Consider the following 72,089-nt stretch of genomic DNA (forward strand, 5'->3'; position numbering starts at 1 on the left):
ATTTAATTTAGAAGATGCATACAGATGCTGTCAAATATCTTGATGGGATCTGGATATTTGTGTGATAACTATGTGGAAACCTAAGTCAAGAAGAGATGAAGTCTATGATGTATAGAAGAGAATGTGCTAATATAACATCACAACTACTGAAGACACCAGAGATTGAAGAAGGCAAATAAGGTTCAGACTCATCTTTTGAAGACATACTCATGGTTAACTATGTGGTTTCCTCTAGTACAAGTTACAAAGTGTGGCAATTTGAATCTTGTGTAGAACGTAAACTAAGGATTCCTAATTTGGAAAATGTGGCAAATTCCAAATAAAGAATGCTTCAAGAATTATAAGGACGAACATCAAAGATTTCCTTAATTTGTATATCTTAGGAGGAATAAAGAGTATGTAGTTCTATCAACTAGTGTGGATGATTGGTGTGTGTATTTAGATTTTCTGGAATGTGACTGACGAGTTAGAAGAGGTATATTGTTTGTAATGACATCTAACATTTCAAAGTCAGAAGGTCTAGATTCTGTGACTATCTGAAGAAGATTTTTGAGATGTTTCTAATGCTTCGTGTGTTTGAGATATGACCTGAAATTTTGATCAGCTACTGATGGTTGATCCCCTTGTGTTCCTCTACAAGAACTATGATTGAGTTACTATGAAGGCTGCCTTAAAGAACCATAGTAAATGTTGGATTCTTGTGACTGAGACTGATGTTTGAAGAGATGCTGGAACATCATCTCAAGTGTTTTGATCGTTCATCCAAGGAAGTTGAGTTGGTTAAAATGAAACTAATGTCAGACGTGTGTAGAAGAAGGATGTCAGATCAATTGTCCTACCTTGTGTGAGAAGGTAATATTATTCTGACAAATAGTAAATACTTTGACGGGAGACTAAGTATTTGTCTATTGGTGTATTTATCTAGAAGTTACGCATGTCTACAGTATGAACAATTTGACTCTGAGAGTGTACTTAGATTTTTAAGTAACTGTGGTAGAGAAGTTTGAAAGTGGTGCTATGAAGTATGACAAACAGAGGTAGTCTTATCAGCTGGCTGTTTCAGAAATTGTGTGAAAGTTTTTTTTGTGTGGTTGATGAACTGATTGAGAAGTAGTAATTATGATCCTTTGTCTATGATGTGAAGCTAATGTCATACATGATGTAACAATTACACTATGTGTTATACTGGAAGATTGTCTAGGATTGTGCATGGAAAGGTTGAAGAAGCAGCATTATTGTCTCAAGTAGCTGTTTTGAGAAAATGTGTGTTGGAATAAGGCATATTCTAAGATTGGTGGTAGTAGTATGTTCTGGCATTACATAATCCTATCATGATGAAAGCCTTCACTAGGAGTTAGTGACTGTAAGGACAGAAGTGATATGTCCGATTGTGAGATCTGATCAAAATGGCTAAAGATAAGGAGAGTCCTTCTACTAAAAGAGATTGACAGTCATTATGTGTTATGGAATATGTGAGAAATTCCAAATCAAGTGGATTTTTGTGTAGAGTTGGCATTCTCTTAGTGGTTTTCACCTGGTGTCAAGTAAAGGAGCATTGATTGTTAAGGCTATTGTTTGTATTTGTTTGGTATAGATAGCTGTGAAGCTTGTGTATGCACAGTTGTTGTCTTCTGGTAAGGATTTGATGTCAAACAACATGTTGTGACATTTGACTGTTATGTGTGACTGATTGTTCCTAAGGCTAATGTGCAGATCTATATGTGTGAAGCAAGCTCATGCCGATATGTCCATCAGGAGGCTCTGAAGATCAGTTGTGGTTAGGAATGGAGGAGTTTTATATGGAACATGTGATGTGGTGTTGTCTTATTTCATTGAACTGTGCTAAAAAGAAGAACTGAATTCAGCTACTGGATACTTTATCAAAATGCTCAGACATATAGTTCAACGTCATGATCTTAGTTGGTTAAGTGGATTATTCCTCAGAATGGAAACTGTGTCTTCAGAAAAGCCTGTCTCATAGCAGTATGTGGAAGATGCAAGAAGGGGGAGCTTATTAACTAGATATCATATCAGTAGATGTTGCTTATATGATGAGACTGTTCTAATTTACTACTGACTGTTTTCTCAATAATAAAGTTAAGGAGGAGCATCGGTCTATGTGTAATTGGGAAGTGAATGTTTATGGTGGTGTAGCTATGTATGTTCTCAGTAATGCTATCTATGATGTCCAACAACTGAGGAGGAACAAAAAGGATTCTAGAATATGAGGAGATACATGTGAATTGTATTGTGTTTAGCATAACAGGACTATTGTGTCTATGACAGGGGGAATTATTAGAGTGATTGCGAGGTCATTAATTGGGTCGATAGGATTTTTTCTCAAGGATAGTTGAAGAGGCTTGGTATGTGTGTTTGAGTAGTGAAAAAGTGGCAATGTCTAACAGGATGTCATGACATGTTTAAGGACATAGTAACTTCTGAGCCTAACAAGGAAATTTTCATTGATATTATCTATACACATCAGTGGACGGTGTAATGTTTAATTGATGACTATGCATGCGTTGGTTTTAAAGATAACTCTTTCTAGAAGAAACAGTCAAAAGCCGCTTTCGAAAGATTAATTGCTTTTGGAAATGTTTCCTAATAACGCGTTTGACCATTGAACAAGACCAAAGACGATCGTTAATTTCCATGAATTCAAATGGCTATATAATGGTGTCATAACATATCGCATACATCAATCTCCTTCAGTATGTCTTTCGTTTGTGTTCTAATAAGTTGTGTCTGGGTTTGGTATTGTGATGGGTTTTTATGCCAAGTGCTAGCTCGAAAAAGAGAAACATGGGCTGGGGATGCTGTTCGTTTTTGTCATGAATTCTTCTGTAAGGTCTCCAAAAAGTGTTCATCCTTATGCATTGTCATGCTTATTGTAGGAACTGGTGTAGTTGTGATTTGTGATATGAGTTATGAACACAATTGTGATTTGTGTCTGAGTTACAAGAAGTGTCGGACTCATCCCTTATCTTCTTCCTCATGTACACCACAATGTGTGTACTTAACAGAGGAAGTTGATGGTGATGTCCATCTGAATGTTATGACATCGATTCACTCTTTGTCATATTATGGCTAAAAAGGGGGAGAGATGTACGAATGTACTTTGAAGTCCACTGCTGTCAAAAGAAACAAAGGATTATTTGAAGACAGCGTGGATTGAAGATGTTGAGAAGACTTAGAGAATTTCTGGAGTCTCTGCCAAAGATGTGAAAGACCTGGTCTTCTTAAGTTTTTTTTTGTTGTTTACCTATTGCTGCTAATTATGTGTAATTGTTTTAATGCCAAGATGTATAGTTTTAGCCAAAATAAGCCAAAGGGGGAGATTGTTAATGCCTTGATATATGTGATTATCATTTATGTTTGGCTAAAATATAGTAGCAACAATATGTAATAGGATGTAGAGTGTAACACCCATTTTCTAACCCCAAATATATCATACAATCTCATAGAGTAATCATGCATAAGGAAAAAGGGCGCCACATGTTGATTTCCATATAATGAAAATCCCAAAATAACATACATACAACATTCATAATATGCAAAGATCATATTGTAACACAATAATGTAAATCTCATGCTTCCATACTTTATGCATAAACGCTTGCAGAAAAAAAAAGAATTGCTATCACATAAATTCAATGAATATGTCCCATACCATATTGTCATACTCCAAAATTTGCCCATACTACTTTTCTCTTATCCAAGTTCAAATCAAGACACAAAGCTCCAAGACACACTCTCCTAAAACAAGGCTCAGAAACTAGGATTTGGTTCGTTCAAAGGAAAATTAATGAATCAATGGCTCCAAGGCATCCCACATGGCCCAAGATATCTCACATTACCTCTATGACAAGTATCAAGTCTTAGCTTAAAGGATTGGTCACTCAATTGTTCAGAAAGTCAACAATCGACTAAGTTAACCTAAAAGTCAACTGTGGTCAAAGTACAGTCAAAACTCCTGATTTTTTGTCAAAATCCTCATATTGAAGTATCATTCACCATTTGATCAAGAATTGATCATGGTTAATCAAGGAAAGATAAAAAATCAACAATTCAAAAAGTTTCTAAATTAGGGTTTGAATAGGAGAAAGTCAACTGAACTTTGACCAGCCATAACTCTCACATGGAACATCAGAAATTTTCCATCCAAAGCTCATTTTGAAGGAAATTTGATTCTCTACAAATTTGTGTCTCACAAGCCAAGGCTAAAAATGCTTCATTTGAGAAATATGGACCAAAACATTATAGGTCATTTTCAAAAGTCAACAAAAGGTTACTTTTTTCAAAAGGATACACAAGGAGCATGGAAAATAATTTTAATATGAGACCAAAGACACTGGTTAGAGGACTCTCTAAGGTTTCTAAAACGTCCTAAAACACTTCCATACATAAAAAATTGAGAGAGATAGACCTTGTCAAAGTTGGGCTATTTTGAAGGGAAAAATGTGAAAGAATTGGAAGATTTTTGCAAATGGGCCCAAGTTATTTTGATTCAATCTTGATCCACAAGCTATCCAAGGCCTAAAAATCATTTGCCACGAATTTACTTAAATTATTTGATTTATTATGAATTTTTATTCATATTAAAAGTGATTAAAATCAAAATAAATCATATAATAGAAAGAAATTTGATTTGATTTTATTTTTAACCAATGCCAATCATCATTAAACCATATATTCAATATAATTTCGGGCAAGAGAGATTGGTTCCATAAAAATTGAAATTGAGCCAAATTTGGAAAGGATATGAAGAAAATTTCAATCAAATTTCCATCACATTCAATCATTGATTCAAAAGAGATTTGATCAATTTCTTGACCTAAAGCTTCCCCTACAAGTACATAATCAATTCAGAAGGCAAGTGTTACAAATTTCGGCCTCAAGAACCATCAAATCCGAGTGAAAAAATCAAGAAAAAACTCAAGATTCAATTCTGAGTTTAAGGCCAACTCAAGAGTTGCTATTGATTCAAACACATTCCTAAGGCATCTCTGAGTGTGTCTCGATCATTCCCAGGTTCTAAAGCACCAAGAACGAATCACTGTAAGTCACTTCTTGGCCGATTTCTATTCTGATTCGAATCCAAGCATTGATGCATTATTAATCAAATTCATATGCATATACATGTTTGTCATATTGCTATTAACGTTTCTGGAGCTTTAATTAAATTTCTGGGCGTGTTTGAGACGAACTCCATTTGTTAGGGTTTAGAGGTTTCAAATTAGGGGTTTCCTCTACAGGCAAAATTAGGATCAATTGGAGCCATGGTTGAACTCGCAAGGTCCATACGAATCTAATGGACCTATCGCGAAAAATTTCTATGTTTGTTTGCCCCTATTCGCTATTTTGCAGGTATGAACATGACATATTATAGCGCTTTTGATAATAAGCGTTGTTAAAAGCTGAGGCTGGAGGAAGAAGACGACCTCGTGGCGTCACCTGATTGGCCGGTTCAAATTTCCTGCGCGCGCTTTTGTTGTTTGGTTCAGATGGATCGCCCGCGACATGAAACACGCATTACCATGCGCCCTCACCATGCTGGCCATTCATCTCATCAGGCCTTCGATCCAACGCAAGCAAAGCTGGAGGTGCACCATGGACTGCATACGTGAGCCTCACTGGATCAGCAGCTAAGTTTTCCAAATTTTTTTATATTTAATTATATAAATTCCTTTTAATTATATATATATATATATATATATATATATATATATATATGTTTTTTATTTGTTTATTTGTTTTTCTTTTATTTATAAAGACTATATATATATATATATATATATATATTTTCAAAAACCTTTTTTTATAATAATTAATAATATTTATTTTATTTAAATTATGTTATTTTCTTAAATATTTATTATTTATTATTTATTTATTTTAATTAAATAATTTATTTAAATATCTTTCATAATTCCTAAAAATCATAAAAAAGGTTTTTTACCTGACTATATTTTTCTTTCCTTCGATTTAATTAATTAGGTTGCAAAACCAATAATTAATTAAATCGATTATGTTGCTTGATTCAATTTACACCCGAATCAGGGTTTACGAGAACTTTCCCTACACTAAAAAATATTATTTTTCTGTGTCCTTTTCAAGGTTGATTTTTCAGATGTCTTTCGACTGTGCGCCACGCCCTTCACAAAGCTAAGTCCCGATCAAATTTCTTTTATTCTGCCTTGTCAATGAAAGAACTTTTCATACACTCACTGTATTTTATTTTTTCTATCAATTCTCAGATGATCAGAGTCAATGCTCGAGGAAACCTCCGAGTGTCAACCTTCATCAATCGAAGCTACGTTTTTATACTTATCCTTTTTTCTTTTATCCTTATATTTTGATTAGGGTTAACCATACCTGTTACTGAATTAATAATGCACTCACCCTTGTTTGTTTATTTTTCCTTTTCCAATTTTTCAGGGTTAGCCAACCGTCAAAGCTCAATAGTCGGTAACCCTAAAACCCTGTTTTATTTTAATTATTACTTATGTCAAACCCGCTGGCTTCATTCTCCCTTTCCCCCGCTGGTTTCTTTTTCCCCTTCCCCATATTGCTTTAATTATGTTGTTTATACTATTGCGTGGTTAGTAATCTTAGGGAGTGCAATCCTTGAATCAATTTAGAATAACTAATTATAAGATAATATAATGAATTAATCACGTGATTGTTGCACCCACGCACACTTTTTGGGTAACCTCTTTGCTGCCTGTTGCCTTGTTGCCTTGTGTTTTTTTGCAGAATAGTCATGCCCCTCGAATACGAGGATACCTCAGCCATGTTGCCTCGATTATGCAAAGATCATAGGTCCCTATTGATGCTGCCTTCGATACACTAATATGATCTCGTCCCTCGGAAGTTGCCTACGAAAGGCTGAGGTATCCTCTGGTTGCCTAAACGAAAGGCTATTCCGGTCCTTCCCTTAGACTACCTGCCTCTTTATGGCATGGGACAGTCTTATGGCGAACGACATTGCGACGACCCTTCAACCTCCAAATGAAAGGCTTCCTGCCCTCTTATGGTGTGGATAGACCCTCTCACCCTGAAAGGCTAAAAGAACTATTTTCTACATTATTAAGGTAATTGCTCCAAATTGCCTTGCTCTGGCTACGCTCATTTACGAGCTAAAGTCCGTATTCACTTCTTCTACATTTCTGAAATCAAAGAGCAAAGCAATTAAGAGCCCATGGAAAACCATGGATGCAAAGGGTGCCTTACACCTTCCCTATACATAATTACCCCCCGAACTCAGTTTTTATTTAAAAGGTTTTTCCTGTTCTTTTAGCCTTTCTGATATTTGGATAAAATAAAAGTCGGTGGCGACTCTTGCTTACCGCGACATTTCGATATAAAAGTCAGTTCACCGTATTACACATATTCATCTACCAATTCAAAGTAACATTAACATCCATGTTACATGAATTCACAAATCTAGGTTACAAGGCCTTTAAAATAACATATCCAAATGTTAACACATACATCCAAAATATTCAACAAAACATAAACATAGCAATGTTCAAAACATGAGAATAAGTCAACGAAATCCCCCCAAGTGTTACATGACTAGAGCATATGACTCGCTACCTAATCAAATACAAAACTCGATGCTCTCCTGCACGTTACCAATAAAGGGCAACATTCAAACAGAAGGGTGAGAATTCAAATTATCATAGAAAATATAATAATGGGAAATGCAACATAAACAAGCATACATTTCACAATTCATCACTGTTATACCCCAAAATTTGCCCGCATCTTTTTTCAAGGAAACTCCAATCTGAAAATTAAGAGTCTCATATAATCATGGATTTTTATTTCAACAAATATCCTGACATATGAAATACTTAGTTTTTAGAATTTTTCTTATACAGTAATTTGGCTTGCAGTTGAATTTATTCTTACGCAAACGCCAAATACTGTTTATTACTTCACACATGCTATTTATTTATTTACAGATAAATAGTACTGACACAATTGGTACAGAGTTAAATCTTTTTTGCAGGCGCAGAATCAGGAAACTCAGACTGTACTGGTAACAGTAAATAATAGTTATTTATTATGTCTGTGTTTTTTAACAAGTCATGTAAATAAACTTTCATTTTTCACATAAAACAAAAAAACAACAAAAAAGGAAATTAACTTTGACGGTTGATTTTTCATTCTAACTGCTACGTCAATATCTGAACAGTCAATTGACAGCCAAACTGCTAGCAATACAATTCTCAGTGTTTTGTACCATCAATCAAATCAATCTTTCACAATTCAAAATTCCAAGATTTTTGTTCTAGAAGTCTTCTGAATATCACGCGATTAGCAGAGACTCAACACTGCACAAAAATCAGGTACGCTTAACTGTCTCCTACATAAACAGTCCCTGACTAGGGTTTTCTTGTTTTTACAGGAGAAACAAGCTTTTGAGACCTCAAATGGATTTCATGCACATCCATATATCTCAAAGTACCATCATACAAATTTTCAAACTTCAATTCACTCAGACGCACCGTCAGCAGCTCAAACAGTCAACAGACGACCCGTTTGACCAAAAAAGTCAACAGACAGTCAAAAATGAAATTTTTTGTCAAAGTCCATATTTTGTCAAAGGATTCATCATTTGATCATTGGATGATCATAATTCATCAAGGAAAAATCAAAAATCAACAAAACCCTAAGATTCAAAATTAGGGTTTTTGCCTGAAAAGTCAACTCAACTTTGACTGGTCATAACTCTCTCATCCTTCATCCAAAAAATTCAAACCAAAGCTCATTTTGAAGGAAATTCAATTATCTTTCAAATGCAATTGATCCCATGGTCATTGCATTCACCATTTGAAAAATATGAACAAAGACATTACATGTCATTTTCAAAGTCAACAAAAAGACACTTTTTTCAAAAGGACACACAAGGAGCATCAAAAATCATTTTGACATGAGACCAAAGACATTGGTTAGAGGACTCTTTGAGGTTTCCAAAAAGTGAAATATCTCCTTCATATGACAAAAATTGAGGGATTTACACCTTGTTGAAGTTGGCTAAATTTTGGGAAAATGCATGAAATCAACATTGCTCAAAAATGCATTTTTTCCAAATGAGGCCAAGTTTTCATGGTTCAAACATCATTACCATAATATTATGGGCCTCCCACGACCAAGACCAAGCCCATAACATTTTTTTCTCCATTTTTGATTTAATTTTATCATTTAAGATTAAATTAAAAAAGAAAAAAAAGAAGGATAAAGCATAGCTTATTTTCTAAGCTAAAGCCTCCACATGTGACTTAATTATGCAGCAAGGAAGACCTAAGGAAAGAGGTGTGGAAAGATCAAGCAATGGTGGCTTAAATTTTAAGCTTGAAAGTCAAAAATTCAACAAAAGCAATCAATGCTTTTAGCTTCAATTCTAAGCACCTCTTGGCCTATAAAAAGCTCAGCATACTTCAGCAACAAGGAGGGCAGAAGGGAGAACGAATTCAGAATCAAACTCTTGCTTGTAATACATTTGTAACCTCCTAAAATATTCAATGAATTTTGAAATTCGAATTCTAAGTTTAAGTTAGTTTCAATACAAAATAAACACTCAAACACGTTCCTTGAACTTCACTGAACCTATCCAGATCATTTGCAAGCTTTGAAACTCAATGAATCAAACACTACAGGTCACGATTTGTCCAAACTAAAACTGACTTGTATCTCATAACACAAGCATATCTAGCACGATGTAGACATATATTTGAACTTGGTGTGGTGTGTAGATCATTTCTGGAACTTTAATTGAGTTTTAGACGCTTACACACGAAGTTACCATTCTAGGGTTCATAATCTCAAAATTAGGGCTTTCTGAAATAGGCAAAATTAGAGGATCTAAGTGGTACCATTGAGTTCGTATGGATCAGACGAGTTGAATGGATAGGTCGCGCCAAATTTATTTTTACGTTTGACCCTATTCGCTATTTTGCAGGTTTAAGCATCATGTATTATAGCGTTTTTTTACAAAAGCGATGTTATAAGTGTTGTCTGGAGGTTGAAGACGAAGACGTGTCTTCCCCCCATTGGTTCAGACGCGCGCGTGTTTTTTTTGAATTTGTCTCTGATTCTGTGCTTTGCAGGTGTAACTTTTACCACGTGCCTCAATGTCTGGACCATCTGATCTCATTTAATGAACCATCCAACGCCCCAGAATGAATCCTCATACCATGGACTCTCAGATTAATCACACATGATCATGTATCCTTTTATTTTCTATTTTATTTTAATTTTCTTTGCAAAATTAATTAAAAATAGTTTTAAAAATCCAAAAAATACACAAAAAATATTTTTAGACTTCTAAAATAATATATTATTTTCTGAAATAAAAATATTTTATTTTTCTTCAAAATTTCAATATTTTGCATAATTAATTATTATATATTTATATATTTGCTTTTTAATTATTCTAACCAATCAAAAAATCATAAAAAAATTGTTCTTTATATTAAATATTGTTTATATATTATAAACTAATTTTGTACATATTTTGAATAATTTTCTCTTTAAGTTTTAATTATTTATGTAATTATTTGCATAATTATGTTTAAATTAGCTTAATCAATTTTCAAATCAATTTCAAAAATTCCAAAAAATTAGTTTTGTTTTAAAATTAATTGACAAATATTTTGTACATATTTTAAACTTAATTTCTAGGTTTAAATATATTTTCATCTTTTTTCTTCATTTTAATTTAATTAATCATGCATTAATTATAATTAAAATCAATCATAAAAAAATCCAAAAACATGCCTTTTATTTTTTTTGCAATTTAAATTCCTAGATAAATGTATAGGATGTCAAAATCATGTAAATAGGCTAGTTTACATTTCCTGCACAATCGATGTAATAGCGTAGATTTACTTTCCGCACTTTACATTTCCGCATTTTAATTTCCAGCAAATATAAACTGCGTGTATGTCAAAGATAAAATTGAACCGTTAGATCACTAACTTCAAAGATAAAATATCTGAATACAAACACAATCACACTTGCACCTCTTAAGGTAATCCCTTCTCATTCTTTTCAAAATCAAAAGTCAAAATTCTACTGTTTCGAGTACAAAATCGAACCTTTTGTTTATATCCGGTGAAAGGATAGATTTTTAAAGGAAATAGGATAAAGACCTTACAACTCAGGGTAGACCTCCTAGTTTGCTTGCTCAAATCAAAACAAACAAAATTCTCATACACTGTTGTTTTTTAAAACAAAACTTTCCAAAAAGACAATATTTTGTATACATCCAAACACGGATCATTACAAAGTTAACGTTCTTTTCAAAACATCTTTCGAAAGATAAACAAGCATTTTGTATACATCCGCACAAGGATCATTACAAATTCAATTTACAAAAGTATTTGAAACCACATATGAGCATTCTAAAGCAATTGAAAAGTGATCGAAAAACAAGTGAGCTAAGCAAACTTAAGAGCCCATGGATAACCATGGATACAAAGGGTTCTAACACCTTCCCTTTGTATAACCTACCCCCTTACCCAGAATTTCTTAAAGGTCTTTTTTCTGTTTCTTTTATAAACCTTTCCTTAATTGGATAAAATAAAAGGTCGGTGGCGACTCTGTGAATTTTCAAAAATGCGAAAGCATAAGCGATAAAAAAGAGTCAGTTCACGTATCTCTCCCGCTCAGAGGTATGGCCCGAAAAAACGGAGGTCCACAATCACTCTTCATAAAAACATGCTTTTATAACCATACATTAAAGTTAACATGTTTTATCATTAAACAACCAAGTTCCATCATTCAAGTAATTATATCCAATTACCAATTCAACAACTGTAATCCACTAATGAAATGCCATCAAGTATACAATTATCACAGAAAATTTCACATTAAGCATCACTTATTACATAATTAATCCACGCCAATAATATTGAAAAATCACACAAAACACGATTTACACCGACACGTGCGACTCAAATGTGACTCTATGCAATATGCATGTGGATCCCATCCGTTATCATTTCCGGTCATGCCGATTGTCTTTCCTCTATAGACTAGATAACCACCTCAAAAGCCTCATTCTGTGTTAAGCTTTCAAATCTCATTCGACGCTAGATTTGGGACAAATAAATAACCTTCATAAGATTACCCAACATTTCCACTTTCAAAGACTCATGCTTGTGTACGTGTGCAACCAAACAAGACTCATGCATTTAAGACGATCTCTCTATCTCTTAAACTACACAATCACATCTTTACAAATTTGCACAACATGACATTCAATCCATTCTCAAACACCAATTAGCATTTAGAAATCAATCACATAATTCACGGTTATCATATCACACAATACATCCATGAACATTGATCATGCACAATTCATTCATAACATACACACACAATTACATGTTATTCACAATTAACATCTTAATTAATTAAACAAGTGCCAACCAATCCTACTCTATCATATAGACAATTATTTAAGCTTCAATATGCTTCAAACGGCACCTAAAAAGGAGTTACAGATCAAAAGATACGTCATTTCAAAGTTTTGAAAAAGTTCCATACCACAATGTCCGCTTAGCGAGCATCAAGCGACTAGCAACAGGAACGAACTAAAACTGGGATCTGCTTAGCGGGATGGGTCCTCTTAGAGAGCCCCATCTATTTTTGAAAAACAAACAGCATCCGCTTAGCGAGCCTATGGCCGCTTAGCGGACATGCGATTTTGCAAAAAAAAACCAGAAAACTCAGAACTGCGAAAATCACACTCCACTACACCAAATCACTTCCAGACACAAATAAACAGCAAATACAACTAATATTCATCATCATTCAACAATATTCATCATCAAAATCATGTTTAATCATACAATTCCATAGAAATTAGCATAAAAGTTAGGGTTTCCACATTTTCATGAAATTCCAAAGATTGAAGATAACACATACACAAACACATTACCCAATCATAGATTCTACAAGAATTTGGATTCTAACCCTTACCTCTAACTCTTAATCCACCCGCTTGATGAAATCTACCAATCCCCTCTTTGTTCTTCTTTTGCCTCTTTCTCTTCTTTTTCTTTCTATCTTTCTATCTATCTTTCTTCTCTAATTTAGGTTAAGTCATAAAATCCTCTTCTAACTCTCATTACCTTATTGGGCTTAACCCATCTACTATTCTAATTTCTAATTCAACTAAGCCCAATAGCTAATTCTAATATAATTATACTATTTATTAATTAGCTAAATCACATATTACCACGCAATTAAATAATTATCACTCAAACAATTATTAAATAAAACACACAAACAATACCTAATAACAAGTAATCCTAATTAAATAAAATCTAATAAAAATAGGGTGTTACATAGAGAACTTGCAAATATAAAAATGTACAAAACAGGTACAACAGCAAGATGTTATATGGAATGTTAAGACATGTTCTGTGACAATACGTCTTATGAGATGTCATGTGCAGAAACTCATGACATCGCGCCTGCTAAGCTGAAAGATGAAGATTCCAAATGTAATTAACAGATGCAGAATATTCTATGGAATACTATACAATCATATGTGGCGCAGTTTTAAAGGTCAAGAGAATCAAGTCAGACTATTGAAGATTATGTAGTTTCTAATTATGGAGACAATTTAGGAAACTTATTATTTAAAGACCTTTCTTTTAGCAGAAGTTTTCTGCTGATTTGTAACAGCAAATAAAGCTGTGATTGAAGGCCCAAGTCCAGTTGGGAATAGGTTATAAATAGGAAGCTTTGTAACCTAGTTTGTTAAGCAAGTCGAGTATTGAAAAGATGTAAACATTAGGGTTTGTTAAGGTAGATCACCCGAACTGTGGGATGACTACCATGTTCTTCTCTAAACCTGTAGGGAAGAGAAGTATTGTTTTCACTCTAAAACTATAGGTAAGAGTTGAGTGATATGTGTCTCTTGATCGAAGATGATAAGCAAGATCAAGGTGTGTTTTAAGTGTGACTTCACTCTGTTCTAATTGTCGTCTGTTTGTTATCACTGGTCGTGATTGAAAGGGATTTGAGGGGGGCCTCATATCTAGGTGAGTCTTAGATAGAAATCTAACTTGGGTAGTGATTAAGTGAGAAGTTGTAAACGGGGGAGTGTAGCTTTGAATTGATACTATCATAGTGCATTTATCCATGGCTTAGTAGCCCCCCGAGTAGGTTAGTGGAACCAATCTGGGTTAACAATTCTTTGTGTTATCTATTTTCTGCACTGGTTTATTGATCTGGTATAAGATGTTATAAAATCGGTTATGACATCAGGGAATTATTTCAAAGCTTGTGCTTTCAGTAAATCAACCCAGATCAAAACCTGATTGTAATCTTTGTGCTATCATTATGTTTAAATGGTTCTAATATCCTTATGATCTTCTATCATGCTAGTGTTAAAACTGAAGATCATACTATCCTACTTTTGCAGTTTTATAACAGACCAGATGTCACGACATCATAGATGACATTTGTGTTCTGTCATACCAGAATTTCATTATATACACCAGTTAATACTATTATTCTGTTATTAAAACCAAACTAACATTTGAATGTTACTGCTACACAAAAGCCAGCTACCACCAAAATTCTTCTAAGCTTGCTACTGGTATATCCAAACATACTTTACTGAGCCACTCCTTATTCTTTTTTTTCTGCTGTTGACCTACTATTCGTCTACTACATCATTATTCCTGTAACAATTACTTATACTAAATTCCAGCAATTCCTTCCCTTAATTCTATATAATTTCTGAACCTACAGGAGGAGTAACTAGTATATATATATATATATATATATATATATATATATATATATGTATATATATATATATATATATATATATATATATATATATATTTTATTAAGGAAGTCACTAAAACTAGGAATGAATTATACATGTGCCCCCCCCCCCCCACAGCCTTAAGGGACGATCATTCTCTCTCCCATTACCACATGGGGCGCCCATCCTCATGGTGTGGCCCCCGTCCCACATTTTTTTTGTATTAGCCTAAGGGCGCCCGCCCCAGACCCTTGTGGCCCCCGCCACAAATTTTCCTCTTCCTCTTATTTTATATTCCTTCGTTCTTATACCCGGAATTTGTTTCAAATTTTCCAGAAACTTTTCAATACAGCATCACAGAGATTCAACAACACAACATCACACAGAAATTCATCGATCAAATTTATCAGGGATAATTCTAATTCACCCAAAATCACAAACAGCACAATTAATCAATAATCAACATAGCAACAATTTCACATGAAATTTTTCAGAAAATTACAACACAATGGACATCACAATCATACCAAAACAGAGATAAAATTATAATCCCAAAATCCCACATACGGTTCATCATATCCCTATTTATAGAGCAAGAACTCCACCCTTACTTTGGATTGAAGACCGCTCTAAAATCTTTCTCCGATCGAATTTCCCCAAATTGCTTCCTCCTGAGTTATACGTGTCCCTCTCCTAAACTTGTGCCACTTCTATTTTCTTTTCCTCTTCACAACAAATTCATTCTCCAAACCCTTGTTTTCTATTTTCTTTTCTTGCTAAAACTAATGGCATACTATGCTACATCCAATTTTGTCTCACAATTGAAATGGGCTTAATGTTTCTCCCGTACAGTCACCTCACTAACCATGCTAGCCCACATAAAATATAAGATTCTCACCTCCTGTTATTTATCTCAGCTTAATTTACTAATCTATTTTAATTAGCAGCTTATCTCACAAAATACTATCAATTATGTTATTAATATTTCTAATAATAAAAGTGTCAAATAATACTATTAGAACTCGACCATTACTCAATTAAAATACCTGATAAAACACGATAAATAATCAAAATTAACTAAATTAAATATTTAATCGTATTACGAGTGTTACATGTTAACTGCTAGACATCACTGCGGTGGTTGGAAGTGTGATGTTGAGTTCTCATTTCCAGGGAGAACTTAGGTAGAAGTTGCATTGGGTAGTGATTAAGTGATTAGATCGTCAACGGGTGTGTTGGCTGTAGGGTCTATGAATTGATACTACTAATAATGGATGTCCTTCCTGGCTTGGTATGCCCCCTGAGTAAGTAGTTAGACCGAACTGGATAAACAACTCTTGTGTGCACTTTACTTTTCAGCAACTACTTTAACTGTTTTTATCTTGCATATGTTGTAGATAACAGACCAGATGTCTCGACATGTTTATTCGAAATTTGGGTCTGCTATACCTGAATTTCATTAATGATGTCTTAAAAAATATATATTTAAGTTTTAGGCGCCACTTATATTATGAAATATACGTAAAAAAAAAAAAATTTATTTGACCTAAAATCTAAAAGTATAATTTCAAAAAGAATAGATCAAACTAATTCTCATTAAATATTCGATAGAGATTTTCAATTTTAAAAAAATTTTTTTTTTTTTTAAATTATCATCTTATTTATAAACAAAAGTTCTAATAGTTAAAATACATTACATTTAAAAATAAATTTTACAATTATAAAAAAATAAATAAATAAAATTTACAAAAAAAATTTAGACTCAAATTTTAGAATATGTCATGCAAAACTAAAATAGTTAACAAATCTCAAATTTAATTGATCACGATTATTTACATATTTCACAAAATAATTTTTAATCGTAGAAATAAAAAGTAATATAATATTCAAATTTTAATCAATCATTATTTTCAAATTGAATTTTAAGTTTATACTTGATATAAAGGTTTTTATAACACTATTTTATAAATAAAAGAAAATATTGGAACTTGAAGAGTAAATCCTAGTAATGTTTTAAATCTTTATAATAATAATATAATAACATAAATTTAATCTTTCCAAATTTGTAAGCATTCCAAATTATTTTAGGTCAAAAAATATTCGAATAACAAATGGTTTAGGGTTTGTGAAAGTTCATCGATCATTCTCAATTCACAAACAAGGTATTCTCCTATTTTCATCTAACAATGGTGAAAAGAAAGAAAAAAAACCTTATGAAGAACAAAGATAGGATCAGTGATTTGCCAGATGCTCTATTGATTCACATACTCTCTTTTTTGAACATCAAACAAGCTATTCACATTTGTATTCTCTCCACAAGATGGAAGAATCTCTGGAAGTATGTTCCCACTCTCACATTAATTGGCTCACAATTTACCACTATCAAGATTTTCATCGAATTCGTCTCTCGGATCTTGTCTCTTCGCGATAACTCAACAGATCTTTACACTCTAAGATTTCGCAGTAGTAATCTCACGGAACCTAGCCTAGTCGAAACGATTCTAAATTATGCTGTTTCACACAATGTCCAACTACTAGATGTCTATGTTAAATGTGATATTCAACACTTTCCGACTTGTTTATTGTCGTGTCGCAGTTTAACCTCTCTCGATCTTTGTTTTAGTCATCCTACAGTTTATGGTACGACCATAATGTTTCCTAGTTCTTTGAATATGCCACTATTAACCCGCTTGTATCTTAGGCACTTTGCCTTTAGGGCTGGCAATGATGGTCGTGTTGATCCATTTTCAGCATTAACCAATTTGAAAAGTTTGACAATGGTGTATTGTAAAGTTGCGGGTGCGCAAAACCTTTGCATTTCAAGTACCAAGCTTGTCAATTTATATATACACATGAATCATTATGCCCGCGAAACCTATTTTGGAATGGAACTATATGCTCCAAGTCTTTGTACCTTTGTTTTTAGTGGTATTCCTGTTGAGAAACTCTCTTGGAGCAAGAGCAATGTCTCTTCTATCAAACGAGTAAGTATTGATATAATAGAATTTTGAAAATCTTCAGAGACTTCATTGGTTCTACTCGACTGGCTGTCTGAACTTGCTAATATGGAATCGTTGATCATCTCTTCAACGGCTCTTAAGGTACACTTATAATGACAAGAGTATTTTCTTTTAGTTTACACTTACATGATCCTAATAGTTGTTGTTTGTTTAGGTTCTATCCTTAGTTCCGAATTTATTGGTTGAGCTTCCTTCCTTGTGTAATTTGAAGTCACTCAAGGTAGAAAAGAGACAAATTTCACCAATGATACCGGATGGAATAGTGGACAGTTTGATTCAAAACTCGCCTTCACCAAAGGTTTACATCATAGATTGATTAAGGTAAAATGTGAATTCAACTTGTTAAGAAATGTTTATCAAGAGTTTTTGGTAGTAAGTGAAAAATGCAAATATTTGTATATTTGTTTCATGTTGTATAGCCTGCTGCAACCTTGGTCAGACATTGAAGGCCCCCTAATGGATTTGCAACTCTATTTTTTTTCCTCATTTTGTGAATTACATATTTATTGTTCACTTTAATCAAGTGTTATAAATTGATGTCTTGAGCAAGATAGCTTTTTTCTGTAATGCAATATATTTGCATCAAATGGTGTTTTTCTGTTACTACTGTGTGTCTCAAGTGCTTGTCTTTGTGATTATTGAAGAATATCTTCATCAGGCCAATGGATACGAGAGGGAGGAAGCCGAATTCGGTTAGTTATTCTCATTTGATTAAGAAATCTAGTGTAGTGTTGTACAACACTACACTAGATTTTGACAAAGCAACAAAACAATTGAAGGTAATGATGCGCAAAGAATGGTCACTTATTTCAGTGAAGCTCTTGGTCACAACTTATTTAATTGTTAAATCAATGGAATGTGAAAGGTTGGTTCATATTATCGAATGTATAATTCACAGGTGTGCATTACACAAAACATGTTCGTTTTACATGTGAGTTGGAGGCAATATAGAAGTAAGGAAACAAGAGAGTCGGTATGATTAATGAAGAATATCTTCATCAGGCCAATGAAGTATACCATACCTGTGAATGTGATATCATCTTGTATGAAATCTAATAGGCATGAGAAAAAATTGAGAGAGTTGTAAAATCAATTCTGAAATGAATTATTAGATTGCAATGACTTATATATGAACTCATCCTATTCACAAGCAGAGAAAAAGCAATGAATTTCCATTTTGAAAGTCTTGTTTTATTGAATTTCACTAGTTTGGAATGTCAACTTCAGTTGTATGAACTAGGAAGAACATAAAATAGTATGAGGCAATTCTAGCATGCAACCACAATTCTACTAAAATGTTATCCCAAGAATGTTCCCTTGTAACATGCCTGTCCAGAATGTCATCAGCCACAACAAGGAATTAGATTGAATCATGATGCAAGGACAATTAGTAAACAGAAAAGTGCGCTAAGCCGCTAACAATAAAAAAAAAAAGACTCTTAATAACAACAGAAAAGTAGAAAATAGTCTCATTTATTTACACATATGGTATGTCTTGGAATGCAAGAAAGAGGTTGTACTTGCCTGAGGTAACATTTCATTTGGTCTAATAGAAGAAATGACACTCAACATACTAAAAAGAAACTGAATGGATCTATCACAATTTGGAAAGGATATATCCAACATTTTGCAATCCCAAATCACCAATTTCTGTAAAGATGGAAGGTGTTAAGGCATCCACATCTTCGCTTGTGCCATCGAATGTCATCTCTATTTCTTCTAAATACTTCGTATCTTTCATAACTCTTGTTGAAGCATCTATAGGATCATTGACATTACCCAATCCGTTAATAGGAATTGTTCCATGAAGTTGGATACGTTCCACCTTAGCTTTGTCTATTCGCATACAAAATTCGCCTGACACTGATTTAGCCAAATCATTGACAAGGTCATGCATGCTAAAGTGATTATTAATGGCTGATTATTGAAAAAATGAAATTGACTCAAGATCACCTAAAATCTCATTGCCCAACTCTTCTTCACTTTTTACTATTCTGCAACACTTTAGCAATCTTTCTGCCATCCAAATCTTGATTAATTCACCTTTTCCAAACACATAACCCTTAGAGTGTGTTTGGATGAATCATTTTAATGAGGGAAAGTAATGTTTTGAGAGATTTTGAAATGATTTGACCAAAATCCATTGTTTGGATACAAAAATGAGGAATTGTTAAAATGATGGAAATTTATGGAGTATTTCATTTAAGTTAAATTTAATCATTTTGAAATGACACCAAAAACCAAAGAATTTGAAATTCCTCTCATGTTCCATAGAATGTATTTGTTATTATTATTTCTTCAAATTTTACAAATTGGTCCTCATATTTTTCAAAATTATAAAATTGACCCCAAAATTTTTTAAAAAATTGCAAATTGGTCCTTAATAATTTTTAAATTTTACAATTTGGTCCTTCAAATTTTTAAAAATTACAAATTAGTCCCTACTTTTTCATTTTTTAATTTGGTCCAAAAATTTTAAATTTTCTACAAAATGACACAAAATCTAAGAATGAATTATCTTAATACTCCATCCAAACAAAACAATTTAAAAATGAATGGATTTGAATTGAATCATTTGAATTGCTTTGAATTTTAAATTACTTTAAAATTTCTAATTACCTCATCCAAACACACTCTTAGGAAATATAGAACAATAAGCAAAACAACGCTTCTGATTGGAAGGGAGATTATGGTAACTCAATCTCAGCACTGGATTAATGTTGTTATCCCCGTCTGATAAACGCCACATATCAGTCTCCAATATTTTCATCCACTCATCAGTGGCAATCTCATCTAAGAGTTGGTCAGCTTCATACATAGCATGTTTAACATTGCCATGCCACTTTTTGACATTTGGGATTTGGTATTGTTTTATCTCAGCATCATCCAACACTTGGTTGATAGACTCGAGTATAGACTCAAGTTCCTCCACCAATTTATCAAGCTTGCCTCTACGGAAATAGTCTGTAGAATTACTTGAAGCCAACCTATCAAAAATCGCTTGAAAGAAATGCTCCAGCAACAAGTTCTGCCATGATTTTTTCTGTAACACAAAAATAAAGGATCTGCATGAGTAGAATACAACAAAAACAATAACAAGAGTATAGATTAAAGATAATATACTATATAAAGTTGACCATTTTATATTTACTTAATGCAATGTTTAAAGTAGTGTAGTAGGTAACTGAAGAAAGACATATGATGTGGTCTTCCTTTTTATTCTTACTTATGTCAATCTATTTATTTAATTTTAAATAAATAATTAAGTTTCTTATCAAACCAAATGAGAATTGTGTTTTTTCTTGTAACCTTAGCTTACTTCTTCGTATGCGCGATCTTCCTAGTTAGTCGTAGCTCAATTCGATAGAACTGGTCATTCTCCTAATGTGTAGTAGTTGGAACCTTTTAAAGTGATTGTATTCTCTTGACAATTTTTTCAAAATAAGGTTTGTACTAGAGATAATTTGCATAAGTAGAGGGCGTTAGTTGTAATGCCCAATTATTTAATTAAGTATTTTATAATGTGTTTGTGAATTATTTAGTATTATACTTTGTCACTGGATAATTATTAGTAATAATATAATGAGGTTATTAGCATTTGAGCCTAACATAGAGTTAGTTGTAGCATTAGTAAGGGGTGTGAAATTAAGCCCATTAGTAGCGTTAGGAGTTAGTAAGAATAATAAAAACAGAAGAAAATTAGGAAAAAGATATTAGAATTTGCATTATGTGAAAGAACGTAGAAGCGGAAAAATAGAGAGAACGAATAAAAGAGAAAAGCGTACAACCTAGAACGATGGAATTGCCGGTTGAAGGTTTAGAATCACCAAAGAAGGTAAGGGTGGGGTTCTAACCTTATAAAGGGTTGTATAATGGTGGGGAATGGTAGGAATTAGGTTTCTATGAATTGTATTCTACGGTTTCTATTCTTTGTTTTATGAATCTCTTGAGTTTCCTTGTTTGTGATGATGTTGTTTTATGAATCTTTTGAGGTCCATTGATTGTGATGATGTTGATACTAATTGGGTGGAATCATTGGTATTGAAAAGATGGATTCTAGTTCTGAAATTGGGTTTTTGGACATGTTTATGATACTATGAATGTTGTGTGATTTCCTGCCAAATTTGATAAAATTGCTTATTGTCATACCCCAAAATTTGCCCTCCTCATTTCATCTTCAATGACTCAAGGTTCAAGGGTTTTCTCAAGTCACTCTCTCCTATTCAAAATTAGGGTTTGCACTTTATCAAAAGAGTTTCAATATCTAAGGTCTCAAATGGATCTCAAGGTGTCTCATAAGTCTCAAAGCATCTCCATGTCAAAAGTCAAGCTTCAATTCCAAGGATTGCTCACTCAATGGCTCAGACGATCAATAGTCGACTATGTTGACCTAAAAGTCAACTATAGTCAAAATACAGTCAAACTTCAAGACTTTTGGTCTACATCAAGTATTTGAGGTTATATCCATCATTTGATCAAAGGTTGATCATGATCCGTTAATAAAGACTCAGAAATGAACAAAGTCAAAAGGTTCAAATTAAGGGTTTTTTATAGGAAAAGTCAACTCAACTTTGACTGGTCATAACTTTCACATGGAGTATAAAAAATTTCCCAACCAAAACCTTTTCTGAAGGAAATTGGATTCTCTACAACTTTGTCTCTCACAAGCCAAGGCCATAAATGCTTCATTTGGGAGATATGGTGCAAAAGATTATAGGTCCTCCAAAAAGTCAACAAAAACACCTTTTGGGTCAAAGCTCATAACTTGAGCATGGAAGCTTCGATCGAGATGAAACCAAAAGGGTCATTTAGAGGACTCTTTAATCTTTCCAAAAAGTCCTAGAACATCTTCATATGATAAAGATTGAGAGAGTTATGTCTTGTTAAAGTTGGCAAAGTTTGGAGGAATGTATGAAGGAGATATTGACTAAAGTTGAAAATTTGATCCAAACTTGATTCTAATAGTGTTATAAGCCCCTTGGCCCAATTCCATGCCATGTTATTATTTATTTAATTAAATTTGATTTTAATTCATTTTAAATTGATTTTAATTAAGATAAATAATAGAAAATCAAAGATTTGATTTTAAGTCTATTATGTGATGAAAATATCAAGATTATGTCACTATAATTGAATCAAATTTCGTGGGCAAAGAGATTGGAGAGAGATATGCAAATTTGGCTACTTTTGGAAAGAATGAAAATCAAATTTCCATCAAATATCAATCTTTGATTTGGGTGAAAATTGAATCATGTTTTATAATCCTAAATACTTCACATATAAGGAGAGAAGGATTCCAGATGGGGGGGGGGAGGATTCATAAGGATGGCTGCCTCCAAGAACCCGAGAGAACCCTAAAAAAATTGGAAGGAAAAGCCAAAATCGTTTTTGGACAGAGAGGCCGATTCAAGGTGTTTTGAGAGTTCAAACAGGTTCCTGGGATCTCATTGAAGGTGTTCCATCTATTCTCCAAGGCCGCATCACCCAGAATCAATCCCCATAGCTCACGGTTTGTCATTCTGAATTGGAGTTCAAATGCAATGATTCATGCATCTTTATCATGCTTTAATGACATATGTGTTTTTTATGATGCACTGATCATTCCTGGGTTATCAATTTGTTGGTTCTGTGTATATACTGTGATTCACCATATTAGGGTTCATAACTCACATTTTAGGGTTTCTCGATTGAGCCAAAATCAGAGCCTGAAACAGGTATTATTGAAGTCATTTGGTTAAGACGAAACCAACCATGGTTTTAATTGTGATTTCCATGCGTATATGAGGAATTTGACAAGGGATAGGTGTAATAGGCGTGCGTTTTTACAACTAACCTACAAAAAGCGGTGTAAAAGAGGTGTTGCAGGTTCTTTACGAAGAAGAAGATAACGTGGCATTCTGCTATTTGGTCATTTAAATCCGCGCGCCTTTTTTTCTATTTAATTACCACGTTTCCATATTATATTTCGTTTGCATATTGTTAACAATTGAAAGGCGTGTTGGAGTTGGTAAGGATGCTGGCATATGAAGCTAGGGGCACGGGTTCGACCCTTCGCCCAAACATATATTTTTGTTGAATTAACCCACTCGCAGATCCCATGTGCGTTGCCAGAAGGGGCCTATGGTGCACCCTCATCCTGTGACTCTAGGATCATATCAAGATCAAGACTAACGTACACAAATCTGAAGGCTCACCATGGATGCTCAAAGCCAGAAGCACAGGATCACAGCCAGGTTCTCTTGTATAATTTTCTATTTTATTATATAATTATTTAGATTAGGTTTAATTAATTATATTTTAATTCAATTAATTTATTTTAATTAAAGATAGAATATAAATTAGGATTAGGTTAATGACTAGGGTTAGGATTTTTCCCGATTATCTCGATTATTCAATTTAATTTATTTAATTAATTTTAATTATTAAAAATCATAAAAACCCTAGAAAGGTTATCAATGCATTAGGGTTTGCCCAATCCCACTGGTCATTTGGCAAAAACATTAATCCTTAATCAATTTTCTCTTCGATCCGATTATATCTTCGCATTGGTGAGAAATAAAATAATAAAATACATTTATTTTGCTAAATAGTTTTAACCAAATTTATTGGTTACGATGATTAGCATACTCAATTCGTTATCGTGTAATAATCAAACCTATTGATTATGAGGAATAACGATAAATTAATAATTATTTAAAATACATTCATTTGCTATTCGTGATAATCGAATCTATCGATTAGAATGGTTAGCAATCCTTCCTTCAATCCGTTAACTATGGTGATCAAACCTATTGATCATCGCAACTAACGGTAACATATTAAACCAGGGTTGTACGCCACTTAAAACTCTAAAAAACTCATCTCTTCAATACTCCGATTTTCAAAACTACGATAAGGTAATTCAAAATACCTTGTGAACTTCGCATTTCAAAAACTACGATAATGTAACTCAAAATACCTTCAAACAACCTCATATTAAATCTAAGGCGTACAACCCTGCCCCGAACTACGTAGACTCTGATCCTCCAAACAAAGATGAAAAGAAAAATGGTGAAACGAAGGAAAATCAAAGACAGGATCAGTGATTTGCCTGATGCTCTATTGCTTCACATTCTCTCTTTTTTGAACACCAAACAAGCTATTCTCACTTGTATTCTCTCCACAAGATGGAAGAATCTCTGGAAGTATGTTCCCACTCTTACATTAATTGGCTCACAATTTACCACTATCAAGATATTCACCAAATTCGTCTCTCGAATCTTGTCTATTCGCAATATCTCAACAAATCTTTACTCTCTAACATTTCGCAGTAGTAAGGTCACTAAACCTAGCCTAGTCGAAACGATTCTAAATTATGCTATTTCACACAAAGTCCAACTATTAGATGTCTCTATTGAATGTGATATTCAACACTTTCCGATTTGTTTATTGTCGTGTCGCAGTTTAACCTCTCTTGATCTTTGTTTTAATCTTCCTACAGCTTATGGTACGACCATACTGTTTCCTAGTTCTTTGAATATGCCACTATTAACCCGCTTGTATCTTAGGCACTTTGCCTTTAGGGCTGGCAATGATGGTCGTGTTGATCCATTTTCAGCATTAACCAATTTGAAAAGTTTGACAATGGTGTATTGTAAAGTTGCGGGTGGGCAAAACCTTTGCATTTCAAGTACCAAGCTTGTTAGTTTATACATAAACATGAGACATTATGCTCCCGAAACCTATTTTGGAATGGAACTATATGCTCCAAGTCTTTGTACCTTTAGTTTTAGTGGTATTCCGGTTCAGAAACTCTGCTGGGGAAAGAGCAATCTCTCTTCGATCACACGAGTAAGTATTAATATAATAGAATTTTGGAAATCAAAGGAGACTTCATTAGTTCTACTCAAGTGGCTGATTGAACTTGCTAATATGGAATCGTTGACGATCTCTTCAACGGCTCTTAAGGTACTCGAGGGGCAAAAAAAAAGCTCCTTTTCACTTTACACTTACAACGACCCAGGTTTTTTTTCTTTTTCAATTTACACTTATAAGATTCTAATACTTGTTATTTGTTTAGGTTCTTTCCTTAGTTCCGAATTTATCGTTTGAGCTCCCTCAATTACGTAACCTGGAGTCACTCAAAGTAGAAAAGAGAGAAATTTCACCGATGATACCAGATGGGATAGTGGACATTTTGATTCAAAACTCGCCTTCACCGAAGGTTTACATCATAGATTGATTAAGGTAAAATGTGAATTCAACTTGTTAAGAAATGTTTATCTAGAGTCTTTGGTAGTAAGTGAAAAATTCTAATATTTATATATTTGTTTCATGTTGTATATCCTGCTGCAACCTTGGTCAGGAATAAAGCAGAGGAATTGACTAAATCTATGAAGAAATTGAAGCCCCCCCTAATGGATTTGCAACTCTATCTTTTTTCCTGGTTTTGTGAATTACATATAAATTGATGTTTTGAGCAACATAGCTTTTTTCTGCAATGCAATATATTTCCATCGTTATTTCCAAGGTCTCCTGCTATATCAACATACATAGCTGCAATAACTGTTATATAAAGAAACCAATAGATCATAAAAGTATGATTAGTTTGATATGGAAAATCATGTATGTTTGCTAATCAATGAGTTACTTCAAATATGGTAAGAGTGTTTTTTGTTTTTCACTCAACTGGTCAAACAAACCATTTTCTTATGTTTGCAAATCAATGAAATATTTCTTGAACTTGTAGATGGATGAATAAAAATGTAAGCAAATTTCAACAAGCAGCAAAACTTAGAATTGAATAAAATAAGAGAATTGTTTATAAGGCATTCTAAGTATTACTACAACACCCTTGTCAAAAATCAAAACTAATCTTAGAATTCGGAAATGCATCACCGGACGCATTCAAAATACATTAAGGGTCTGTTTGGTAAAAATAACGGTTAACTGATAAGCTAGCTGATAGCTTATAGTTTATGACTGATGGCTGATGACTTATAGCTTATAGCGGATGGTTGAGACTGATAGCTTATAAACTCATTAAAGTGTTTGGTAAAATTAGCGGTTCAATTAACTTATAAATGTAAAATGACATAAAAGATATTTAATATAATGTAAAATGACATAATTACCCTTAAAATTTTAAATTTTTGAATAATTTTTTTGCATACGTGTTTTGAATATTATAAAATATTTCTTCACCAAATTATAAAATTTTTTATAATGAGAAGAATTAAATATGATTTTTTTAAATTTAAAAAGATAATGATAAAAGTAATATAAATCTTGACTTAGAAATCAAATTTTGAGTTTCTTTTTTTTCGAGGAACTTTTCATAACGTTCTAAACATGTCTGTAAAATAATCATTTGAAAATACACATCGGTTTAATAGTAGGGACTAAAACTACGTGCATAATAATTTTATGGGGACCAAAATATGTCATTTTTTTAATAAGGACTAAAAATAAAATTTGAGATATTTATAGGGACCAAAAACATACTTAACCCTAAAATAAATTATAAGGGTTAAAAATGAATTTTAATTAAAATAATAAGGATAAAAAAGGAAGAAAAAGTAATAAGCTATAAGACATAAGCTAAAACGCTATTTGAAATAACGTCTGGAAAATAAGCTATAAGCTAGTAAAATAAGCTATAAGCTCGTGATGAAAAGACCGTTACCAAACGAATCTAAATTATCATATGAGCTTATAAGACATAAGACATAAGCTATAAGCTCGAAAACATGTCTTACCAAACAGAGCCTAAATTCTTCGTTACTGAGTCACAAACAACCTCATTTTGACAAAAAGAAAATTCTAGAAATATACTTCCAAAATAAATTCGAAAATACACTTTCGGAAACATTTTGCGATGAGAAATTCTCATCATCTCACAAGTGTCCAAACAAACAAATTCCTTATGCTACAAACTAAAGAAACTGGTGATTCTAATACTGAAGTAAAAGAAAATGAGTATTGTCAAGTGGCGGGAGAGGATACATATCACTTATCATCGAATGCTATGGGTGCATCAATTGGAGTATGTATTATCAGATTCACAGGGTGTTGTCGGTACTGAATGTGTAAGGACAATATATTTCGATGACGACTTTGTCATATTCCGAACGTTTAATACACTCGAGTATTTTTCATGCTGCGACACACATATACCACAAATAATAAAACAAAGATATGTTTAATAACCAAAAAAAATAAAATAAAGTGAGCAAGCAAGGTGACTACTCAGTGTCATTATCATCATCAACCAATTATATCCTTTAAATAGGTAACTTCACATTTTCAACCCTCTTGCTTGAGAGACGACAGACTGTTACGTTCTTTCTTAAACAACTTCGCCTCTACAAATCTCGTGTTTGAGGGATTATAGACTGTTGTATCAAAATCCAAATGAACTCGTATTTACCTTATCTCAGAGGTAGAATCACTTCTATTGTACTTAGTTCAAGTACAATATAATTGGTTTAGTAGTGCTTGTGGCTGTAGATTGTTCTGCTGTTTGTACACTACCGTATTGATTTGCAAACATACATGTATTTCTATATCAAACTAAGCAGACTTGTGAAGGTGTGTGGTTTATTCCAGTTATAGAAGATGCTTTCATTATATTACTAATCATGTGAAAAATTTCAGCAGTAGCTCTGAAAATAGAAGATGCTTTCCCTTGATTGAATTTCAAATTTGAATGTGAACCTCAACTCACATCACCTATACAGCCTCCACAATGATATGCATTTCTAACACAGAAAAACAACACTTGATCAAAACATCAATTTATAACAGTCGAATAGCGTAATCAATAAATATGTAGTTCACAAAATGAGGAAAAACATAGTTGAATTAAACTCATGAGTTGCATAGACAATTTGTTTACATTAATGACAGCAAGGTAAATGAGGTTGCTATTTGCAAAATCCATTGGGGGGACCTTCAATTTCTTCATAAATTTAGTCACATCATCTGCTTTATTCCTGACCAAGGTTCCATCTTCACTTTTGTTGCTAAATTGGTTCTCAAAGCTCTAACTTTGAAGGCAGACAAGCATGATGACTTGATGTATAGTCTCATAAACTTAAACTATCTCAACCAATTTATACATGTTAAACAAAAGACCCAAAACACCATTTTAGATCCTACCAAACCTTTATTCTCAACATAAACAGATAGAAACTACAAAAAAAAAAAAATAGTACTGAATTTCATACTGATTACACTAAAATTTTGGACATGTATGATTTTTTATTACTACTATAGGTTATACTTTAAGACCGAAATTTTGTGCCTTTGGCATCAAGGTATTGTAATTTATAACCACAGGCATCTTGGGAAACATAAACACAAAAACGGATGTAAAAACAAAACTACTAAAGAAAAAAGTCTCTCTTTAAGAACTAGAATTCACATTTTACCTTAATCAATCTCTGATGTAAACCTTTGGTGAAGGCGATTTTTGAATCAAAATGTCCACTATTCCATCTGGTATCGATGAAATTTGTTTCTTTTCTACCCTGAGTGACTTCAAGTTACACAACGAAGGGAGCTCAAACAATAAATTCGGAACTAAGGAAAGAACCTAAACAAACAAACAAGTATCAGGATTTTTTTATTTCAAGTCATATTTTTGATAAAATTTATAAATATAATACAAGAAGCAAGCATATTAGAAAAACTCGGGTCATTGTAAGTGTAAAGTGAAAAGGAGATTTTTTCGCCCCTAAAGTACCTGAAGAGCAGTTGAAGAGATGATCAACGATTCCATATTAGCAAGTTCAAACAGCCAGTCGAGTAGAATCAATGAAGTCTCCGATGATTTCCAAAATTCTATTATATCAATACTTACTCGTTTGATAGAAGAGAGATTGCTCTTACTCCAAGAGAGTTTCTCAACAGGAATACCACTAAAAACAAAGGTACAAAGATTTGGAGCAGATAGCTCGATTCCGAAATAGGTTTTAGGCGCATAATGAACCATGTATATATATAAATTGACAAGCTCAGTACTTGAAACGCAAAGGTTTTGGTTGTCCACAACTTCACAATACACAATATTCAAACTTTTCAAACGGGTTAACTTTGAAAAGGGATCGACATGACCATCATTGCCAACCGAAAATGCAAAATGCCATAGACCCAAGCTGGTTAATACTGGCATATCCAAAGAACTAGGAAACAATATGGTCGTACCGTAAACCGTAGGATGACTAACATAAAGATCAAGATATGTTAAAGTGCGACATGACAATAAACAAGTCGGAAAGTGTTGAATATCACATGTAACACCGATATCTAATCGTTGGACAATGTGTGAAACTGCATATTTTAGAATTGTTTCGAGCAGGGAAGGCTCCATGACTTTATGGTGGCGGAATTCTAGATTGTGCAGTTCGGTTGAGTTATCGCGAAGAGACAAGATTTGAGACACAAATTCGGTGAAAATCTCGACAGTAGTGAATTGTGAAGAAATTAATTTAAGAGTGGGAATATACTTCCAGAGATCGATCCATCTTGGGGAGAGAATACAAGTGTGAATAGCTTGTTTGGTGTTCAAGAAAGAGAGTATGTGAAGCAATAGAGCATCAGGCAAAGCACTGAGCCTGTCTTTGTTATGAATATGATTTTCTGTCTTCATGATTATAAGAGGAAAATAGAAAAATACCTTGGGAAGCTACATGCTATAGGGTTGTAAAATGAGAGTGCTGATTTGAAGGTGAATGAATGATCGATGGATTTTTCTCATAGAAACTCTCGGATGCTACCACTGTTTCATCTTACTCATTCATGTTTCCATCCACAAACCCTAACTTGTTAGTAATAATTTGTGTATATTTTGTTGAACAAATCAAAATTCAAAATATAAACGTGGAAGGGACCTTAAAAATAACTTATTAAAATATTTTTGTTGTTGTTGATAAAGATTTATTAAAAATGATTTTAGTTTTTGTAATAAAAAGAATGACTTTAGATTTATATTATTAAAAGTATTTTTATGTAAACTTACTATAAATTAGTAAAATTTATTTAAAGCTTATTTGTTACAAATTAAAACGGAAATTTTGGTATTTCGTAATTCACCATATCCACCATATCTATAATACACCGACAGACGCTACTTATGTCCTAGGTGAGGTCATCCCTAGCATTAAATACCTCCTGATTAAATGATTTAGGTTGTCTTACAAGAATGTTTAGTATCATGATAGAGTTTGACATCCTATAGAACCATGTTATGTAGCCGTCTGCATAAGCTCAATGTACATGAGCAAACACCCTGCAATAGTCCGTTGGTACCAAATGGCTCTAGAAATTCTCAAGTATCACATCAAGATCTTTGAGGTAGATGGTGTAACACCTCGAAAATCTAGATTAACTATTTAATTAATTTGGCGTGAATATATGAGTCCTTATGAAGTCTTGACGTTCTAATGATGATATTTGTTGTTTTGATGATGAGATATGATGTTTCGATGATTTTTGGTGGTGCATAGGTGTGATGAGAATTAATGAGAATTAGGAGTATTTTATAATAATTAGAGTAATTAGTTGAGATTATTTTAATTAAATAAATAGAATAATAGTTAGGTAGAGATAATAAGGGCGAGATAGTCAATTCAAGGGGATTAAGTGAAACAAAAGTGAACTTAAAGTCTAGGGTTTGGGAGAACTTAAAGGCTTTGTAGAACGCGAAGAACGTGAGAGAGAGGAGAGCTAGGGCTTGGGAGAACTTAAAGGCTTTGTAGAACGCGAAGAGAATCTTGATACCGAGCTTCAATCTAAGGTAAGGGGAGTTTATCCTAATTATTATATTTGGCCTAAGTGTTAGATAATTGTTGGATTGATTTTGGGGTTTGGAGTTATGATGGATTGTTGATGATATGAAGGATATTGATGATTTAAAGGTGCGAGTTGGCAATAAAATGATACTCATAATGTATATATAATACATTGATTTGTGATTATGTGATGAAATACTGAGTTTAAAATATGTTTTAGGACTTGTAATGTGAAGAAATCGCAAGAATTTGGACTGATTTAGTATGGAAAAATGCATCAGGAAATCCCTGATCGTCCAGATTCGCCGGGCGAATCGATCATGTATATTGTCGGGCGAGTCGATTGAATTAGATTTCATCGGGAGAATGGTGTAGGCGAGGGTAGGTGTTGGCTACTGACTTGTTTCACCAAATGAAAGAAGAGGCTCGCCGGGCAAAAGGCTTGAAAAATTTGAGAGGTTGGCTACTGCCTTCATTCGTCGGGCGAAGGAGGAGGCTCATCGGGCGAATGGTGCCTGAAATGGAATTTTTATAAAAGTCGTAACTTGAGTTTCCGGATTCTGTTTGATACGTTGTTCAAAGTGTAAGAGAGCTAATGAAATGATCTATATAGTGGTGGAATAAAATTAACCGTAGGATATGGTTTCTAGTCATTTTTCTATGATGAAATGATGATACCTTGTGTTGAACAATAGCGAGTATGTTTCCTATTATGAGAATTGAATTAACCTTATCTTGTTGTTACTTGGCTTGTATGCTATGATGTTTTGATGTTGTTGTGATGATATATGTGTTATGAAGTATGTGATGATGAATGTGTAGAAATGTGATGAACATGATGAATAATGATATATTTTGACTAGCAGTGGTCGTGTTTTACATTGTGTTGCGCATCATGCATTCATATAAATTGTAGGACTTTTGTCCAGTGAAGTTGTAGGGTATTATCCGGTGATGTTAGGACGTTTGGTCCAGTGATGACCTCAATCCCATAGTGTGGATTGAGTGCAACTTGTGATGTGCTCTGGTTCCAAGTGAGAATCGATCCTATCGGTGGGGATCTTTGAAGATAAGGATGACTAAGTCATCAGTGATGTTCTTGGTACCACATGCATGAGTCGTATGAAGTTGCATTTCATTATTCTTGACTTTGCACAATATTTGGAAATTAAGTGAGGTGTATGATTTTAATTCTTGAATTGTGACGAGTTGATTCCTGAGTTGGGGTGGTTTGATGTAAAGCGTAACTAATTGTTGATTATACCGTGGACGTAATAGATGATGCTTTGTTGTTGTGCCTATGCTATGACTACTATATCTATTACTTATGCTTTTTATAATGATTGCGATTTACCCACCCTTTCTGTTTGAATGTTACCTCCATGTGGATAACGCGCAGATAATCAAGAATAGTACGTTGAAGCTTAGAGGATAGCTTTTGTTATTTTGAGGATTCCGATTTCTTTTATGAATTTGTATTTTTCCATGGTGTTATAACACATGAAGTATGATGGATCTATTGATGTTGAACTACTCTTCATGGTGTTGATTGGTTCACGAAGAAGTTATAAGAATTGTTTATTCCGCTGTGAAGTTCGAATTAGTTTGACTTAGGAAATTAAAGACGTTATTTATAATTAAGTGTTATGCAACTCGTGTTACGGAAAAGGGCTATTTGTTATATGAAGCTTATTATTAAGATGTGACACCCATGTAGTATTGTGTTTGTTTTTCGTTAAAATTATATGCAAAAATGTATGTGGGTTAGAAGGGTGTTATAGATGGTGGGAGGAGCGGACTCTAAGGAGTGTGTTGAAATAATCTGCAAATACCAAAAATGGCGCATCACTCGTTTAGGAAGATAGTGATACATCAATCCCTGAACCACATGCCAGCCATCTAGAGTATAATAAAAAAAGGTCCAGCTGACGTGTCTTGCGGTTACCGATGTATGCGGAAAAAACAATGTCATTTGCTACATGAAAGTCAAGATGCACCTATAATGGCTCAATACCCTGACTCCCTATCAATGGGGCAAAGGCGGAAACATATTGCCAATCCTTAGTGTAGTTAGGCACATGTTCCCACCTATAGATATGAGAGTTAGCTATAAAATAATAGAAATAATAGAACTTTATTGCTTTTATTTAATTATTTGAATGATTTAAATTGTTTTCTATGATTATAAAGAGTTATTTGGTATTGCGGGATTTATGAGATTTTTATATAATATAATAATAGAATAATAACAAAATAATAGAAAATATTAAAATGATAAGTTGTGGGGTGAAAAGTAGCATTTTAGTAAAATTGGTGGACTAATGCGAGAGGTGTTAATATTTGAGGGAAAGTTGTGAATTAAGCAAAATTATTATTAGGTTAAATATATAGAAAGAGTGAGGGAGCCAAACTTCCCGTCCATGAAAGTTTTGGAAGTTGGAGAAAGAGGCAAGGAACCTATGAAGCTCTTGAAGGGAAATAATACCATAATCAAACCTTGATTAGGTGTTGAAAAGTTAAGATAAGAAAGGGGGAATTACTTGAATATATGTGTTAATTGCATGAAGGGTAGAGAAGGATCCTCACCCTCCTCTAGGTTTTTCTCCATTCTTGTGTATTATGATTTATTCAGTGTGATTATGTGTAATCCAAGTTAATTTCTATGTTTGATGTATAAATTTGTGCTCAGAGTATTGTTGTATTTTGCACATGATATGTTAATGTGAATCTGAATGTTGTTGTTACCATTGATATGTTTTGATTTCATGAACATAACCTTAAATTCATGATTAATTGATGAAATTGGATGTTAATGAGCGTATATGTTATATTTTATTAATAGTATAATATGTATCTATTATTTTCTATTCAATTTGGGTGTTTGGGGGTCAAAATCAGAGCTTGGAATGAGCTATATGGTTGAAATGCAGTTTTTGCCTTCTACGACAGTGTAACGGTCGTCACAAGCGTTATAGGCATGTCGTCATATCCTAGGCATGCTGATGGTCGTCAGCATGATAAAGGTGATACCGTTATGGTCTCCAGGTGATGACAGGCTAGATGACGGTCGTTAGAGTTGTCAAGTGCTGTTTTGGGGCGTTTGGTCCATTTTTCGATGTTGTTTTTCTCGTGAATCGTTCGAGCGTAGTTGACAAATTTAATTGATTAAGATGGAATATTGTGATGGGTTAAATAATAATTGAATTAATTATATAATAATAAGAGGTGGCTCATAATTATGTATATTGTGTTGTGATGTAGTTGATATAATTATGTACAGTGAATATAATTATATGTGTTGGTGTGATAGTGTGTAATTTAAAGTGGAAACTATTTTGAGTTCCTTATGGCATGTTGTATATGATTAGCAGTGGAACGATAAGTTTTGTTGCGTTATATGTATGTCAATCATCATAAATGTTAGTATTGAAATAGGCGAGTCACGGGTTCAGAAGTGAGGACCAATGTTAAGTATGTATTTTAGAAGTGGGGGCCCGAGGTTTAGAAGTGGGGACCCGATTCGAATAAGAAACCATTATTGAGTTGTTAAGATCAGTAAGAAACCTCAGATGTCATAATTATTACCATATGCATTGAGTCGAGTTGTGAGTTACATTGCATACATAAAGGCATCGTGAATTGGTTTTATTTGTTGTATTATGAATTGTGTATTGGATGAATGTGATGAATATGCTACCCTTGCATTCTTTTACACCATTAATATATTTGAGCGTGTTCTCACCCATTTGTAATTTGTTTTGTGTTGTGTTGTGCAATATTGTACATATACTTAGGAGGAGTAAATGTTGCTGTGAGTTGAAAGATGACTATGAAGCTCTCTTCATTTTTTTTATTATTGTTTTACCATCGTTTTAGTCTGCAACATCGGAGAATGAGTCGTGTAACTTATTTGAGTTAATGTTTTGGATTATGTTATTTGAATTAAATATTTCAGTTTGAAGAGATAAATTAGAATATGTGTTAATTGATAAGTTCTTCTACAAGCTTTTAAAATTATTTGAAAATAATAAACATGTTTTGTTTGAATAACATCCTACAACGAATATTTAATTCTTTTATATTAAGAGTTGAGGTTTAGGGTATTACATGGGTAATCAGTTTTTTTAGTTGAAAATCCAACCCATCACCACAAGACATTACATTGTCATATCACATATTTTCTAGTTTTGAACAGAGCTCTAGCGTGCTATGTAGGAATCGATTTCTGACACTACACCAAAAATGACTTTTGGCAGCACCCCTAAGACAGCGCTTTTTCTGAAAAGCGCTGCCATAAGTAAGAATTAAAAAATGCGGAAATTGGCTACAATAAAAGGGCTGGTAAAGACCACCCTTTAGAGAGCGCTTTCTCGAAAGCGCTGGTAAAGACCACTCTTAAGAAAGCGCTTCTTAAAAGCGCTGGTAAAGACCCCCCTTTAGAGAGCGCTGGTAAAGGCCAAGCTTAAGAAAGCGCTTATTAAAAAGCGATGGTAAAGGCCATATTAACAAAGCGCTTTTACAAAAGCGCTGGCATAGGTAATTAATTTCTAAAAAACAAAATTCCTAAAATAATTAGAAAGAGCTTATATGAACAATTAACAATCAAAAACCCTTAATTTTGTCAGTACGGCCTTCTTCTCAAACTCTCCTTCTCGTTAAACTTCTTCTCAAAAATCTTTCAGCATCTTCTCATCGTCTTCTGCTCGTCGCTTGTTCGTCTCTGGGCTTTTGTTATCGTCGTCTTCTTCTCATCGTCTTCGGCTCTTTGCTTGTTCTCATCGTCTTCTTCTCAACGGCTTCTGCTCGTCGCTTGTTCAACTCTGGGCTTTTGTTCAAGAAGCGATTAATCGAGAGACACATACAGGTAAAGGTTTTTTCTCTTTGTATGGAAAGTTTAAGATGCTGTAATTGTGGCTGAAAGTTTAAGGTTCTTTCTTCTCAATTGCGCTTATTTAACTCACTGAGTCAATTTAGTTTGAAAGTTCAGATTCTGTTTAAGTTACAATGAGATTGATTTGAGTTTGATAGATTTTTTTGAAAAACAAAAATTGTAGCTGAAGTGAGTACATGGAATGTCATTTTTGATTATTGGTGTTTAAGATGCTACAATTGTTGATATGCACTCATACATCCGGTAATATTCACTCATCCGATATATTATTTAATTAGTCGAACAATTTATTTACACATTTCAATGAAAATAATCTAATGTTTATTATGTTTTTATTTAAGGTTGTTGTATGATAGAGTGTTGCGCGTGATTGCATTGTCAAACAGATCCCGTTTCGTGTCTTCCGCCCATTGCAGCGGAATGACAATTGCTACGGAACCGGAATCAGTTAGACAACGCTTAGTCGATAGATTCATGTCCACCGACAATACAGAAAGTCTGATTCTTTGGGCGTATAATACCCGGCCAGTAGGGTTAGTTTCTCATTCTTGGTTCATCTAATCTTTGTTTCTTTTGCATAGCAAAATCTTCATATAACCTATTGTTTTAATATATAGAGCACACTGGTTGTTGCTTGCTATCAACCCTATAAGAGAAGTGGTATATTTTCTGAATTCGGTAGATGGTGAGTGGACCAATTATCCGGCTATGAAGGCAATGATTGATACGTAAGTGGGATCGTTCTAAATATTAGTGTATATTTATATATTTAATTATTTGTGAGAATGATCTAAATATATGCTTTTATATTTTTGTTAGATCAATACAAGTGTTCCGAAGTCAACGAGACGCACAAGTATCCCGGACTAAATCAAACAACATTACTTGGATCAAAGTGCAGGTACATTAATTTTCACAATTTTGCTTATAATATTTATGCTACTTGATAAAACAAGACAACTATAAAATCTTATTTGTTTTTCTATGTAGTGTCCGATACAACAAAACAGTTCAGATTGCAGATACTATGTTTTGAGGTTTATGAAAGAAATCCTTCAAACGAATCAATTAGAGATTCCAATCACGGTATGGATTTATAACTTAATTAGATAACTTCTTATAATTTATTACATTTAACTAAATCATTCATATTATGTTTTTGTTCTGTAGTACTTTGACGACTTCTATGTTGTTTCTTACACGAGACTTAAGTTGGAAGAAATCAAAGAGGATTTGTGTCAATTTTATATTCATCAGCTATTCATGTAGGATTTGTGTCGATTTGAAGTATAATATTATAGTACTCTAAGATGGTTACTAACTTTGTTCATACTGTTGCCAATATTTGAAGTATAATATTGTTGATGTTACTGATTTAGTTTGTTTGACATGAGTTAGTTACATGTGAAACTTTCTGTATTCATACTTTACATGATTTAGTTTGTTTGACAGGAACTATAATGATGTATATATATAATTTTGGATATTATAATGGTATTATATTAGTATATATAAATTGTTCTACCTATGGTTGAAAATATATCGTCGAAAATATATTACAGGTCGAAAATATTACAGGTTGAAAGTATATTACAGGTCGAAAATATTACAGGTCGAACTGGGAGGCTGAAATTACAGGTTGCACTTTAAAATACCTCATTTAGCAACGACAGCGCTTTTAAAAAACGCTCTTAAAGGGCCACCTACTAAAGCGCTTTATTACTAAAAGCGCTGCCTAAGATTAAAAAAAAGGCATAAAAAATAAAAAATAAAACGCAACCTACGAAAGCGCTTTTGGAAAAGCGCTCTTATAGGGGGGCTACCAGAGCGCTTTTCTGGAAAAGAGCTCTTATAAGGGGGCTACCAGAGCGCTTTTCTGGAAAAAGCGCTCTTATAAGGAGGGGGGCTACCAGAGCGCTTTTATGGAAAAAGCGCTCTTATAGGGGGAGCTACCAGAGCGATTTTCTGGAAAAAGCGCTCTTATAGAGGGCTACCAGAGCGCTTTCAAAAGCGCTTCCGTTACCTACGGCAGCACAGGCTTTGGCAGCGCTTTAAAGCGCTTTAGTAGCCCAAAAAAAGCGCTTTTAAAGCCCTTCCGCGTTGTAGTGTGATTCTTAAAAATTTGAAAGAATAAATTTTAAACTCCTAAATAAAAATTATATAATATGCAAATTGATCAATATTATAACAATGGATTATACAATATAAAATATTTTGTAAGTTTATTTTATAAATAAATTAGAATATTAAATTGATCTATTATAGAATAAAATTAAATCTTTAATGATGCCTTAAAAAATAAAATAAAATATATTTAAATGTATTTAGGCGCCACAAATATTATAAAATATGCGAAAAAAATTATTTCACCTAAAATCTAAAAGTATAATTTCAAAAAGAATAGATCAATCTATTTCTCATTAAATATTCAATAGAGATTTTCAATTTTTTAAGTAAAATTTTCTATCAATCAAATAAATACACATTATCATCTTATTTATAACCAAAAGTCCTCATAATTAAAAATAAATTTGTATTATCATTTAAAAATAAATTTATAAAAAATGTATTTAGACTCAAATTTTAGAACATGTCATGTGAAACTAAAAAAGTGAACAAATCTCAAATTCAATTAATGACTATTATTTTCATATTTCACAAAATTATTTTTATTCGTAGAAATAAAAAGTAATATAATCTTCAAATTCAAATTAATCAATATTTTCAAATTGAATTTTAAGTGTATATTTGATATAAAGGTTTTTATAACTCTATTCCTTAAATAATAATAATATAATCACAAAAATTTAATCTTTCCAAATTTGAAAACATTCCAAATTATTTTAGACCAAAATATATTCGAATAACAAATTGGTTTAGGGTCTGTGAAAGTTCATCGATCATTCATCACTCTCAATTCACAAACAAGGTATTCTCCTATTTTCATCTAATAATGGTGAAAAAAAAGAAAAAAAACCTTATGAAGAACAAAGATAGGATCAGTGATTTGCCAGATGCTCTTTTGCTTCACATACTCTCTTTTTTGAACATCAAACAAGCTATTCACACTTGTATTCTCTCCCCAAGATGGAAGAATCTCTGGAAGTATATTCCCACTCTTACATTAACTTCTTCACAATTCACCACTGTCGAGATTTTCACCAAATTCGTTACTCGGATCTTGTCTCTTCGCGATATCTCAACGGATCTTCACACTCTAAGATTTCACCCTAGTAATGTCATGAAGCCTAGACTACTCGAAACAATTCTAAATTACGCAGTTTCACACAAAGTTCAACAATTAGATGTCAAAGTTACATGTGATATTCAATACTTCCCGACTTGTTTATTATCATGTCGCACATTAACCTCTCTTGATCTTAGTTTTAGTCATCCCATCGTTTATAATACGACCATATTATTTCCTATTTCTTTGAATTTGCCACTATTAACCCGCTTGGATCTATCACACTTTTCCTTTAGGGCTGGCAATGATGGTTGTGTTGATCCATTTTTAGCATTTACAAATTTGAAAAGTTTGAAAATTGTGAATTGTAAAGTTGCGGGTGCGCAAAACCTTTGCATTTCAAGTATCAAACTTCTCAATTTAGATATATACATGCGTCATTATGTTCGCGAAACATACTTTGGAATCAAACTATATGCTCCAAGTCTTTGTAATTTTAATTTTAGTGGTATTCCGGTTCAGAAACTCTGTTGGGACAAGAGCAATCTCTCTTCTATCAAACAAGTAAGTATTGATATAATACAATTTTGTATATCAAAGGGGGCTTCATTAGTTCTAATTAAATGGCTGAATGAACTTGCTAATATGGAATCGTTGACTATCTCTTCAACCGCTCTAAAGGTACTTTGGGGTGGAAAAAAAACTCCTTCTTCCGTTTACACTTATAATGACAAGAGTTTTTTTTTTTCTTTCAGTTTACACTTATAAGATCCTAATACTTTTTGTTTGTTTAGGTACTTTCCTTAGTTCCGAATTTATCGGTTGAGCTCCGTTCGTTGTGTAACTTGAAGTCACTCAGGATAGAAAAAAAAGAAATTTCATGGATACCAGATAAAATAGTGGAAGTTTTGATTCAAAACTCACCTTCACCACAGGTTTATATCATAGATTGATTAAGGTAAAATGTGCATTCAACTTCCTAATGAAAGACTTTTTTCTTATGTAATTTTGTTTGTGTGGGAGCTAGTTGTCATTTCTATGAGCATTTGCTGTGTGGGAGAATAATTTTATAAAGGTTAAGTGAGTGATAGTTAAGATTTTATAAGGATTAGAAGCATCAACTTATGTAGCTTCTTTAGTGGTTTTACAATGTAATATTCATGTAATATTCGATCGTGGTTTTACATACTGAAAATTATAATATTGTGAAATTGTTCAAATATTTCGTTAGAGGGTTTTTTTAGTTTTTTTCCAAATAATTAGCCATATAATGAATTCAATTTACTAGTTTTTCCATTGCTCTGTTTTGCTCAGTGGATGATGATACAAAGATAAACCTTCAATTTTATTTTTGGTAAAACAATAGTACCATTCAAATGATATCTCTCTTTGATTCGATCTATGTTTCTTGGATTCTATATTCCATGATTTTGTTAGTTTTTTTTTGTTTACATCTTTGAACATATTCTATATTTTTATCAAAGCTTAAGAAAAAATACAAGTTTGAAGCTATAGTGGTGAAAGTTGGCTGGATTCTTATGCATGAGAAAAAGATTATTGTTTGAGAAACTATTCAAGGTTTGTCAAAGTCTATGCAGGGGATGTTTGCATAATTTACTCAAAAGATTAGGCAGGATTATTATGTGTCTAGAAGTCTATGTGGCAGCCTACCAAGTTTGAGAGATGCATTGATTTTACCGTGGTTTCTTTTCAATTGATGAGTGATGCATTGATTTATTGATCTTATTTTGTATTGGAAGTTCTGTCTCAGAAATATAAGTTGTGCATTTTATATTATTGATTTTCTCCCTCTGAAGTGGCTACTTCCATGTTTTATGTCATTTATCTTTTTCTTGTATTTGATTTTGAAGATGAATACTCAAAGCATCAATATAGCTGTTTTGAATGAGTATATGGCCATATATCATTCTTGAAAATTGCCTCAGTAATATAAACTAGGCATTTATCCTTTCATGTTTTATCTCATTCATCTTTTATTTGGTTTTACTTTTAAAATGCAGCTACATATCACAATCCTCAAAGAGATGTAGTATTTGTTCTAAACTGACTTCTAGTGATTATATGAAACACTTTATATAATTTCCTTATTATGTTAGTACATATATCTCTATACTGGCAGCAGCAGCCAGACTCTATAGTACATAAATCTTTCTCTCTTCCCATCATATTAAAACTAAAAACCTTTTGTTCTCATGTTCTAATGCGATGCAAGTTTGAATCAATGCAAAATTGCTAAGTTTTTTTTACTTATATACTCTTAATTTTATTGTAGTACTGATAATGTTGAGATTGTATGGCTGATCTATATGTCAAAGGTACTTTTTGGCTTTTTTTAATCTCTGTTAAAATTTTAAGAGTCAACATCTAGTTGTTAATACGGGTTGTCAAGCTTAACATACTTGCAGTTTCAATATCTTGCTGTAGATTACAATTTCAATTTCAATAGCTTAACATTGTACCTGCTAAAAGAGGAGGCAAGGTGGCTGCAGTTTGTACTTCAACGAAAGCGGCATTGGAGAAAGCAGTAGATAGTGTTGCCAACAAAATTAAGGATGTTTAAGTATCGGACTAGATATGCTCCAATGTACTTTGCTTTCATCCTTTTTTCAATTTGGTTGCCATTTAGTCATTGTTAGATAGAGCATTGAATAAGCTTTCCAATGCTTCGAACCGGGCGCAATTCGAAGTTACGGTTCTCAAGTTATGGCGAAAATAAAATTTGGTTTTTTCGGCCATCCGCTTAGCGAGATCAAGCTTGCTAAGCGAGATTTCCTGATATAGCAGCTCGTTAAAAGGGGAAAAATCACATTTTTTAGGTTATGTTTTTGGGGTATTTGTTTCCAACTCATCAAACTATCATTTTTAGGTTAGATTAGGTTAGAAAACAACTATGGAGCTTGCATTTGGATGATTGGAGGTGGATTGAGCGTCGAACGGAGCTAAAAAAACCGAGAGATTTTCGGTTCATTTCTCTTCATCTTTGTGTTTTTTCTTATAGTTGGGTTTTGTGTATGTATTTACTTTGAACTCATGTATATTTATCGCCCACGGCGTTATATAAAATTTGTTTTATAAATTTGTGTTGATTGTTGTCTTAGATTTTTGCTCTGTGCTCGGGATTTGGGTTGTTTTGGAGATAAACTTCTTGAATCCTTATCTAGGATGATTATCTGTTAGTTTCTGAACTCTAGAGATAGATATAGAGTTGACAATCACTTGTGTATCTGTCCTTAATGCTTTTGTGTTTGAGTGGCGCGCGAGAGATCGCCGACGCGAGAATACAAATGTTCTCGTGACTTTGTGTTAGAGATAACCTTAGTTGTGAGTTGATCTCGTAGGTGCTCCAGAGATGGACACTGATGTGAGAGATACGTGATGACATAGATGAGTATTGTAGGTTGAGTATAATTGGTCGATAAGTTTAAGTTTGTGAGAAGTAGATTGTATGCAAAGCTCGATAAATCTTATCTTTCCGAAGAATGAATTCTTTTGTGTTGATATTTAATTTTCTGTTTTTACACTTTTGTTCATTCAAACCCGAGCTCGAAACCGTAGAAACTGTTGAATGGAATCTCTCCATCTCTATGGACACGATAAATCCCAGAGTAATATTTCCAAATCTTTTGTTGCTTGCCGATATGCCCGCATCAACACCTTCCTCCCGCAAAAGTCTTAAATATTCAAACAATGGCGTTAAGTAAACGTCTACGTCGTTCCCTGGTTGTTTTGGACCCGAAATCATGATTGATAGCATATACTTGCATTTCATGCACAACCATGAAGATATGTTATAAATTATGGGAAGTATATGCCATGACATATGGTAAGTACTCAAATTACCACAAGGGTTCATTCCGTCGATGGCAAGTTCAAGCCTAAGGTTCCTCGATTCAAGGGGAAAATATGGAAACAAAGAATCAATTTTCTTCCATTGCATTGAATCAGCTACATGGCGAATTTTTCCATCACACATTCTTTCATGTGCAAGCCATCTAGTATTCTTTGCGTCACTAACATTAGTGAATAATCTCTTGAACCTTGGAATTATCAGTAGGTACCACATCACATTGGCAGGAACACTCTTGCTAGTTACACCATCTTCGTTATTAACACCAATGTTCTTTTGCTTGTGGCATGACTCCTCACACCTAGGGCACTCATTCAAATTTTCAAACTCTTTCCTATAAAAGTTGCAATCATGACGACATGCATGAATTTTGTTGTAGTCAAAACAAATTGGGCACAATATCTTCTTGACCTCATAAGTACGGTTCGACAACGTGTTACCTTTGGGAATCATTTCTTTAAACAATTCAAGCAATTCTGTGAAATTTTTATCCGTCCACCCACCTATTTCCTTAAGAATAAATAGTATTAACACAATTGACAATCTTGTTAAACATTTACATTCTGAATACAACGAATCTTTCATGTCTCTTCGCAATGTATCTACCACATTAGCATTCTTGAAAGCATCTACTCCAATATCATGAATCGCGTTTTCTAGAGTATCATTCATAAATTATTTATCTTCAAATGTACGTGACAAAGGTCTTTTTTTGTCCCTTCACCATGCCATACCAATTTCGTGTAATTTTATATAATTTCGTTACAACCACAAAGATTGAATATAACATCATTTGGATGTTTTATCATATTATAACATTTTATACAATGACACCAAAAAATCCAATTATTTTCACGAAGGCTTTTTTCTGCAAAATTAAGAAACTGTATCACTCCATTCTCATACTCTTTACTTAATCTATTGGCTTTCATCACAATCCATAATGACATAAAGCTTTTGAAAATAAAATGAAAATAGTACACAACCAACAAAAATAAAGAAGAACATTAATAAACAAAAACAACAACAACAACAGTAATGAACAACAATAACAATAATAACATACCGAAGAATAATGGTGAGAGAGGTTTTTCATTTGCTAGGGCATCTGTCCTCCTTGGAGAATAATGGTGTTCTTTCGTTGGCTGGAGAAGAAATGTTCTTTCACTAGGGCTCGAAAAGTGAATGAGGTAGACATTGAGGGAATAAAAAAGAGTATTTATCGCGGTTTTACTGAAAACCGAAGTAACATATTCGACATAAAATCTACAAAATATATGAAGGATAGAAAAACACTTAGAAAGGGGGGGTTTGAATAAGTGTAGCTTTAAAAAACTTGACAGATAAAAATAAATTGCACAGTTATTTTTATCCTGGTTCGTTGTTAACTAAACTACTCCAGTCCACCCCCGCAGAGATGATTTACCTCAACTGAGGATTTAATCCACTAATCGCACGGATTACAATGGTTCTCCACTTAGTCAGCAACTAAGTCTTCCAGAGTCTTCTGATCACACACTGATCACTCCAGGAACAACTGCTTAGATACCCTCTAAGACTTTTCTAGAGTATACTGATCCACACGATCACTCTAGTTACAACTGCTTAGTTCACTCCTAAGACTTCCTAGAGTATTCTGATCCACACGATCACTCTAGTTCCTTACAACTTAATGTAATTCTAAGAGTATTACAAATGCTTCTAAAAAGCGATAATCACAACTGTGATATTTCTCTTAACGTTTAAGCTTAATCTCACTAATATATTACAACAGCAATGTAGTGAGCTTTGATGAAGATGAAGATTCTGAGTTTTGATTTGAACAGCGTTTGAGCAAGTTGATTTGAGTTGTTTTTGGTTCAGGATCGTTAACCTTGCTTCTCATCAGAACTTCATATTTATAGGCGTTGGAGAAGATGACCGTTGAATGCATTTAATGCTTTGCGTGTTCCGTACAGCATCGCATTTAATGTTATACGCTTTTGTCAACTACCTCGAGCCTTGTTCACGCTGTGTCTACTGACGTAGCCTTTAGTAGCTTTTAACGTTCCTTTTGTCAGTCAGCGTAGCTTGCCACTTGTACTTTCTTCTGATCTGATGTTTGTGAATACAACGTTTGAATATCATCAGAGTCAAACAGCTTGGTGCATAGCATCTTCTGATCTTCTGACCTTGAAGTGCTTCTGAGCGTGATACCATCAGAACTTCAGTGCTTCTGTTCTCTTGTTCTTCTGATGCTTCCATAGACCCATGTTCTGATTCTGCTTCGACCATCTTCTGATGTCTTGCCAGACCATGTTCTGATGTTGCATGCTGAACCCTTGAGACAAAGCTTCTGAGCGCTGAATTATGCGTACTCTTTTATATATATTTCCTGAAAAGGAAATTGCATTGGATTAGAGTACCATATTATCTTAAGCAAAATTCATATTATTGTTATCATCAAAACTAAGATAATTGATCAGAACAAATCTTGTTCTAACAATCTCCCCCTTTTTGATGATGACAAAAACATATATAAATGATATGAATTTGCGATCAGAAAGAATAGATGGCAAAAGACAAATTACACAGCTATAGCATAAGCATATGAATATGTCTCCCCCTGAGATTAACAATCTCCCCCTGAGATAAATAATCTCCCCCTGAAATAAATACTCGAAGAACTTTAATAAAAGACTTCCCTGATTATTTCGGTAGAGACGATCATATAAGCTTCTGTCTTCAGAAAATTCATAGCTTCTGACTTCTGCTTCCATTGGACAGCTTCAGAACTAGAATTTCTTTAGATTCCTAGAACACTCACAGCTTCTGATTCCTGCTTCCATCTAGGACAGCTTCAGAACTTGAATTTCAATGATCTTCTGAACATTCACAGCTTCTGACTTCTGCTTCCATCTAGGACAGCTTCAGAACTTGAATTTCTTTGATCTTCTGAACATTCACAGCTTCTGACTTCTGCTTCCATTTAGGACAGCTTCAGAACTTGAGTTTTCTGGATCTTTAGAACATTCGCAGCTTCTGATTTCTGCTTCCCTCGGATAGCTTCAGAGCTTTGAATTTCTACCAACATCACTTCATGCTAGATTTGTATCAGAACATTGTTGAATGTACCAGAGCATCATCTGAGCATCTCTACATCCTGAAATGTTACAGAACAAAAACTAAACGACAACAGTCAGCATGAACGAGTCAGAACATAAAATGTATATTAGAACACATTATATGTATCAGAGCCATATAGGCTAAAAATAATGTATCAGAGCAAATAGAATTTTGTCAGATCAAAATAGACAAATATGGATCAAATTCTATCTTCTTTCTTGCTTCTGATTTCTGAAGCTTGACAGCACTCAGCTTGCTTCAGTTTCCATGGTTTAGCTTCTTGTGTTTGCTTTGAAGATTTTCTTCACTTCTTTATACCTGCAAAACACTTAAACCATATAGAACTTGCAGTTCTTGTTAGTAAGAGCAACTGATTAAATCAAATCATTTATCATTTATCTTTCTCCCCCTTTTTGTCATATCATCAAAAGGCAAAAAAGATTCAGAGATAAACCAGCGAGACACACGGAGGAAGAAGATGATTTCATTAAAGTTCAAACAGCAGGTACAGAAGTACATGAAGATAAGAAAGATCAGATGCACAAAGACAGATGCAACGAAAAGAAAGAAACAACACAGACTCAATCTAAGATGGCCCTAGTCTTGACAAGATCTTGGTCAGCATCTCTTGAACCATATTGTTGTGTCCTTCTTGCCTCACCATGAAAGCGCTATACTCAGCATTGAGTGAGCTTTGCTCATCCTGTCTTTTCTGAATTTCTTCCAGAGTCCTTGCAAGACGAGAAGATTCATCAGAAGAAGCTTCACCGCTTTCAACCACAGGAATAGCATGTTGATCTGCAGCTTCCATAGATAGATCATTTGCAGGGATTTCCTCAACAGGAACAGTTTTAGCAACATGATCTTCAGCATCTGCTTCTTGCATAGAAGCATCTCCATATTCTGCAGCAGGAATTTCCGAGTCTCCATTTTCAAGTGCCTGAAGAATGGCAGCTAGATTCCTTGGAGCAGAAGGACCTTCAACTTCTGGTGGGTCAACAACTTCTGGAATGACCAAGCTTGGGTCTTTCTTAGAAGGGTTTTCCCTCAGAAAGTCAAAAAGAGTCTTGAAGTCTCCTAGCAGAACAGGATATTGAGGTATCCAGACCACAATCTCCCTGCAAGGATTGGCTTCCAATGCAGCAGCCAATCTTAATTGTTCCATCTCATCCAAGAAGGGCTTCTCTTCCAACAGATGTCTACCTTTGAGACTAGTAAACCAGAAATCTTCATAATTCCTCAGAATTCCACGAGGCCGTGGGGCAGCAGCTACACAGGCTTCCTGAAGTTCTAAAAACAGAGCATCTGATTCTCTGCGAAAGATCCTCCAGAAGTTCCGCATAGCAACATCATTCAATCCAGAACTTTCAGCAATTTTGAGAGTATCAAAGGTACTTCTGAGATTCCGCTTTATGTTTTCAAAAACTACACCAATAGGATATACAGGGCGGGATTTTATTTGGGTTTTTGAAAAGGCAGGGTTGGAAGTGAAGTATGGATGAGGTTCTCTATCCAACCTATAAGAAGATTCTGCTTCAGTATCAGAATCTAACACTACCACTTCAGCTTCAGGACGAGGCTTGGGAGTGTAGTTGCAATCACGGAGCAGCTGCTCATGTGATGCAGAGGTTGGAAAAGGAGAATCACAAGGATTGTTTTGAGAGGTGGGGGGAGTATGTTCAAGAGTGGCATTGAGAGAAGGTTGAGATGGAAAGAGAGTTTGAAGGGGTGGTATATCCAGAACAGGATTTATGGAAGGTGGAGAGGAAGGAATGGTTATAGGAGAAGATGGAGGTGTAAGAACATGGACAAAAACTGGTGATTCTGATGTGGCTTTTTCTGGTTCAGGTGTAGGGACAACCTCTATTGGTGCAGCTTCTGAACAAACAGCAGGAACAGAATTAGGTTCAGAAATGCATATACCTTTGGAACTTCTCAGAAAAGCTTTGGCCACATCCTCAGTCTTCTTCTGCTTCTTACTCTTCGGCTCTTCAAAAATCTTTGTTTTGCCGCTAGCGATTTCTTTTCTTCTGACATATGCCAGAACTTCTGGTTGATTCTCAGCCTCTTGAGAGATATTTTCTTCATCCGATTCTTGAAGAATCATCTTTCTTTTTCCGATTTTCTTCTTCTCAACAACTCCAACAATCTCAGCATTGTTGTTAGACTTCTTCTTCTTTTTCTCAGCTTCCTTCTTTTTCTTCTCAAAGTCAGCAGAGACAGCCTTAGCAACCTTTGCAATGACTTCTTCTGGGACCATTTCTTTATTGGTGGTAGCAGCAGGATGATCAAACTTTCTTTTGGTCCTTTCTTCCTTCTTACGATTCACTTTAATAGGAGCACCTTTGTCTTGATCTTTAAGACTCTTATCCTCTTTTTGTGACTTCAGATACTTAGTTCTGACTTCAGGTACCTCACTATTGAAGAAGGTTTCAAAGTCAGCTAGTACTGGTTTTCTTCTGATTCTTGTTCCAGCTAGAGGTTTAGGAACTTTGAGGATAGTGTCAATAATTTTCATCTTCTTCAAAGAAAAAGCATTCAGACAGGCTCCAGAGGTGACAGCAAGGTTTTTGATAATACCTTCAGACTCCAGACTCTCAACAATCTTGGAATGCACTAGAAGGTTTGTAATAATTCTACCAAAAGGAATGATTGTTCCACCATTTTCTTTTCTGAAAGCGTTTCTGGAATCCTTTACTGCTTTCCACATATGGTTGAAGATAATGTAAATCGCATCAACCTTTTTCTGAGTGGCAATGCAATAAAGAATATACCTTTGATCATTACTGATGAAATCCGAAGCATGTGTTGATTTCCTATGGTAGAAACACCCAAGAAGGATCTTTGTCCAGATTCTGTAGACATCTCTCAATTCCTTGACGTATTTTGTTTTCTTGACATTTGGATAAAGAGTGGATAGGACATCTCCCATATCTGCCCTTTGATCAAGCTCAAAAACCCCTTCAGGGTTTTTCAGATCAAACATCATTCTTAGGATGTTTTCAGTAATAACGACAAACTTTCCATGAACGAAAGAAATTATAGATTTTGGAGCAACCACAGCATGTACCCAGAACTCCTTGACAAGATCCGGATAAACTGGACCAACGAACTCAGCAAACAACGAGGTCCATCCTTGAAAGATGATGTCTTCTTTAAGGTGAAATTGGTTTTCTTCAATGTTGTCAAAGTCAACCATGAGTTCACACAGAACTTCCAATTCATCTTTAGGAATGGAGCATGCGACAACAGGAGTGAGTTGCAAAGTTTCTTCTTGGAGATGATGAGGAACAGATGACTCAGCATTTTGGGATGAGAAGGCAGCCATGGATGCAGAATGAACAAAAACAAACAAGAAGAGCGAACTGGGTTTTCGATTAGGGTTTTTAGAAAACGGCTAAGAACTTTTCAAACGAGAGAATGCAAGGAGAGAGGGAGACAAGGGAGCGAAAAAAAAATGTAAGATATGATTTGAAAAGAATATATAGAGACGGATTTGAAAAGGAAAATAATAAGAAATATAAATTGAACAGTTCCAGAATCAAAGGAAATCAATTTTATTAAATGATGAGTGACGTGAGGAGAGAGAACGTGGTAAATGAAATGATTTAAAACAGTTACCTAGGTCGGCGTCTTTTCAACTGCACGCTTTGTACAAACCGTACAGACACGTGTTCACCATCAGATAATAGATGACAACTGTAAATTTCAGAATAGACTTTACGCCTTCAGATTCTGATCACGTTTCTCTTCTGGAAACACTCCTTCTGAAGTGTGCTGATATAAATCTGAATGATCTTCTGATCCATTACTTCTGATATATACAGCTTCTGGAGGTTCACTTCTTTGTTCTGCAGCTTCTGATAAGACAAAACTGTATCTGCAGAAGTTCTTAAGCTCTTTGTTTCATCAGAAACAAGTTTATCATCAAACCAGATGTTTATTGATTCGTCCACAATCAATGTTTCAATTTTGTATATTCTGTAGCATTTAGAGCATTTAGAATACTCAAGAACGAAACACCATTGCTTGAGAAACAAACAAGACAAATGACTTCAAGACTGATAAACTATCTTTTCTGATCTCCTTCAGACAAAGTTTCTTCAACAGATTTAAGTACCAGAACTTGGAAGACGGTCTTTCTTCCCTTCAAGTGTTGAGATCAACTTGAGTCCAGGAGACATGTCATGTTGACTTTTATCTTCTTTGTCACCAAGAGAATCTGCAAAAGAAATAGTCTTTTTCTTTGGTACCCACATTTTCTTGGGTCCTTTCTTGTTAGTTCTCCTCAAGTTCTGATTGAACTTGGGTTTAACATTGTAAGCAATAGGAGGAACAGCATGATAATTTTTAATGTGAGTTTCATGATATTTCCTAGGTTGTGTCACATGCTTTTTGGTGTGTGTTATGTGAAAACTTTGAGCATGTGAAGTGTGCCTAATATCATGGGAGTGGCCATACTTGAACTGATCATACAATGGCTTGTATGTGAGTTTCATTTCATCAACAGGTTCAAGTTTGTATGGGGTTTCACCCTCAAAACCAATGCCAACTCTTTTGTTTCTAGACACAGCATATATCATAGAAGCTAGCTGACTTCTGCCAATACCTCTAGATAAGAACTTCCTGAAACTTAAATCATATTCTTTCAGAATATGGTTTAGACTAGGAGTGGATTTTTCTGAATCAGAAGGAGATCCAACATTATTGGATAGTTTTAAAAGTTTTTCTTTTAATTCAGAATTCTCCAACTCAAGCTTCTTTGTTTCAAATTCAAATAGCTTTTTCAGCTTTTTGTATTTGAGACTGATTTGAGACTTGAGTTCCAGAAGTTCAGTTAGACCGGAAACTAACTCATCTCTAGTAAGTTCAGAAAATACCTCTTCAGAATCTGATTCTGATGTAGATTCTGATCCGTCATCTTCTGTCGCCATCAGCGCACAGTTAGCCTGCTCATCTTCAGAGTCTGAATCATCTTCTGACTCATCCCAGGTTGCCATAAGACTTTTCTTCTTATGAAACTTCTTCTTGGGATTTTCCTTCTGAAGTTTTGGACATTCATTCTTGAAGTGTCCAGGCTCATTGCATTCATAGCACATGACCTTCTTCTTGTCAAATCTTCTTTCATCAGAAGATTCTCCACGTTCAAATTTCCTTGAACTTCTGAAGCCTCTGAACTTCCTTTGCTTGGTCTTCCAGAGTTGATTTAGCCTTCTGGAGATCAGGGACAGTTCATCTTCTTCTTCAGATTCTGATTCTTCAGGATCTTCTTCTCTAGCCTGAAAAGCGTTAGTGCATTTCTTGATATTGGATTTTAATGCAATAGACTTACCTTTCTTTTGAGGCTCATTTGCGTCCAGCTCTATTTCATGACTTCTCAAGGCACTGATAAGCTCTTCCAGAGAAACTTCATTCAGATTCTTTGCAATCTTGAATGCAGTCACCATAGGACCCCATCTTCTGGGTAAGCTTCTGATGATCTTCTTTACGTGATCAGCCTTGGTGTATCCCTTGTCAAGAACTCTCAATCCAGCAGTAAGAGTTTGAAATCTTGAAAACATCTTTTCAATGTCTTCATCATCCTCCATCTTGAAGGCTTCATACTTCTGGATTAAAGCTAGAGCTTTAGTCTCCTTGACTTGAGCATTTCCTTCATGAGTCATTTTCAAGGACTCATATATGTCATAGGCCGTTTCCCTGTTAGATATCTTCTCATACTCAGCATGAGAGATAGCATTCAGCAAAACAGTTCTGCATTTATGATGATTCCTGAAAAGCTTCTTCTGATCATCATTCATCTCTTGCCTTGTCAGCTTTACGCCACTGGCATTTACTGGATGTTTGTAACCATCCATCAGAAGATCCCATAGATCACCATCTAGACCAAGAAAGTAACTTTCCAGTTTATCTTTCCAGTATTCAAAGTTTTCACCATCAAATACCGGCGGTCTAGTATAACCATTGTTACCGTTGTATTGCTCAGCAGAGCCAGATGTAGATGCAGGTGTAGGTGTAGACTTTTCACTTTCATCAACCATCTTTTACTGAAGCGTTTTTCTCTTCCTGAATCTTTTCTAAACACGGTTAAGTGCTTGCACCTTAGAACCGGCGCTCTGATGCCAATTGAAGGATAGAAAAACACTTAGAAAGGGGGGGTTTGAATAAGTGTAGCTTTAAAAAACTTGACAGATAAAAATAAATTGCACAGTTATTTTTATCCTGGTTCGTTGTTAACTAAACTACTCCAGTCCACCCCCGCAGAGATGATTTACCTCAACTGAGGATTTAATCCACTAATCGCACGGATTACAATGGTTCTCCACTTAGTCAGCAACTAAGTCTTCCAGAGTCTTCTGATCACACACTGATCACTCCAGGAACAACTGCTTAGATACCCTCTAAGACTTTTCTAGAGTATACTGATCCACACGATCACTCTAGTTACAACTGCTTAGTTCACTCCTAAGACTTCCTAGAGTATTCTGATCCACACGATCACTCTAGTTCCTTACAACTTAATGTAATTCTAAGAGTATTACAAATGCTTCTAAAAAGCGATAATCACAACTGTGATATTTCTCTTAACGTTTAAGCTTAATCTCACTAATATATTACAACAGCAATGTAGTGAGCTTTGATGAAGATGAAGATTCTGAGTTTTGATTTGAACAGCGTTTGAGCAAGTTGATTTGAGTTGTTTTTGGTTCAGGATCGTTAACCTTGCTTCTCATCAGAACTTCATATTTATAGGCGTTGGAGAAGATGACCGTTGAATGCATTTAATGCTTTGCGTGTTCCGTACAGCATCGCATTTAATGTTATACGCTTTTGTCAACTACCTCGAGCCTTGTTCACGCTGTGTCTACTGACGTAGCCTTTAGTAGCTTTTAACGTTCCTTTTGTCAGTCAGCGTAGCTTGCCACTTGTACTTTCTTCTGATCTGATGTTTGTGAATACAACGTTTGAATATCATCAGAGTCAAACAACTTGGTGCATAGCATCTTCTGATCTTCTGACCTTGAAGTGCTTCTGAGCGTGATACCATCAGAACTTCAGTGCTTCTGTTCTCTTGTTCTTCTGATGCTTCCATAGACCCATGTTCTGATTCTGCTTCGACCATCTTCTGATGTCTTGCCAGACCATGTTCTGATGTTGCATGCTGAACCCTTGAGACAAAGCTTCTGAGCGCTGAATTATGCGTACTCTTTTATATATATTTCCTGAAAAGGAAATTGCATTGGATTAGAGTACCATATTATCTTAAGCAAAATTCATATTATTGTTATCATCAAAACTAAGATAATTGATCAGAACAAATCTTGTTCTAACAATATAAAGGCGCCTTTTTTTCTTAATAAAACATAAAATTGCAGGAAAAGTGAATCGAATCTCAAACCTTGAGCATATATTTATGTCGGTTTTTGTGAAAACCGAGGTAACAAATTGATTTTTTTTAAAAAATAAAAAAAGGCTCTCTCATTACATATACCCTCGATTTTTTATTGTTCATGGTGAAAGTTTCATCATAAAAAACGTTATTTGTTATAATGTTTGTTAAAAAAAATAAAATGTGTTAGGAGAAAAAGGAGTGTTACATAGAAAAGTGTGGAACTGGGGAAAAAGATGCAAGAGTGAAGAACAAGGGTTTTTGGGAGACATTGAAACCTCCTCTAGATTTTCCCACCACTAATATGTTTTATGAGCTTTGTATGTGATTATGAGAAATTCATGATATTTGTCATGTTTTGTGTGTAATTTGGTGTTCTATAATGTACTAATTTTTATACACGATGAGTTAGTATGAATTATGAATTTGGCTGTTGTCATTGATGTGTTTGGGTGCTATGAACATAATCCTTAATTCATTATTAATAATCGATGGATTTGAATGATAATCGATGCATAAGTGTTGTATAACTGTTGTATAATGTCTCTATTAATTTTTTTGTGCGATTTGGGTTGTTTGGGATCGAAATCAGAGCTTTGAATGAGCTCACATGGTCAAAAACACAAATTTTGGTTTCTGCAACAGAGTGATGGACGTCATTATTGTGACGGGCTGAACGTCACGCGTCTGAGGGGGCTGACAGTCGTCAGTGGGGGTGACCGTCATGGTCTTCGGGCGGGATTTCTCTTGTTGTTCGTCACAAGAGTAACTAGTTGAGGGGGACTCGGTGCCGGTCTAGGTGACGAACATACCGTCACAGGCACTAGGGGCCGTTTTTGAGTGGCCGATTTAGTTTTTTGATGCTATTATTTTGGGCGGTCAATGTTTGACTGTTGTTTTGGTGTAGTTGCTGAGATTAAATTAATGTGTGATGGTATGTTGAATAAATCTATGATATTAAAAATATTTGTATAATTGTGAATGAGTTAATTATGATTGTACATGTGTGGTGATGTGTTGTGGAGACAATGGTATGATTTACGACTGTTGATTGTGTACATATCTTACTTATTGTGTTGAGGTGACCTTATTTGCAACGTACACGATCAGAAGAGAGGTCGATTGTGAATGGTCGTAATTGTATGTTATTATTAAGTTCATGCATCATAGAGTACGAACTCTGGTTCGGTTTGATGTGTTCTGGTCCAAAGGATGAATAGTTGATGGTTGAACATTCACAACTAAGGAGAAAAAGATGCAGATCTTAATGAGAAAGGAAGATCACTTAATACGATGGAGTGGCCTTCTCTAAATAATTGAAAAAAGAAATGATGATGCATGATGTCTTATATGCATGTATACATGAAAGGTGTTGAACACCCTTAATTATAATTATAACTAGTGTTTCCATCAAACCAAATTGACTTCCAACAACTGAATGTGATCCTGAAGTCACAGAAAAACAACACTTGATGCAAATATATTGCATTACGGAAAAAAAGTTATGTTGATAAAAAAACATCAATTTATAACAGTCTATTAAAGTAACCAATAAATATGTAATTCACAAAATAAGGAGGTTGCTATATGCAAAATCCATAAAGAGTCCTTCAATTTCTTCATAAATTTAGTCACATCATCTGCTTTTTTCCTGACCAAGGCTGCACCAGGCTATATAAAATGAAACAGATATATAAATTTACAATAATACCTATCATTCAAAGTTTAAATAAATTCAGATGGTAACTAGTTCCTAGGCCGCAACAAAGAAGCTACAGGAGTTGATGCTTCTCTTCCTTTTTTTCCATGTATCACAGACTTCATCAAAGAATATTGTCACACACATGATCATACAAAAATTTTGTAGTTATATATTTCTCTCTACATAAGGTTTTGTAATATATAACCAAGACATCATGGGAAACACAAACAGAGAAAGGAAAAAGTCTCTCATTAGGAAGTTGAATGCACTTTTTACCTTAATCAATCTATGATGTAAACCTTTGGTGAAGGCGAGTTTTGAATCAAAATGTCCACTATTCCATCTGGTATCATTCGTGAAATTTGTCTCTTTTCTACCTTGAGTGACTTCAAGTTATACAAGGAAGGGAGTTCAACCAATAAATTCGGAACTAAGGAAATAACCTAAACAAACATATTAATTAGGACTTTTTTACTTCAAGTCATATTTTTGATAAAATGTATAAATACGATATAAGAAGCAAGCATATTAAAAAAACTCGGGTCATTGTAAGTGTAGAGTGAAAAGGAGCTTTTTTCGCCCCTAAAGTACCTTAAGAGCAGTTGAAGAGATCGTCAACGATTCCACATTAGCAAGTTCAATCAGCCAGTTGAGTAGAACCGATGAAGTCTCCTTTGATTTCCAAAATTCAATTATATCAATACTTACTTGTTTGATCGAAGAGAGATTGCTCTTGCCCCAACAGAGTTTTTGAACCGGAATACCACTAAAATTAAAGGTACAAAGACTTGGAGCATGTAATTCGATTCCAAAATAGGTTTCGCGAGCATAATGTCTCATGTATATATAGAAATTGACAAGCTTGGTACTTGAAATGCGAAGGTTTTGCGCACCCGCAACTTTACAATACACCATTGTCAAACTTTTCAAATTGGTTAATGCTGAAAATGGATCAACACGACCATCATTGCCAACCGAAAAGGCAAAGTGCCATAGACTCAAACTAGTCAATACTGGCATATTCAAAGAACTAGGAAACAATGTGGTCCTACCATAAACTGTAGGATGACTAAAACAAAGATCAAGAGAGGTTAAACTGCGACACGATAATAAACAAGTCGGAAATTGTTGAATATCACATTTAACATGGACATCTAATTGTTGTACTTTGTGTGAAACAGCGTAATTTAGAATCGTTTCGAGAAGGCTTTGCTCCGTGACATTACTGCTGCGAAATCTTAGAGTGTAAAGATCTGTTGAGATATTGCGATTAGAAAAGATCAGAGACACGAATTCGATGAAAATATCGGCAGTGGTGAGTTGTGAAGAAATTAATACAGGAGTGGGAGGTTGCTTCCAGAGATTCATCCATCTTGTTGAGAGAATACAAGTCTGAAGAGCTTGTTTGATGTTCAGAAAAGAGAGTATGTGAAGTATAATACTATCAGGTAAATCACTAATCCTATCTTTGATTTTCATACGATTTTTTCTCCTTTTAACCATTATTAGAGGAAAATAGAAGAATACCTTGTTTGTGAATTGAGAGTGATGATTTGAGCGATGAACTTTTACAAACCCTAAACCATTATATATAATTAGGGTTTATATAATAACAAATATAATAACAAATATTTATATTTGTTATTATATATAATATATAATTAGGGTTTATTTTGACCTAAAATATTTTAGATGTTTTTACATTGACATATATAATAGACACGTCTAGAAACTAATTTGGAATTGGAATGTTTTCAAATTTGTAAAGATTAAATTTAAGTTATTATAATATTCTAAAGATTTAAAAAATATTAAATTGAGTTACTAGGATTTACTCTTGAAGTTCCAATATTTTCTTTTATTTAAGAAATAGAGTTATAAAATCTTTATACCTGATATATACTTATAATCCAATTTGAAAATGTTGATTGATTTGAGTTTAAATATTATATTAATTTTTATTTCTAAGCATAAAAATAATTTTGTGAAATATATAAATGATTGCCACCAATTAAATTTGAGATTTGTTAACTATTTTATTTTAAATTACATTATCTTAAATTTTTGAGTCTAAATCTTTTCTATTAAAATTTATTTTAAAATGATAATAATAATAATGCATTTTAAATGATAAGAATTTTTGTTTATAAATAAGATGATATGTGTATTTATTAAATATATAGAAAGTATTACTAAAAAAAAGTTGAAAATTCTAATTAAATATTAACTAGAGTGTCGCTATTAGTGTCCATATGGATGATAGTTCGTTGTACCAAAATACTTGTATATTAATTCCTGAAATAGTGGAAGACGTGATTATTTTTCTGGATGATTTTAAAATCATGAAGAGTGGAGTAGGCATAACTAGGACGAATTGTTGAACCACTATATATCTCTGAGTACCCTTTTCTCTTTAATTTTCTACATTTGTTATTTAGTTGTTGTATTCTAGCATCATTTGTATGTCGTATAGTTTAGATCTTGCTCAGACCATTTTATTGTGTAAGCATAGGTTTATGTTGCATCAAACTTAATGAATTATCTTTAATTCAATTATGATCAAAATATTTCTATGTTGAGGTTTTAATTTGCTTGAACCAAGCAATTTTGTTTATCTTGTTTGGTTATATATTTGAAAGTATCATTCATCTAGTGATATCATTGTAATATCCTAGTTAGACATCCTCTTGATGAGTTTCTAAGCTTCCATCTTATTTTCTTCTTGCTTCCGCCTGTAAATCTCTGTTTTTAATTCAAAAAGTTTTCTTTTTTTAGGGTCATTTTTGGTTCGACGGATTTGTGATTAATTATTTATGTGAAAGATATTGTTGAGATATCTTTAATGTTTTATGCTCCATTAACATTTATGAATATGTATTCTCACCCCCTGTTTGTTTTCCGTGTTATTATTTACCCTAGTTGTACATATAACTAGGTAGAAGAGGAGTCTTAGTTGCTGTTGAGTTAGAGGATGGCGTAGTGCCTTCTTCGTGGTTATCGCTTTTGAGTTTATTTTAGTTCCGTGTGTCGCTCTGATAGTGTAACACGAGGATGTGTTATCCTTTCTTTTGTGTTTCTAAAAGTTGTTGAACTAATTTCTTTACGTTTTGAAATAAAGTTGATTTTTGAAATTCTGGTGCTTAGAATTTAAGATGTCGAATCCTGTGTTAAGACATCTTTTCTGAATGGAACACATGAACAACATAAACATAATGTTCGAACAAAGATGGAAAGTAATTGAACATACAAAATTGTTAACCCAGTTCAGTGTACAAAAACACCTAATCTGGGGGACTACCGAGCTTGGAAGGAAATCCATAATCACTAGTATCAATTCAAAGCTAAACTCCCTCGTTTACAACTTCTCACTTAATCCCTACCCGTTGAAGCGGAAAAGTGGAAAGAAAAAAGTAATAGGTATATTATTACTGGGTGAGATAGGTTATATTGTATCGTCTCCATAGGGATTAGTGAGAGGGAAAAACTACCGTTTAAAAGTTTCAATCCTTCTAAGTTTGGTTTTGGGTGCAGAAAGTAAAATGCGGGAAAAGTAAATAAAAGTAAATAAACAATAATGCACGTTCTGGAATCGTATTTCATTCAATTCGTCAAATACTTAAATCTGAAGATCTATCGCACTACACTCACAATATGCATCAAAATCGATCATCAGGCATCGTTCGAGACGTACCTTATCAGTGTCCATTTCTACAACACCAATGAGAGTTCAACCGTATTGCTCTTTTGACGATGTCTCCACTGATCGAATACCACGGAGGAATTAAACTTTGATACCATAAAGATTGTCAGCCCTAAATCTATGTTTAGAGTTTAGAAACTAACAGATGTCATCCCTAATCAAGATCCATGAAGTCTATTTCTACAACAACACAAATCCAAAGCGATTAAGCAAAAAGGTCAAGAACAATACCAATAAGGATTTGATAAGCAAGTATATATTCGATTCCAAGATCAATAAATGTACATACAAGATGAGAAAAATATACATACAACACCCACCATTGGAATGAGTCATAGGGAAGAATAAGAACTAGCAGAAACTTATCGTGTTGTCGGCACAATCAAAGATCCCCCGAGATTAATCGACATGATGAACCACCCAATGGTGTTGCTTGAACCTCTAAACTAAAAAGAATGGATCAGAGTTCAACTTTGTCAAAGAAGAGATGGTAAACCTAAAAATAACAAAGCTGTCTTATTTATACAAAAACAAGAAAACACAGACCGCGCTAAGTACGCTACCCGCGCTAAACGCACTACCCGTGCTAAGCGGGAACTCTTTTATTTCCTAAATCGCAAGACCACGCTAAGCGGGCTCTCTCCTACCAAACTTGTCTGAAATGCTCCCAGACCGTGCTAAGCACGGTCTAGCGTGCTACACCAGATTTTTACTTCTTTATTCCAAACTTGCGCTCACAGCCGTGTCTTCGACACTTTATTCCTCAAGGCTCCGAATACACAAAAATACCTACAAAAAGACACAGAAACTATCAAACGGTATAAAAGTATACAAAAAAATAAAATTATTCACAAAGTATACGAATTTACATATAAAACGGAGGATTATTCACACGGTATTAACAAAAAGTATCGATAAGTGCAACAAATTATATACACAAAATGACGACATTTTTGCACTTATCACTACCCAGTGCAACTTCTACCTAAGAACCTCCTAGATAAGAGAATCCTCTCTCACTTCCAATCACTACAGTGACGTCTCACAAATAACGACCCACATTACCCATATTGACGGCTCTTGACCACAATTGTCAATTACAAATATAACACAATTAAGACTCAATTAACCGACAAATAGTTATCCAAGACTCTTTACAAAGAACAATACTTAGATTTGCTTAAAAGCTTCCTCCAAAACAATAATCTAATATATGCTTCAAAGCTTAAGAGAGATAATAGAACCTTACAACTCAAGGAACACAATCCAACTCACATGCCGAGTGGATCAAAAAATAACCAACCCTCTTAGAGAGTGAACAAAACGACAAGCCCCGGTCTTTCTACTTCTTGGACTCATGTTTTAAACTAGGTTACATTGCTTCTATTTATAACATTTTCTCAACAAGATTTGGGCTTCAATGACATCACATTAGCTGTTAGAAATTTGCAGAAGATTCTGCATAAAGTAGGTCTCCAATCAAATCTTCCTAAATTATCTCCATAATTAGAAAGTGAATATTTTCCTTTATTCAGTCTTGAATTTGTCGGTCCTACTTTTATTCTGGCTTGAATTTGTCAGTCCTACTAATCCGAACTGGAAAGATCTGCCGAAGATTCTCAGAATATTATGTATCTGTTTCGATCTTGACCTAATTCACCAGTCCAGTCCATAACAACCATGATGGCTAACGACTCCTGCATATGACATCTTGTGTAACATGTTGCTCCATGATGAAACATTCATCTCAACATTTTCTTTTCTAACATAGGACATCTTGATTAATCTGTTCTTTTCATCAAGATAATATACCATATCTAACATAGTGTTGTAGTGTTTGTTTTACTAAAATTAATGTCAATCCTAAAACCCAGAGAACTAACAATATGCCCCTTTGGTAAATTTTTACTAAAACAAATAAATAAACAGAATTACAGAAACTAAAACATCTTATTTGACATATTCTTTCTAGCATTCTAAATGAATATTTCTACAGCAGCTTCTCCTGAGTTGTTAGCCGAATCAATTTTCTACGACTAAGCATCCTCAAACTTTAGGTTGATGATTGATCCTCAATTCCAGAAACATTCGTCACAGGCTGAAGACACTCCCCCTTAATCCAGAAACATTCCTCCGAGGGAGAATGAGAGATCCTTCAAGTATCCTCGAAGCACCAGTCACCGGTCTATAAATATAGGAAAACTCATGAGACCTCGTTGTTACTCATGGGTAACTCAGAACACAAGTCACAATTGTGTTCATAACTCAGATTACAAGACACAACCAGAAAAGGAGTTCGAACATCTTCTTTGACATCTTTGCAATCCAACATCTCTATTCCGGACTGGCCCAATTATCCCAATTGGCCCAATCCACTCTTTGGCCCAATGCATCCTGGCTCAAACGCGTGACATCCTTATGTGTCATATAAGGTGGGGGCCGAATTGACCAAGATTGTTGATGCTCAACGGGCCTGAATCATGACACAACAGTCCATAGTCCTCAAGCACAATGTGTAACACCCCGTTAATTCGTGTTTATTAATTTAATTAAGTCTTTAATTAAATTATTGGAATTAATATTTTTTTGAGAATTATTTGGAAAATGATGAAATATTGGCATTGGGCTTAGTGTGGTAGTTAGCAGAAGGGTGGTGTTAACTATGTAAGCCTATTAAGATAATTTCTATTTTTCATAAAAAATAAAGGGAATTGGGAAAAGAGAAGGTTAGAGGCAAAAGGGCAGAAGTCTGAGGAACTGAGAAGTACGTGAAAAAGAGAAGAGCCAAAGAGGAAGAGGACCTTCGAAGATTCGACTCTGAGGTAAGGGGGGATTCTTCGGGTTAGTAATCCTTAGTGGAAGTTTTGATTCAAAACTCACCTTCACCACAGGTTTATATCATAGATTGATTAAGGTAAAATGTGCATTCAACTTCCTAATGAAAGACTTTTTTCTTATGTAATTTTGTTTGTGTGGGAGCTAGTTGTCATTTCTATGAGTATTTGCTGTGTGGGAGAATAATTTTATAAAGGTTAAGTGAGTGATAGTTAAGATTTTATAAGGATTAGAAGCATCAACTTATGTAGCTTCTTTAGTGGTTTTACAATGTAATATTCATGTAATATTCGATCGTGGTTTTACATACTGAAAATTATAATATTGTGAAATTGTTCAAATATTTCGTTAGAGGGTTTTTTTTAGTTTTTTTCCAAATAATTAGCCATATAATGAATTCAATTTACTAGTTTTTCCATTGCTCTGTTTTGCTCAGTGGATGATGATACAAAGATAAACCTTCAATTTTATTTTTGGTAAGACAATAGTACCTTTCAAATGATATCTCTCTTTGATTCGATCTATGTTTCTTGGATTCTATATTCCATGATTTTGTTAGTTTTTTTTTGTTTACATCTTTGAACATATTCTATATTTTTATCAAAGCTTAAGAAAAAATACAAGTTTGAAGCTATAGTGGTGAAAGTTGGCTGGATTCTTATGCATGAGAAAAAGATTATTGTTTGAGAAACTATTCAAGGTTTGTCAAAGTCTATGCAGGGGATGTTTGCATAATTTACTCAAAAGATTAGGCAGGATTATTATGTGTCTAGAAGTCTATGTGGCAGCCTACCAAGTTTGAGAGATGCATTGATTTTACCGTGGTTTCTTTTCAATTGATGAGTGATGCATTGATTTATTGATCTTATTTTGTATTGGTGGTGCTACATAAGAATATTTAATTGTGATAAGAAGCTTAAAATAACAAAAAATGTGTTAGTTTCAGTATGTGGTTTATTGAATTCCTGTAACTACAATTTTAATGAAAACTCCTTAAGTAGTTATTTATATCATGATGAATCCTAGTAATCTTATATTGATTTATTGATCTTATTTTGCTATTTGTGGTGTCCATTCTTTAATGGGAAAACTGCCAGCATATGTCAACCAACACTTTGGTCTACTAATGAGCAACATGAGAAAGACTAGTTTCTCAAACTTTGGCTATTTTTATATCTGCAGTGAGTTTCCCTTTGGCTATTTTTGTGTTTTGAACCAAAAAATTATTGTTTGACCGATTATACACATTATGCTTGGAAGTTCTGTCTCAGAAATATAAGTTGTGCATTTTATATTATTGATTTTCTCCCTCTGAAGTGGCTACTTTCATGTTTTATGTTATTTATCTTTTTCTTGTATTTGATTTTGAAGATGAATACTCAAAGCATCAATATAGCTGTTTTGAATGAGTATATGGCCATATATCATTCTTGAAAATTGCCTCAGTAATATAAACTAGGCATTTATCCTTTCATGTTTTATCTCATTCATCTTTTATTTGGTTTTACTTTTAAAATGCAGCTACATATCACAATCCTCAAAGAGATGTAGTATTTGTTCTAAACTGACTTCTAGTGATTATATGAAACACTTTATATAATTTCCTTATTATGTTAGTACATATATCTCTATACTGGCAGCAGCCAGACTCTATAGTACATAAATCTTTCTCTCTTCCCATCATATTAAAACTAAAAACCTTTTGTTCTCATGTTCTAATGTGATGCAAGTTTGAATCAATGCAAAATTGCTAAGTGATTTTTACTTATATACTCTTAATTTTATTGTAGTACTAATAATGTTGAGATTGTATGGCTGATCTATATGTCAAAGGTATTTTTTGGCTTTTTTTAATCTCTGTTAAAATTTTAAGAGTCAGGATCTAGTTGTTAATACGGGTTGTCAAGCTTAACATACTTGCAATTTCAATATCTTGCTGTAGATTACAATTTCAATTTCAATAGCTTAACATTGTACCTGCTAAAAGAGGAGGCAAGGTGGCTGCAGTTTGTACTTCAACAAAAGCGGCATTGGAGAAAGCAATAGATAGTGTTGCCAACAAAATTAAGGATGTTTAAGTATCGGACTAGATATGCTTCAATGTACTTTGCTTTCATCCTTTTTTCAATTTGGTTGCCATTTAGTCATTGTTAGATAGAGCATTGAATAAGCTTTTCAATGCTTCGAACCGGGCGCAATTCGAAGTTACGGTTCTCAAGTCACTACAAAAAAAGTGCTCCCCAGCGACACATATTAGCGACGTGGCTGTCACGTGGGTATTTATTGCCTCTAGCGACGTGACTACCACGTCGCCACATGTTTTTAATTTTAAAATAACTTTATAAACATAAAGTAAGGATGAGTCAGACGTTGGGTTACGTGAATAAAGTTGCGACGTGGGTCAAACGTCGCTACATTAAATGTATAAATTATAAATTTAAAAAGCAATAACGTTCACATGGGGGGAGATTGGGGGGAGATTCAAATTTTAAAAAATTAAGTAGTGACGTTGTAAACACGTCGCAACATTTAAAACGTTATATTGAATTGACTAGGTGACAGGATTTATGGCAGAGACATTAATTAAATGTTACCGTTTGCTTGTTGCGACGTGTTTACCACGTGGCAACTAGCGAAATTAAATTCACGTCGCTACATTGGGTATAAATCAATGCAATTCACTTCACTCCACCACACCTTCGTTGCAGAACAAGAACAACAATAACTTCATCCCCAAAACTAGAACAAGAACAACAACTTCAATCTCCCAAAATCCAACTCCAATTGCATCAATCCAAATATTTTTTTGATATCAAAGGTAATGAAGAGGTTGAACAAGTATTATGTTATAATTTTATTCTTTATTCTGTTATTAATTTTTGATTTTTTTTTGGTATAGTTTTAGTAGATTGAAGAAGGAGGAGAGTAGATTGAAGAAGGAGGAGTAGATTGAAGAAGAGGTAAGTAATTAAAATATATTTTTAGTGTAATTTATAATGATTTTTGGGTTAGATATATGGTATATATTTTTGGGATACATTTATTAAAATAGATTTATAATGTGTTTGTATAAATTGTAAAACTATTAGAAATAAATTGATATATTAAAATTGTTATAATGTGTTTTAAAAAAATTGATATATTAAAATTGTTTTTAGTATAATTTTTATTAATATTTTTATTAAAACTATACAAACATTATTATATATTATATATTAAAACTATTAATATTATACAAACATTAAAATTATTAAAGTTGTTTTTAGTATATTGATATATTAAAACTATTATTAAAATTATTATATATATTATAATATTTTACAGTATATAAAATAGATTATTATAAATATTAATATAAATTTAAAAAGAATATAATAGTTATATATATTATAAAGTTTTCATTTTTAAGAATATAATATAAATATATACTATAAAGTTCTCACTTTAAAAAATATATTTTTATAACTTAAATAAATTTTATATATGTAAAACTAATATAATAGTTATATATTATAAAGTTTTCATTTTTAATTTTTATTATATATATTATTTATTATAATAAGAAATATTATACTAAAAAAAATTTTAATAAAAAACAAAATATGTATATGTATATCATATTTTTAGTAGATTTATTAATTAAGATATGAATGTGTTTGTATATAGATTTATAATGTGTTTGTATAAATTGTAAAACTATTAGAAATAAATTGATATATTAAAATTGTTATAATGTGTTTTAAAAAAATTGATATATTAAAATTGTTTTTAGTATAATTTTTATTAATATTTTTATTAAAACTATACAAACATTATTATATATTATATATTAAAACTATTAATATTATACAAACATTAAAATTATTAAAGTTGTTTTTAGTATATTGATATATTAAAACTATTATTAAAATTATTATATATATTATAATATTTTACAGTATATAAAATAGATTATTATAAATATTAATATAAATTTAAAAAGAATATAATAGTTATATATATTATAAAGTTTTCATTTTTAAGAATATAATATAAATATATACTATAAAGTTCTCACTTTAAAAAAAATACTAAAAAAAATTATATATACTAAAAAAATATGTAAAACTAATATAATAGTTATATATTATAAAGTTTTCATTTTTAATTTTTATTATATATATTATTTATTATAATGAGAAATATTATACTAAAAAAAATTTTAATAAAAAACAAAATATGTATATGTATATCATATATTTAATAAAAAAAATTTTTATTTTTATTTTTTATTTTATTCATATATAATAGATTTAAAACTGAATTTGTATATATGTTATAAAAACATAATATGCATGTGTTTGTATATTTCCAAATATAATAGTAATATTTCTTATTTCTTATTTTTTATTTTTATTACTATATATGTAACAAAAACATAACAGTAGTATTTTTATTAAATAATATTTCTAATATATGTAGTTTAAAATGTGTAGTTAAAAAAAATTATTTTATGGTTAAATATGTTCAATATAACGCGTGTAGTTAAAAATATTAGTAGTAATGTTACTAAATAATAGTTTTAAGAATAGTAAATATTAACTAGTATACGTCTAAGAAGAATATTAAGTTGATTAGTATTCTAACTCCAAATGACAATGATTGTATAAATGTGCAGTATGGAATATTATCGGTATTATCGTAGTTGGATGTACGATAGAACATTTCCAGGAAGAATGGGACTTAAACCCAATTTTATAGTAGGAGTTGAAGGGTTTATAAGTTGGGCGTTTGCTCAGGAATTATGTCGAAGCGAAGGAGGAGTTAGGTGTCCCTGTCTTAAATGTGAATGTAGACCAATAATTAGTGACCCACAGGAAATAACAGCTCATTTGCATAGAAGGGGTTTCATTGCAAATTATTGGGTTTGGACGTTTAACGGTGAAGAACTGCCTAGTAACGTACAAGAGACTAGCAACTCTCATGCTTCAAGTAGTCGGCCGCCTGTGGAATATGAGGAAAAATTTAATCTGATTGGTGACATGGTTGAGGATGCTTTTGGTGTGAACGTGACCTATGATGAGCCTGAAGATTTTGGTGGGGAAGAGTTGCCGAATGAGGAAGCGCAGAAATTTTATCAGTTGTTGAATGAGATGAATACGCCGTTGTTTGATGGATCGTCTGAGTCAAAGTTATCAATTTGTGTGAGATTGTTGGCCGCCAAGGCAAATTGGAATGTTCCTGATCAGTGTTTGGAATTCTTCGTAAAGATGATGTTAGACTCAACTGCAATGAAAGACAACTTGCCTACAACATTTTATGAAGCAAAGAAGTTGGTGTCGAAGTTGGGCTTAAGAGTAAGAAAGATTGATTGTTGCATTAATGGCTGTATGTTGTTCTACGACAATGAGTTTGGTACTCAAGATGGGTTGTTGGAGGAATGTAAGTTTTGTAAGAGTCCAAGATATAAAGTTCCCAGTAGAGCCGTTAACACTAATCAAGACCGTGAAGCAGTAAAGTCCATGTTTTATCTTCCAATAATACCAAGGTTAAAAAGAATGTTTGCTTCAATGCACAGTGCAAGTCAAATGACATGGCATCACACAAATAACACAAGTCCAGGCACTATGAGGCATCCATCTGATGGCGAGGCATGGAAGCATTTTGATCGAATGCATCCTGATTTTTCCGCAGAACCTAGAAATGTCAGGCTTGGATTATGCTCGGATGGATTTACTCCCTATGTCCAAGGGTCGGGAACCGCATATTCTTGTTGGCCAGTTATTGTAACCCCTTACAACCTCCCTCCTGAGATGTGCATGACAAAACCATACATGTTTTTGACGTGCGTCATTCCAGGACCTTCGAGTCCAAAAGCAGGAATTGATGTGTATTTACAACCTTTAATTGATGATTTGAAGAGATTGTGGATTGGAGAATGGACTTATGATATATCACGTAAAGAAAACTTTATAATGCGAGCTTCATTGATGTGGACCATCAACGACTTTCCAGCATATGGCATGTTGTCTGGTTGGGGTACGCATGGCAAAATGGGTTGTCCGCATTGCATGGGAAACAACAAAGGGTTCACGTTGGATAAAGGTGGGAAAAGCTCGTGGTTTGACTGTCACCGAAGATTCCTACCACGAAATCACTCCTATAGAAGAAACATGACAAACTTTAAAAAAGATGTACGAGTGAAAGATTCGCCTCCGCCTCGATTGTCACCATGGGCTATATGAGAACAAGTTAGTGAGCTACCAAAATTTACAGATACTGGCAAAGAATGCCGAATTGAAGGATACGGAGTCACGCACAATTGGACAAAAAGAAGTATATTTTGGGACCTCCCGTATTGGAAGGATAACTTGTTGCGCCATAATCTAGATGTTATGCATATTGAGAAGAATTTTTTTGATAATGTATTTAACACAGTGATGGATGTGAAAGGCAAAACAAAAGATAATGAAAAGGCCAGACAAGACATGGAAAAATGGTGTAACAGAAGAGAGTTGGAGTTGAAGCCTCTACCGAATGGAAAGTTATTAAAACCCAAGGCTTTTTTCACTTTGACTTCCCAAGAAGCTAAAGCTGTTTGTCGATGGCTAAAAGATTTGAGAATGCCCGATGGGTATTCATCAAATTTATCAAGGTGTGCTGACCCTAACACTGGGAAGTTGCATGGAATGAAAAGTCATGATTGTCACATTTTCATGGAACAATTGTTACCAATTGCATTTGGCTCGCTACCCAAACATGTTCTTGATCCACTGACTGAAATTAGTCAGTTTTTTAGAGATATTTGTGCGTCAGCTTTAAAAGTGGAAGACATCATGAAGTTGGACCAAAACATTGCAATCATTCTTTGTAAGTTGGAACAAGTATTTCCGCCTGGTTTCTTCGACTCAATGGAACATTTACCTGTGCATCTTGCATATGAAGCCTTTCTTGGTGGACCAGTTCAATATAGGTGGATGTATCCGTTTGAAAGGTTCATGGGTGATTCAAAGCGATCAGTGAAAAATAAAGCAAGAGTTGAAGGTTCTATATGTGCACATTACCGGCATCGAGAAACATCACATTTTTGCAGTCATTATTTCAATCACTTGATGTTAACTCGTAGAACCATACGGAATCCGGTAAATGTCAACCAGAGGAGTCAATTCACCTTATCAGTATTCGGTCTTCCAGGTCGACCTTCTGGAAAGAAGAGTGTGCATTGGTTGACCCAGAAAGAAATGCAATCCGCACATGTCCATGTCTTGATCAACTGCGTCGAAGTTAAACAATACCTTGAGTAAGTTTACCCAATAGTTTTTTTACCTTTGTTGACAATGTCTGTATACCAAACTTATTTAACTTATGGTGTATATTTTGTAGGGAATTTAACAATGCCTATTTTCATAGTACCGGTGTACAATCAACATCCGGCGTCATTCATGCTGAATTTCCCTTATGGTTCAAGCAAAGATTGTCTACCGTGTTTCCACCAACTCCAGAAATACTCCATTTGAGAAACTTGGCAGAAGGCCCTATCCAAAGCGCAAATGAATGGCACACATACTTCGTGAACGGATATAAGTTTCACACTGAGGCATGGACCGAAGGGAAAAAAACCATAAACAGTGGTGTATTTGTAAAAGGAGTTACAGATGGTGGTGAAGATGACTTTTATGGAGTTATTAAACATATCTACGAGTTGGTATACCATTACATGGATTCAGAAAATAAAGTTGTCTTGTTTTATTGTGAATGGTATGATCCAAGTAGAGGCACAAAAATAGACAGGTCATACGGTACTGTTGAGATTCAAATGAACCGGAAATACAAAGAGTATGATCCTTTCATAATGTCAAATATTGTTAGGCAAGTTTATTATGTACCTTATCCTTCATTTGTGACACGTAAAAGAGGATGGTGTGTTGCAATAAAAACAAAACCGCAAGGTCATATTGAAAATGGCGATCAAGTAGAAGATGCTGCCTATCAAGTTGATGATGTTGATCAAATTAATGAAGTGGTTGCAGCTGAAGACATTACAAGTTTGTCTGATACAATTGTTGAGGGACATCAAGTTGATGCATCTATATTGTTGGTTGAAAATAATGTGGATGAAGAGAATGATGAAGAGTTTGAATCCGATGACAACAATGAAGAGAATGACGAAGAGAACGACGAAAAGAACGACGAAGATAATGATGAAGAGAATGATGAAGAGAATGATGTGGATAGCGAAGATGAAGAATAACTAAACATTGAATGTATATTTATATGTTAATGAATATTTATTTATGTGTTAATGAATATTTATTTATGTGTTAATGAATATCTATTTATGTGTTAGTGGATATCTATTAAATATCTATTTATGTGTTAATGAATATTTATGTGTTAATGAATATTTATGTGTTGATGAATATTTATGTGTTGATGAATAATAAAATAGGTAAAATGCCACCTAAGAGTAAAGATAGTGGTAAGAAGTCCCAACGTCCGAGGATAGTAGTATGTGAGGCGCCTCCCATGGTCGTGTCTTCTCGCCCTCAGAGTGTTGATCCTATGTCTTTAGCCAATACTCAGGCTTTTACCCCATTACTCTCCTCCCACACATTTCCGTCTGGGGTACCGCCATCCTTCCAGTACTCAGCGGTACCGCCATCCTTCCAGCATCCTAGTGTGCCCTCGTCCTTCCAGCAGGCGGGAGGACCTAGCTTTCCATTCACACATACTGGTGTGCCCCCGCCCAGCTTTCCATTCGCCCATACTGGCATGCCTTCATCCTTCCAGCATACTGGAGGATCTGGTTTCTCATATCCCATGCAGATGACTTCCTCCTTTCAGCATACGGGAGGATCCAGCAGTACACCTCCGACACAGGCTAGACGATCTCCTAGTCCACGCCCCACACAGGCTGGACGATCTACCCGTCCACGTCCGACACAGGCTGGACGATCTCCTAGTCCACGCCCCACACAGGTTGGAGGCTCACGCACCCCACATCCCACACATGTACCAGCCCGTGAGGTTGATGAGGCAGTTGATGAGATAGACGGAGCTGATCTTCGTGGGAGGGATGATCCCGATGAGATTCATGTCGTTGACGGTAGATTTTGGATTCATCCCGAAGGAAGCAAGTAAGTTTCCTATTTAAAAACTTTAATATATGTATACATTTTCATTTTTTATATAAATTTATATCTAACATTTTCATTTTTTGTTTCAGTTTTACGCCGAGTCGGACTGCTGCTAGGATTGTTAACTATATAATTCAGCAGATGTATAAATCAGCTTTTAAGAGCTATGGGGACGTCAAAAATAAAGATGAATGGTTTAGAATGTTTAAGGTATTGTTATTTATGTAGGTTATGCATTTAATTTATTGTTTTAGTTATAGTTATTTAAATAAAATTCTCATTATAATTACTTAACATTTTATTTTAATGTCATACAACATTATTGCAGGAGAAATGTGTGTGGGATCCTTTGAGTGAAAAAAGTGTTCAGAAAGTTTTCAATACCTGATGCTCTAAAAGAATGTCTGATATGCTGCGGCGAGTAAGGGAGAATTATGAGCTTCACGGCATCCGTCCTAGCTGGATAGGCGAGGAGGTTTTTCAGGAGCTTGTAATATATTGGAGGACTCCAGAATTCCGGGCTAAATCAGAAACCTTTAAGAAGATGAGGGCATCTGAAAAGGGCGGTTGTGTCAACACAGTTGGAAGTATTAGCACCGCCGAGCATGCCCGACGATTGGTAAAAGTTTTAAAATTTTTAAGTTACTTCTTTATTCATAATATAATTTACTAATTATTTTTAATTATATTATTTAGGCTAAGCAGT

General features: G+C 33.8%; 4 protein-coding genes, 1 long non-coding RNA gene and 1 pseudogene across 5 annotated transcripts; 4 read left to right on the forward strand and 2 right to left on the reverse strand.

Moving 5' to 3' along the window:
- Window positions 1–16,986: 16,986 nt before the first annotated feature.
- Window positions 16,987–18,799, forward strand: LOC131640823 (F-box/FBD/LRR-repeat protein At1g16930-like; annotated as a pseudogene).
- Window positions 18,800–24,867: 6,068 nt separating this feature from the next.
- On the forward strand, window positions 24,868–26,041 carry LOC131640824 (F-box/FBD/LRR-repeat protein At1g16930-like). Its single transcript, XM_058911199.1, has 2 exons — window positions 24,868–25,767; window positions 25,880–26,041. The coding sequence occupies exons 1-2, from the start codon at window positions 24,868–24,870 to the stop codon at window positions 26,039–26,041; spliced, it is 1,062 nt and encodes a 353-aa protein (XP_058767182.1).
- A 3,036-nt stretch (window positions 26,042–29,077) lies between these two features.
- Window positions 29,078–30,451, reverse strand: LOC131640825 (F-box/FBD/LRR-repeat protein At1g16930-like). The gene is made up of 3 exons (XM_058911202.1): window positions 29,546–30,451; window positions 29,255–29,395; window positions 29,078–29,143 (listed from the first exon to the last, which is right to left on the reverse strand). Exons 1-3 carry the CDS (start codon window positions 30,449–30,451, stop codon window positions 29,078–29,080), a joined length of 1,113 nt encoding a protein of 370 aa, XP_058767185.1.
- Window positions 30,452–39,436: 8,985 nt separating this feature from the next.
- Window positions 39,437–42,251, forward strand: LOC131640826 (F-box/FBD/LRR-repeat protein At1g16930-like). Its single transcript, XM_058911203.1, has 3 exons — window positions 39,437–40,351; window positions 40,465–40,605; window positions 42,138–42,251. The coding sequence occupies exons 1-3, from the start codon at window positions 39,437–39,439 to the stop codon at window positions 42,249–42,251; spliced, it is 1,170 nt and encodes a 389-aa protein (XP_058767186.1).
- A 13,762-nt stretch (window positions 42,252–56,013) lies between these two features.
- LOC131640827 (FBD-associated F-box protein At1g66310-like) lies at window positions 56,014–57,235 on the reverse strand. Its single transcript, XM_058911204.1, has 2 exons — window positions 56,324–57,235; window positions 56,014–56,175 (listed from the first exon to the last, which is right to left on the reverse strand). Exons 1-2 carry the CDS (start codon window positions 57,233–57,235, stop codon window positions 56,014–56,016), a joined length of 1,074 nt encoding a protein of 357 aa, XP_058767187.1.
- A 7,777-nt stretch (window positions 57,236–65,012) lies between these two features.
- LOC131640822 (uncharacterized) lies at window positions 65,013–68,477 on the forward strand. Its single transcript, XR_009295347.1, has 3 exons — window positions 65,013–65,085; window positions 65,167–65,227; window positions 67,957–68,477. It is a non-coding gene; the product is annotated as an uncharacterized LOC131640822 (long non-coding RNA).
- The last annotated feature ends 3,612 nt before the right edge of the window (window positions 68,478–72,089 follow it).

The sequence above is a fragment of the Vicia villosa genome, unplaced genomic scaffold, assembly GCF_029867415.1.
Source record: "Vicia villosa cultivar HV-30 ecotype Madison, WI unplaced genomic scaffold, Vvil1.0 ctg.003332F_1_1, whole genome shotgun sequence".
Lineage (NCBI taxonomy): Eukaryota > Viridiplantae > Streptophyta > Magnoliopsida > Fabales > Fabaceae > Vicia > Vicia villosa.

Coding starts and splice junctions, on each gene's coding strand:
- LOC131640824 (XM_058911199.1), top strand. CDS start 24,868: ATGGTGAAACGAAGGAAAATCAAAGACAGGATCAGTGATTTGCCTGAT. Junction 25,768..25,879: donor TCTCTTCAACGGCTCTTAAG/GTACTCGAGGGG, acceptor TTATTTGTTTAG/GTTCTTTCCTTAGTTCCGAA.
- LOC131640825 (XM_058911202.1), bottom strand. CDS start 30,451: ATGAAGACAGAAAATCATATTCATAACAAAGACAGGCTCAGTGCTTTG. Junction 29,396..29,545: donor TCTCTTCAACTGCTCTTCAG/GTACTTTAGGGG, acceptor TTGTTTGTTTAG/GTTCTTTCCTTAGTTCCGAA. Junction 29,144..29,254: donor AAAAATCGCCTTCACCAAAG/GTTTACATCAGA, acceptor ATGTTTCCCAAG/ATGCCTGTGGTTATAAATTA.
- LOC131640826 (XM_058911203.1), top strand. CDS start 39,437: ATGGTGAAAAAAAAGAAAAAAAACCTTATGAAGAACAAAGATAGGATC. Junction 40,352..40,464: donor TCTCTTCAACCGCTCTAAAG/GTACTTTGGGGT, acceptor TTGTTTGTTTAG/GTACTTTCCTTAGTTCCGAA. Junction 40,606..42,137: donor AAAACTCACCTTCACCACAG/GTTTATATCATA, acceptor CAATTTCAATAG/CTTAACATTGTACCTGCTAA.
- LOC131640827 (XM_058911204.1), bottom strand. CDS start 57,235: ATGGTTAAAAGGAGAAAAAATCGTATGAAAATCAAAGATAGGATTAGT. Junction 56,176..56,323: donor TCTCTTCAACTGCTCTTAAG/GTACTTTAGGGG, acceptor ATGTTTGTTTAG/GTTATTTCCTTAGTTCCGAA.